Raw genomic sequence first — 72,089 nt, 5'->3', positions numbered from 1 at the left:
AGAATGAGGCAAACGCTAGTCTTACATATCGATGCTGGTGTGAATCTATATGGGGTGGTGTCTCAAGCGTGGGGGAATTTGGGTGCTCCTGTGGTTAGACTTTGCACATTTTCTCCCTTTATTAACCATGGGGTTTGTTTACATACTTTGCAAGCATACTTTCATGCTTCATGCGTCTTGTCTAACACTTAGAATTTTCACACAAGAAATTGCACATTTTATAAGAAGCGTCCTTGCATATGTTTTGGTAGTGGTTTTTATGCATGAATTAGGTATTTTTGACAGCATACAAGGCTTGTGGGGCTTATTCTTGCTTTAGTCATATTCCGTTTGCATCATGGGTGCCCCACTTATATGCAAGTATGTAGTGTTTGCCAAGACTAGGAGCCTGTTAAAGCTCGATCCGACTCATTTTCCCCTTAAGTAGATTGGGTCTCCTACTATTCTTTAGTTGAAGAAACTCATAGTTTAATAAGATAAAATCAGTCTGAAGATGTAAAGCATAAATCTGAGCTAAGTAGGAAACCAAAATACTTAAATATTAGCAGTAAAACTGTCGAAAACGTGATCATGAGATCTTATTTAAAAGTAGTAGGTTTTGAGATGTAAGACATTTCAATTATTTGGTAGGGGCTTGCCGTACCTATCTTGCAGTTTATAGGATCCTGCTCCCCGCATCTTTTATTACCTTGTATGGTCTTTCCCATTCGGAGCCAGCTTTCCTGCTGACTTATCCCGGGTATTGACGAATGCTCGTCGAAGGACCCAATCTCCTTGCTGGAAGGTTCAGGTTCTGGCCCTTTTATTGCAGGTTCTGGAGATTTCCTACTTGTAGCACCAATTTCTTATTTTGGTCGCCTCTCTCCTTTCATTTAGTAGATCGAGGTCCAGAGTCATCAACTCTTCGTTCTCCTTTGGAGAGAGAGGCTCGGAGACGGCCTTTTTTACTTGTATTTCGCTCGAGAGTACTACTTCCATGCTGTAAACTAGGGAGTATGATGTTTTCCCAGTAGTTATTTAGTTGTGGCTCGGTAAATCCATAGGACCCATGGTAGCTCTTCCACCCATCATCCTTGGCCATCCTCTAGACTTTTATTAAGCATGTTGATTACCGTTTTATTGGTAGATTTCGCCTGTCCATTTGACTAATGATGTCTTGGTGTGGCGGAGGTTAGGTTTAAAAATCTTTCAGAGATTTGTATTGGAACTTCAGTTATCTTTCCTTATTCGATTTATGCATTATATTCAGATTATTGCAATGCTTTGCCTTGCTATGTGTGAGTAATTCTTATTGTTAAATTTATGGTTAATAGGGTATTGACGGATTAGCCAAACATATAGAACTGCTAGGGTGATTTCATAAACTGTCTTCATCAGAATTGTTCTTACTGTATGTGTTCCAGAGTGGCTAACTAGAACCGTGATTTAAGGATCTTGAAAACAACGAAAGTAGGATCTTATCCTGAGTATTATGCTGAGCTAGGATTGCTAGAAACATGCGATAGCTGATCTAGGAAAACTAGTGAACATTTCGATCAGACCAGTAACGCTTGCCTAAGGCAGTATCAATCGACACCCAATCATTGGTATCAATCGACACTAGATCCGTGTTGCCAAGCGACAACTGAAACACTAGACTTAGTCAATAGATTATAGTCACAGCGAGAGCTTGTTGTCTTTTGAATTAGACATCAAGTTCTAGGATTTTCATTCACACACCATTAGCTTCTATAACATTATAATATGGATTGCTTAGAACCCTACATCTAGCTATTTATTCTCATATTTACAAACCAACAACCAACTACTTTGTTCTGCTTTATTTACTACTTTCATATTTACTTGCCTAGCTTAATCAAAATTGCATTGAGTTTATTGTGTACCTACGCTCCCTGTGGATTCGATCTCTAAGTACTACAAATGAATCTCTTATTTGAGAGAGTAAAGTTGCTCATAAGATAATTTGTGTGATATCACTCTCCCAAATAGTAGAGAAGAATTCTAATCTATATGAATATCAATGAAGTGAAAATCCACTGGAACTAGGGCATTGTCAATCTACACCTAAAGGTTTCTGACAATTCCTTCTGAATTAACCTTAGAACAATCCACAAAAGTGAATGAATCCTTAGAAGGTTCTATCTGTAGACTTAGCTGATCTACCATCACCTTAGGCATGATACTGACTGAAGATCATGAATCGCAGAGTGCACATAGGTAATTGATACCTCCAATCAAACAGGGAGCAACAAACTTCCCAAGATCACTCTTCTTCTTCAGTATGACCCTATGTTTCATATGTTCTCTGATTTGACCGAACATGCGCTCAACGTCCATTTTTGTCTCCTTTATTTTTCTGAAAAACATCCAGATTCTATGGTTGTCGAACGGTTATCGCCTATTGGTGTCGATCGATATTGTACGTGGTAACACGATATGCGATGGAAGGATGCGGGTGCCGTGCGGCGAAGTCTGAGTGGCTCTGAATCCAAACTGTCTCACACAATTCAACTGATTCGGCAGGTGGTGCCGATCGTGCTCAGATTGGATGGCAATCGCTGCTCAGCTGGTGATATCACTCAAATTACCCTAAGGAGTGATTTGCACTCTCTCAAATAAGAGGTCGAGTTGTAGCACTTAGGGATCGAATTCACAGGGAGGTAGGGGACACAATAGATCTAATAGTTATATGATTAAGCTATGCTAATAGTTTTAATGTAAATTGCAGTGGTGAGCAAGACAGTTGCTCGGCTGATTTAGGTTTGATGGAAGGATGGTTTGCTAGACTTAGGGTTTCTATTTAGGCAATCAGGATTATAGTAGTATAGAGACTAGGGTTGGATATTCTAGAACTCAAACATAAGAATGATCCATCAACTCTCGTTTGTTTGGATCATCTATTACTAGATCTAAGACCTCATATGTCACTTGTTGGTCTTGAGAAAGTGTCGATCGATGCTATCAACGAGCTGTCGATCGATGCTATCAACGAGCTGTCGATCGATACACCTTTCAGACCATCGATCGATACAACTACTGAATTGTCGATCGACGACCCTTTTAGCAAGCTTTAACGAACAGGTAAACAGGTTTGATAAGTTCACTAGAATTACTAAATCAACTGTTGTTTGTTTCTATATATCATAGCACAATATAAACTAGTTCAGACAGAAAACCAAGATTCCCCTTGCACCCTAATATAGGAAAGGTCCTAGTTAGTTATTCTAGAACACATGCATTAAGAACAGTTTAATTGATTCATATCCTAACAACTTAGCAGTTCTATATTTTGGGTTAATCCCTTATGACTATCTGAACCCTAAACCTAACAGGTGGATCTATTCAAGCATGAAGTTTGTCACATAAATCATAGATGAATAGATATAAAATAGAAACCAATAGAATATAAAAACCACAGGAGTTACAGGAGGACTCTGAAAAAGTTCCTCCCTTCTCTCCTAACATAAACTAAGAACAAGATGTAAAGAAAGTGTAAAAAAAGCGTAGCCATTAACAATGGCTTAGAAAATACATAAATAGGGTTTTAGGTCGTCCTTGATTATTCTGGTAATTTGTGGTTGCTTTTGGGCTTAAGTAGGCCTTGAAACATACTCGGCCCATGTTCTGGAATCACCGTCGGTCGACAGCAATGGTGCACCGTCGGTCGACACCAATGGTGCACCGTCGATCGACGTTCATTCATCTCCTCGATAGCTCTCTCTCGCGAGACAAACTGACCACTCTTCAGTAAAACAGGCATAACGTCTACTACATGATGCTGATTGACCTCAAACCAGTGGCATTGGAAAGCTAACTCAAAGCTCTATCTTTTTTTTTTAAGATCAGCTAAATCACACCGTGGGAAGGTCTCCAATCCATAGCTAGACATATGACACGTCTGTGCAGTTCTGCACTCAAAAGGCTCCAAAAGACCCCAAAATCACCGCTTTCCTCAAAAACATACCTAAACCTGAAAACATATTAAAAAGACTCCAAAAAACTATAATATATTTAAAAACACCTATATGTCATGGCTAAAAGTGGGTAAAATCCATGGTATATCAGCTGGTTGTGTTGATCGTTGCTCATCTTGTAGTGTCGATCAGCACCAATGTGAACTACCGAAGGACATGGAACTTTCGACTTGAAAGTCCTCTTCTTGAAGCCTTTCCTCCTTCAATACTTGCCTGAAATCATCATCTATGATGGCACTCACATGGTGCTTTTTTGCCTCATCTCCTTTTACTTTAATCAGTGCTTCCTCCTTCTTAACAGCTGATATATGGTGTTTTGACATCTTGTATATATGTTTTCTAATTGGTTTTCAAGTCTTTATCAAGTCTTCATAGTCTTTTTTGAGTCATTAAAGGTCTGGAGTTGTACATGAGGGAAGTAAGATCATCTGGAGTAAAAGAGCCAGAGAGGAACCCGAATTGAAGTTTTTCACGAGCGGAACAACCTTGCAGCCTGTTCTCGAGCGTGCGGAGCAATCTGAGCGTCTGTTCCAGCGGCAGAGATTTTTATTGAAACTTCTACTATTTCTGAATTTACCCTAATCATCTCAATTTTATCTCCTGCAGCCGCTAGAGATCTACAATATATCCTTTCTTATTTTCTATTATTATTCTACATTAGTTTTTGGAGAAGAAAGCAGACTTGAGAGCTTGGTACCTTGCGATTTCATACTTTGTAAAGGGAGAAGGATCTTTCTCTCGCCTTAGAGAAGAACCCCTTGAACCCTATCTCTATTTCTTTTATAATTGCAGTGATGTATTATTCAGTTTCAATCTCTGTGTTTTCTTGCTTCATGGCTGAGTAGTCAAATTGCTTAGTCTAGGGTGTTAGGGTGTTAGATCCGTGGGCTAAACATGAATAAGTTATAAATCGATTGTCTTCATTCATTGCAACACTCACTGCTTGTGTTAAACTGGCCATTTAACATCTGATCACATGTTTAATCTATTTCATCAAAAGTGTTATAGGTTGCTAGACATTGAATGAATGAGCATTGCATCCCTAACCAGAGAAAGTAGATGTTATGGTGTTTTGTGAACATATCAGACTTGATCTTAATGTTTGTCATCGCGTCTCAGTCCAAACGACAGTTTAGGTACTGAGATCGATTGACAAAAGGTGAAGCTCCACGACAGTAGGCTGATCTATTAGTGTGTTCTGAGTTCTAGACTTACTCCTAATTGAACTTGAATAATTGTTTGGCTCACAAGTATTTGACACCCAATGAAACCACCCTAGGTTAGCATTCTTAATCATCTGAAAACCTTAAATCAATCTCTTACTTGCTTGTTACGATACCTTAATCTTGAAACCCCCTTATTTTTTTAGCTTAATTAATAATGATCCCATAAAGATAAAATGTAACCGTTGGTCTCTATGGATTCGATCCTAAAGTGCTACACCGACGTACCATTCGATTGTGGTCTTTATTAAGAAAAGACGACTCTGTTTACATAGGATTAACAGCATTAATGGCTTAATAGTTGAGGGTTTGAAAATATAAAGTTTTACTTGGGAGATTTCTATCCGATCTAAAAATAGTTAGGGGTTTAAATCACTAAAACCCTAAATCTATATCAACGATTTTTAAAACGACTTTAATAAGTGAATTCAATTCTTATCCATCACATAAGAATACATCAGGCGTCACCAGTGCACAGGCCCTCATAATATTTTAAAATTGAGTATATTCTTAACAAATTTGATGTATGCACCTAAAAAATGAAATAGCTCATCATATGCTTATTTTTCTTTTAACATAATGTATTGATTTAGCGATTTTTAGAACAACATACCCCTAAATAAATTGCAGCCAAATCTTCAGTGTGATTGTGGATATATGGTACAGGCGCAAAGCAATGAGTTTTAATTTCTTATCAAACGATCAGTGAAAATATGAAACACTAGAAGATAAGGTCTCTCACATTCTTGAAAAAAATATACAAAAATATTTCTTAAATTTATAGGGGTTTTAGTGATTTAAACCTCCAATTATTTTTAGATCGGATGAAAAACTTTCAACTAAGACTTTACTTTTTCAAACCCTCAATTATTAAACCTTTAATGCCGTTAACCCTCCGACACGAGATGCTTAAAACCTTTTTTTATCAGTCGAAAACGACAATATAATTATGATTCATCCCCAAATAAAAATATAGGGCTCTTCTTCCTTTTCAACAAACATCGAAGGTGAGATAAGCCAAAAGCTTTGTTGTTTCTAATCCTAATTCTTTTTCTCAAAACTCTCAGAATCAAGAGTGTTTCTTCACAGTTAGGGTTACCGATTTGGGAATATCTTTTTGAGTTATGTCGCGTAAGGTCTCTCACATTCTTGAAAAAATATAAAAAAATATTTCTTAAATTTATAGGGGTTTTAGTGATTTAAACCTCCAATTGTTTTTAGATCGGATGAAAAACCTTCAACTAAAACTTTACTTTTTCAAACCCTCAATTATTAAACCTTTAATGCCGTTAACCCTCCGACACGAGATGCTTAAAATCTTTTTTTATCAGTCGAAACGGAAAATATAATTATGATTCATCCCCAAATAAAAATATAGGGCTTTTCTTCCTTTTCAACAAACATCGAAGGTGAGACAAACCAAAAGCTTAGTTGTTTCTAATCATAATTCTTTTTCTCCAAACTCTCAAAATCAAGAGTGTTTCTTCGCAGTTAGGGTTACAGATTTGGAAATTTCTTTTTGAGTTATGTCGCGTAAGGGGATTTAAAATTGGGTAGAAAGAAATCATGATGTTTTGGATAACATTTGTGTCGTTTTGAGCATCTCGTGTCGTTACTGTGGCTAAATTAAATTCCGAGTTTCAATTTAACGGGTCTCCGTTCAAAAAAAAGAAGACTCTGTTTACGCAGGGTTAACGACATTAATGGCTTAATAGTTGAGGGTTTGAAAACATACAGTTTTAGTTGGGAGTTTTATATCCGATCTAAAAATAGTTAGGGATTTAAATCACTAATATAAAACATAAAGTTTTTTATCAGTCGAAAAGGACAATATAACTATGATTCATCCCCCAAATAAAAATATAGTGCTCTTCTTCCTTTTCAACAAACATCGAAGGTGAGATAAGCCAAAAGCTTTGTTGTTTCTAATCCTAATTCTTTTTTCTCAAAACTCTCAGAATCAAGAGTGTTTCTTCGCAGTTAGGGTTACAGATTTGGGAATATCTTTTTAAGTTATGTCGCGTAAGGTCTCTCACATTCTTGAAAAAAATATAAAAAAATATTTCTTAAATTTATAGGGGTTTTAGTGATTTAAACCTCCAATTGTTTTTAGATCGGATGAAAAACCTTCAACTTAAACTTTACTTTTTCAAACCCTCAATTATTATACCTTTAATGCCGTTAACCCTCCGACACGAGATGCTTAAAACCTTTTTTTTATCAGTCGAAACGGAAAATATAATTATGATTCATCCCCAAATAAAAATATAGGGCTCTTCTTCCTTTTCAACAAACATCGAAGGTGAGACAAGCCAAAAGCTTAGTTGTTTCTAATCATAATTCTTTTTCTCCAAACTCTCAAAATCAAGAGTGTTTCTTCACAGTTAGGGTTACAGATTTAGAAATTGCTTTTTGAGTTATGTAGCGTAAGGGGATTTAAAATTGGGTAGAAAGAAATCATGATGTTTTGGATAACATTTGTGTCGTTTTGAGCATCTCGTGTCGTTACTGTGGTTAAATTAAATTCTGAGTTTCAATTTAACGGGTCTCCGTTCAAAAAAAGAAGACTCTGTTTATGCAGGGTTAACGACATTAATGGCTTAATAGTTGAGGGTTTGAAAACATACAGTTTTAGTTGGGAGTTTTATATCCGATCTAAAAATAGTTAGGGATTTAAATCACTAATATAAAACATAAAGTTTTTTATCAGTCGAAAAGGACAATATAACTATGATTCATCCCCCAAATAAAAATATAGGGCTCTTCTTCCTTTTCAACAAACATCGAAGGTGAGATAAGCCAAAAGCTTTGTTGTTTCTAATCCTAATTCTTTTTCTCCAAACTCTCAAAATCAAGAGTGTTTCTTCGCAGTTAGGGTTACAGATTTGGGAATTTCTTTTTGAGTTATGTCGCGTAAGGGGATTTAAAATTGGGTAGAAAGAAATCATGATGTTTTGGATAACATTTGTGTCATTTTAAGCATCTTGTGTCGTTACTTTGGTTAAATTAAATGCCGAGTTTCAATTTAACGAGTCTCCGTTCAGAAAAGAAGACTCTGTTTACGCAGGGTTAACGACATTAATGGCTTAACACTACAAGAAAACATCAGGGATTCTGAGGGAAAAAATCGTCGGAATTTCGTCGGAATAACGTTATTCCGACGACATACCGACGACACACGCCGTCGGAAATAATTCCTCGGAATTTATATTTTCCTCGGAAATCCCTCGGAATTTTCCGACGGAATTCCGAGGAAATAAATTTCCGAGGAAATTCCGAGGATCACCAGTTTGTCGGAAATATCCTCGGAATTTACCGAGGGAGGACTTCGTCGGTATAATTCCTCGGAAGTTCATCGATCGATGCGTGTTTGGACATATATACATCGATCGATAGGAGTATACCGACGGACTTTTCCTCGGTTATTCCGAGGAACTTTTCCCTCGGTATATTCCGAGGGAACTTGTCCCTCGGAATATTCCGAGGGAACTGTTTCCTCGAAATAAACAGAGGAACCTGTCCCTCGGTATAGCCCGAACGGTTTTTAAAAAACGCATCGATCGATGCGTTTTTGAACAACAACGCATCGATCGATCTAGTGAAAAATATAATTAAAAATATAATTTAAAAAAAATAAAATTTCTGAAATTTTAATTCGAAAATATGAAATTAAAAGTAAAATTGAAATCATATTAATTAATATTCAAAGTTTCACAAATAAAAATAAAACATTCCGAGTTTGTGGAAAAAAAAAAACTACGGGTCTGGCACGTTCGGGAACACCTCGTTCGGGTACATCCTCTGCATCATCTCCATCATTTGCTGGTTCAGCCTCCTCTGTGCCTCATAGCCCGCCTGTTGAGCCGCCATCTGGGTCTCCAACAAAGATATACGATCATCTTTGTCCTTCAACTGGGCCGTAAGTACTTCTGGATCAACAAAGGGCGGTGGTGCAGAAGAAGGGGGAACCGACCGGGTGCGACGACCCAAACCGACCAAACGTCCCTTCTTCTTTGGAACCGACTGAATAGAAAAAAGCCAAATTTAGAAATTTAAACCAAGAAATAAATGAATTGAACTTTAAAAAACAAAGAACTTACGGATTCAACGATTTCGTTGATTCGAAACCGGGACAAGTTGGTCGAAGCCGTCGAAGCGTCATCCTCGGTTTGAAGCTGAGACACTTCGTCTACCACCTGAGTTTGGACCAGGTCGACCACGTCCCTCACAAGACCGTCATCAATCTGGCCGGTCTTCTTGTTGGTATACGCCCTCCTCATTAGGGCGAGATCATCAACCGGCTCGCCATCATTTTCTTCCGCCTTGAAAAAAAACATAAATTAAAGAAACATTAGAAATTAGAAGAAATGCACAATAAATTTAAATTCTGAAACTCAAATAATTGAAGAAAAAGCGGTTGAACTTACCATGCGATCTCCGAGAGTGGCAATAGATTGAGCACCCAAGTTATGCTTGTAGATGCCCTTCCCTTTACGGTCGCTCCTGCGGTTGGTGGAGTTGGTGGAAGAAGTTTCTTTCGTCTCTTCCTTATCCCAATGCGCACACAACTCCTTCCAGACCGTGTCGTTCATCGACTTTGGGACCTTTTAATAAAAAAAAAAAGAAAAAGTTTAATAAATTAAAAAATAGTTTAATAAATTAAAAAATGGTTTAATAAATTAAATCGAACCTTATTGATTTCCCACTTCTTCTTCCACTCGTGGATCTGCTTCCCATAGTTGTCCATTACTTTATGGACGAAGTGGTGATAGATAAAGAGCGTCTCATCGGAATTCCAGTTGAACTCTTGCTGAAAAAAAAACACAATTAGTAGAAAATTTATATTAAAGATTAAAAATATAAGTAAAAAATTAGAATACTTACCGCAAACTGACGAAACCACAGAACCTGCTTGTCGGTTGGGAAGTGAGTGAAAGTCGGATGTCCACTGTCGAGGGCCGAGTACATCATACGGTTGATCCATGCGCTGATCCCGTTCCCGGATCGGTTGAACCTTATTAAAAGAACAAACGGTTAATAATGAATCCAAATTTAAAGAAAAAAAAATGTTTAATTACCATGTTTGACCCCGTCCATGTGGATACGGAGTGAGATACGGAAGATGGTCACGACCGGGCTGTTGAACCAACTCCGCAACACGCATCACTCCCGGAGGACCCGGAGGAACAGGAGCGGATGCAGCAGCGGGAGCGAGAGGAGCAGGAGCGGGTGCAGCAGAGGGAGATGTATGGTTGGAGCTGTGGGGCGAAGGGGAATCCTGAAAATGGCTGGAATCCCGAGACTGGCTCCCCGTACCACCACGACCACGACGCTGTCGAGGCCGGGTCTGATCATCATGAGACCTGTAAATTAAAAAATATATTTAATAAATACAGAAATATATAAATTAATTTTTTTTAAAAAAAAAATCCGAAATAATTTAATCACAAAAAAAGATTTATATATATTTAAAATTTTAATAAATATATAAAAATAGTTCTAATAAACAAAAAATAGTTGTAATAAATAAAAATAGTTTAATAATTACAAAAAAATAGTTTTAATAATATATATATATTAAAAATATTTTTAAATCCCAAATAATAGTTTTTAATCACAAAAAAAGTTTTATAGATATTTAAAATGTTTTGTAAAATCCAAAAAATCGAATTTATATAGAAATTTTTTTTGTAAAGTCCAAAAAATCGAATTTATATAGAAAAATCGTTTTGTAAAATACAAAAATCGATTTTATATACAAAAATCGATTTTATAAATACAAAAAAAAAAAATTATAAAAAAATTCTAAATCAATTCAACAAAACAAATCATTCAACCAAATCACAATTCTAAACCTATTATACATCCACAATTCTAAACCTATTATACAACCAAATCACAATCCTAACCAATCACCTTAACAAAAATCTATCAAAACTACACAAAAACCTAACAAATAGAACCTAAGAGAGTGGGATAGGGTCCTTACATGATTTGTGTAAGAAAAGGGGGAGATCGCCGGAGATATCGTCGGATTTCAGGGGGAAATCGCCGGAGAAAAAAGAGAGGAGTCGCGCAGAGGAAAAAGAAAGAAATGGAGAAGAAGAAGTGGCTCGTGGTTATAAAACCTAGGGTCCGACGGACATTATCCGTCGGAATTCCGTCGGAATTCTAATTTCAACTTTCACGAAATATTTGCCCGGTAAAATGAAAATATTCCGAGGAAATTCCGAGGAAATACCGAGGAACTAGTGTTTGGGGTTTCAAAACATCAATTTTTTTTGCCGTATTTCATTTCTTATACAATTGTAATGCATACCATTGAGGATTCTTTGTATAGATGAGCATAAACCATGAAATAAAAAAATTCAAAACTAATTGAAAGTATTCCCTTTACCGTTCATTAAAAGGTATAAGTGTTTGTCTTATGTTGCGAGATTTCGTTCATACAATCGGAAAAGTGTTAATTATACGGTAAGGAACAAATTTTTGACTTCATAATGAACGTAAGACACTTAATAAGGGTTATATAGGTGTTATTCAAACGGCAAAACGTTGTTTTCGGTTTAAAAACCCTATTTCCTCGGAATTTCCTCGGATTATTCCGAGCGAACTCCGAGGAAACCCTCTTCTTCCTCGGAATATTCTGAGGAAATTCCGAGGACCTAGTGTTTGGGGTTTCAAAACGTAATTTTTTTTAAAAAAACGCATCGATCGATGCGTTTTTGAATAAAAACGAATCGATCGATCGAGAATCTCTCGGAATGTCCTCGGAAAATCTTGTATGTTTTTTTAAAAACGCATCGATCGATGCGTTTTTGAATAAAAACGAATCGATCGATTACTAAGATGGACCGGGCCGTAAGATTGTGATCGATCGATGAGAGTAACCAATCGATCGATCGAGAATCTCAATTGTTCCTCGGAATGTCCTCGGAAAATCTTGTATGTTTTTTTAAAAACGCATCGATCGATGCGTTTTTGAATAAAAACGAATCGATCGATTACTAAGATGGACCGGGCCGTAAGATTGTGATCGATCGATGAGAGTAACCCATCGATCGATCGAGAATCTCAATTGTTCCTCGGAATGTCCTCGGAAAATCTTGTATGTTTTTTTAAAAACGCATCGATCGATGCGTTTCTGAACAAAAACGCATCGATCGATTACAAAGATGGACCTGGCCGTAAGATTGTGATCGATCGATGCGTTATAGAACAAAAACGCATCGATCGATGCGTGTTCGGAAAACAGAATTATAAGGCAAAACCCTACCTTTTCTGGATCTAAGCCTTAGAACTCTCATCCTCTCCGATTTCCCCTATAATTCGCCCCCCCCCTTTCTCTCTCTATAATAATCCGATTTGAACAATTTTGGGCTCCATTCCACTTGATTTTTCGAGCTCTACCTGATTCCTACACTCGTCTTCACCCTAAGACAGGTATACTCCGCGAATCTCCACATTCTGAAATCGTGTTCTTGAGCAATTTTTTGGGTTTTGTGAATTTCTTATTTCCGTGTTGATTCCTTGATCAAATATGCATGAAACAGATGTTTAAACATGGAATAGAACACAATTGTCTGTGATCAACGAGTTTGGAACAGGATTTGAGATGATTTAGGGATTGAGAATTTTTTTCAATTTGGTTTTTTTTTTATCACAACTCGATTTCGCTTTTCATTTTCATGTTGCTTTGAGTTCTTAATTGATTATAACCATGTTGAGAGCAATGATTCTATTTTGTAGAGAATGAAGCGCACGAAAATGTCAGCAAAGAAGAACACACAAGAAGTGGGATAAGTCTGATACCACCCACTACAACAACATGAAGAAGGTAGCCGTTCCGGCTACACAACTAGCATGTCCTGAGACGATGACAATATTGGGAATCCAAGCAGACATTGAAGGACTGTTCCAGAACATGGGTCTAGGCCAACTATGCAACCTCAACGAACCCACTTATCCGGAGTTGGTACGCCAGTTCATAGCATCCGCATACGTCACCCGTCCCGATGATAGCCATCAGGAAGGTTTTCTGGCATTCGTAGTGCAGAAAGTATACTATGAGGTATCTTTCACAGACCTCTGCGGACTATTTGGATTGAGTGCAGGGGAGAGGACATCTGGTCTTTATTGGACTTCAGAGCTGTTGAACTTCTGGGAAACGATTGGCACAGGGGTTTATAGATCTTCTCAGGCAAAGGAGTCACTTATCCGGAGCCCAGTACTGAGATATGCCACACGCCTCATTGGCTCATTGCTATACGGGACAACCACAGCCGCATCAGTCACGCAATGGGAGTTGTGCCTCCTGTACCAAGGTGTGAGGCATTTGCTACCGGCATTTGGAAACTCTACATTCCCACCTGCTACTGCCTTCAACATGGGAGCGGTGCTGGCCGCAAACTTAGCAGGATACAAGGGGAAAGTAACCAAATCCAAGAGCAATGCATGTGGATTTGGTGCAGTGATTACTCGGATCCTTAGACATGTGGGTGTAGACTGCAAGAACCAGCAGGTAGCACTGGACAGATCGAACAACATTGCTTGGAACTACCTGGATGTCATTTCTCTAGTAAGTAAGGAGTTCATAGCTGGTCCCCACTCGAGGATCCATCGGGATGGTCCTTACGTCTACGTATTCCAGGACCGAGCGAAGAAAACACTCTACTGCCACCTGCCTCAGATCGGTCTGACTTCTCTACTTTCAGAGGCTGCAGTTGAGTTCCTACCCCCTGCTACCGCACTAGTAGACAAGCCATCCTTCTTCACGCCAAAATATCAGACCAAAGGCAAGGGCGTGGTTGATGAAGAAGGAGAAGATGAGGCTGCACAAGCCATTCCAGATGATTCACAACCCCATCAGCTACTCCCATCAGACTCCAGCCAGTACAAGCTGCAAGAGCTTCCACCGAACGCCACTTCGCGCCAGCAACAACATTGGAGAGATCAGAGCATAAAGACAAACAACGACATGCTACACAAGATCTGGGCTGCCATTTCACGTATCAGGCCGTGTCGTTGCCAAAAGGATGATGTAGTTCATCGGGACAACTCTCCATCCAGCTCTGGTTCGGGTTCGAGTGGTACACACAGGGTAAGAAAGAGGTCCAAGAGACCCAACGATGCAGGAACATCTGGAGCAGGAGACGAGGAGTAGGAGCTATCACCGGCTATTTTATTTTCTTTTCTATTCTAACGTTTTATGGTCTTATTTTCTGTTAATTTTGAACTGAGTTTTTTTTTGGGTTTCTTAATTATGAGTTCGTATTTCTTTTACTTTGGTTTCTTTTTTATTTGGTTTTGTTTTGAGTAGTTTTTAATTCGTATTCAGCTTTGCCTTGCTAGATAAACCAAATAACTATTATCCGAGGAAAGAGGTATTTCTTAAAAAAAAAAAAGAATAATAAGTTCAATGGTAGCCTGTTTCCGAGTCATCATCACCAGATGAATCTGAATCTGGATCTTGGTGAAACTCTCCAATCACTGGTTCATCCTCTACGTGAACGACGGCTTCCTCTCCAAAGTCGGTTAAATCGACTACAAGGCCAACTCCAGCTAAATCTTCTGCTGCACTTAAGTTGCCGGATGTGCTTGGTTGTAGTGGGTCTTCCAGCTCAGAACTTCCCTGAACTTGGCCTCTCGGGTTGAGTCTTGTAACAGTAACCCATGGATCATCTCTGTTCCTTACCCGGGGGTACTTGATATAACAAACCTGTAACATTTAGAAAAATTATAAATTAATACACATGATGATGAATCATTCTGAATAATTAACATTTAATTACCTGATCGGCCTGAGAAGCAAGAATGAAAGGATCATAATATTGCAGCTTTCGCCTCGAATTTACTGATGTAACACCAAATGCATCTGTTCTCACACCTCGATCTGGGGTGTTGTCGTGCCAATCACAATAGAAAACAGTACAGCGCAATCCAACCATGCCCAAATACTTGATTTCCAAAATCTCATGTATGTGTCCGTAGTATACATCATCTCCTGATGCAGAACAAACGCCAGCATCATAAGTCGTACTCGAACGTCTCCTCTTCTGAGTTGTGAATGCATATCCTCGAGTACAAAATCTCGGATATGACTTCACAACAAAGTTTGGTCCAACGACCATCTCACGTATCCAATCGTCAAATGTTTCACCTCTGGCCAAACCAGCAGACACCTATTAATAGCACATATATATATATTATATCAATAAATGTGAATTAGTATAAATATGTGATAAAATATATTTTAATTTGTTTAAAGCACTCACATAAGTAAACATCCATCCAGTAAATTCTCTCTGCTTCATTTCTTCTAGTTCGTCCTCTGTGGCGTATCTATACTCGAACCGCTTTTCTGCCATGAAAATCCTGTATATGATGACAATAATGTAATTAATTAAGATTTAAATTTCAACTTGTTAAAATAAAAATTTGTAAGCTCATTTATTTACCTCTCATATTGAAGAACGTCTTCGCAGTTGGTGAGCAAATATGTTTGCAAATGACTGCGCTCCTGCTCAGTAAGTCGACGGTCCTTTGGTTTTCCGCTAAGTCGTCCAACGTCTGTGAAAATGTCTGGAACCGTAACATGATATGTTGCCCGTTCGCCTCTATCATCATGCCGAGCAGGTCTTCTGTTTTTGGTCTGAACTTCTGCTGGAAAGTAGTACTCGGCAAAGTTTGAAGTTTCTTCATTGATCATCTGTGCGACTATAGAACCTTCCACCCTACTTAAATTTTTCACCATCTTCTTCAAATGGAACATATACCGCTCATACAGATACATCCATCTATACTGCACAGGACCACCAAGTTCCAATTCTCTTGCCAGGTGAATAACAAGATGCTCCATAACATCAAAAAATGAGGGAGGAAATATCTTCTCAAGGTTGCACTGAATCACGGCTATGTTAGTCTTCAAATTTTCAATACCTTCAAGAGTCACTGATCTCGTGCATAAATCGCGGAAGAAACCACTTATCCCTGCAATTGCTTCATGAACATTTCGTGGTAATAGTTCCTTGAAGGCGAACGGAAGGAGGCGCTGCATCATTACATGGCAATCGTGGCTTTTCAAGCCAGTAAACTTTCCTTCCTTTCTGTCGATACAGTTACGCAAATTTGATGCGTAACCGTCTGGAAATTCCACATCGTTTGAAATCCAATCAAAGAACGCATCTTTTCCCGCTGCATCAAGTCGGTATATGGGAAAAGGAGCCCTACCATTCTCATCAACATGAAGTTCTGAACGAGCACATATATCGACTAAATCCAGTCTTGACTTCAAATTATCCTTTGTTTTACCTTGAACATTAAGGATCGTGTTCATGAGATTGTCAAAAAAGTTCTTCTCAATATGCATGACATCTAAATTATGCCTTAGCAGATGATCCTCCCAGTATGGCAGATCCCAGAAAATACTTTTTTTGTGCCAGTTATGTAGTTCTCCAACAGCATCTACCGGAAAACGCTCATGTCCACCGACTTCTGGCGTCCTTTCTGCACCAAAATCTCTTAGTTGTATCTTCAAATCTTTCCCACAAATTTCCGGAGGTGGACTGTCAAACACCCTCTTGTTCTTCGTAAACAAATTCCTACTCCTACGATATGGATGATCAGGTGGTAGGAATCTCCTGTGACAGTCAAACCAACACGTTTTCCTTCCGTGTTTTAGTTGGAAAGCATCAGTGTTATCTTGACAATATGGACATGATAGCCTTCCATGCGTTGTCCATCCAGACAACATACCATATGCTGGAAAATCACTTATTGTCCACATTAGTACTGCCCGCATTTGAAAGTTTTCTTTACACGAAACATCGTATGTTTCAGCACCTTGAGCCCATAGTTGTTGCAACTCATATATTAGTGGCTGAAGAAACACATCAAGTGATCTCTTAGGATGCTCTGGTCCGGGAACGAGAATCGAGAGAAACAAAAACTCTCGTCGCAAGCACAAGTTTGGGGGAGGTTGTATGGTGTAAGAATGACGGGCCATAGAGAATACTGTCTTCCACTCTTGCCAAACGGACTGAAACCATCAGTACATAATCCAAGGTAGACATTTCTTCTCTCATACGCAAAGTCGGGATACTTTGATTGGAAATGCTTCCACGCTTTTGCATCTGAAGGATGTCTGATCTCACCATCTGTTGAGTGCTCCGCATGCCATCTCATTGGTTGCGCTGTGCGTTCAGACAGATACAACCTCTGCAACCTTTCCGTCAAAGGTAAATACCACATCCTTTTATATGGCACTGGAACTCTTCCACTCGTATCTTTATAACGAGGCTTTCCACAAAATTTGCATGTAACCCGCTGTTCATCCGCCCTCCAATAAATCATGCAGTTGTCGCTGCATACATCTATTACCTGATACGATAAACCAAGACCAGCTACGAGTTTCTGAACCTCGTAGTATGAACCAGGAGCTACATTATCCTCGGGTAGAATACCTTTTACAAAATCAGCAATCGCATCCACACAGTCTTCAGCCAAATTATAATCTGTTTTAATGCCCATCAATCTTGTAGCAGATGATAAAGCTGAATGACCATCTCTGCAACCTTCGTACAATGGTTGCTTTCCAGCATCCAACATATCATAAAATCTCCTAGCTTCTGCATTGGGTAAATCTTCCCCTCTAAAATGATCATTTACCATCTGCTCAGTACCTACACCATAATCTACATCCGTTCTAATTGGTTCTTCTAATCTAACCGCTGGCTGAGGTTCGCTAGTACTACCATGTTCATAATCAGTTTCCCCATGATGATACCAAATTTTGTAACTTCGTGTAAACCCACTCAAATATAGATGAGTCCAAACATCCCACTCTTTAATAACCTTTCTATTTTTACAATTAGAGCAAGGACATCTTAACATACCTGTTTTTGCTTCCGTTGTCGGTGAACTAACCCCATGAATTCGGTTATACCTCGTTGGTATTCTTCCGTAAGCAATCTCGTGTTCGGATCCAAATGAGGTCGATCGATCCAAGAACGAAAATAATTTGAAGAAGACATATTTTTTATGAATCAAATTCGTGTGTAAATAGAGTAAAAGGGAGGATGAAGATATGGAGTGAAAGAAGAGGAAGAGGAGTGCTTGTATTTATAGTTTAAATCCTGCCGACATACCGAGGAAATTCCGACGGAATTACGACGGAAAAGGCTAGTTCGTTGGAATTTCCTCGGAATTTTGTAAAATCCCCCAACGGCTCTCCAACGGCTATAATATTTCCTCGGAATTCATCGGTTTTTTCCGAGGAACACATTGTTCCTCGAAATTTCCTCGGAATATTCCGACGGACAGAGGTTTCCTCGGAATTCCGTCGGTATATTCCGAGGAAATTCCGAGGAACCCCAATTTTGTGTTTCCTCGGAATTTCCTCGGAAATTCCTCGGTATATTCCGAGGATTTCATTTTCCGTCGGAATGTCCGTCAGAATACCGTTGTTTTCTTGTAGTGTAATAGTTGAGGGATTGAAAACATAAAGTTTTAGTTGGGAGTTATATATCCGATCTAAAAATAGTTAGGGGTTTAAATCACTAAAACCCCAAATTTTTATCAACGATTTTTAAAACGATTTAAATAAGTGAATTAAATTCTTATCTGATACCACTCAAATTACCCTAAGGAGTGAATTACTCTCTCAAATAAGAGGTTCAGTTGCAGTACTTAGGGATCGAATCCACAAGGAGCTAGGGAACCTATTAAATCTAGTCAAATTATTAATTTTAAGTGTTTGTTGTTTTATTGTTTAAAAGTAAATAGCGATCCTAATTGAGCAAGTCTATTGCTCGACTAACAAGATGATTGGGGGTGTAACTTATTGGAAGATATTAGATGCAGAGTTTCTATTCAGGTGTTGGAGATTATAATCCTATAGATGCCTAACAGTTGCATGTATGATATATTAAAGCTCAACTCCTTAATCACAGTGATCAACGATGGCAATGTTTCACTGGTTAACTAACTAGATCTTGGATCTCAACTGTCGTCTTCTGATCACAAGAAAGTGTCGATCGATGATCCTATAGGGATATCGATTGATACACCTTTCGCAATATCGATCGATTGTCAGAAGACAATATCGATCGATGCTTCTAGCTAAGCCCCAGGGGCAAGTTGATAATGCTCACTAGTCTCCTAGATCAGCGGTTAGCATCTCTCTAGCAGTCCTAGCATGACATATTAGATTCAGGACAGGATGGTCAAGGATGCTTGACTCAGGTTAATTCCTAGGTTCATGTTCTAGTTAGCAAGGCTAAACACAAGCATTAATGAACAATCAATCAATGAATATCACAACTTAGAAAATCTATAGTTGGGGCTAATCCCTCTAACCTATTTGAACCCTGAATCTAACAAGTGAACTACTCAGACATTGCTAAGCAATTCATGACACAAAATATAGATAAAAACTGCATAGAATAGAATAGATGAATCAATGGAGTTCCAATCACAAATCTCTCTATGATTTTCTCTTCTAAAACTCTCTGCTGAAAATAAGAATACAATGGTGGCCAAAAACTCTCTTGCCTCCTAACACTTAGGCAAGTATATAACTATTAGGTTAAAAACTCGTCAGGGGTAATCTTGTAATTTGGTGAAGCCTTGGGTTTAAAGTCAGCTGGAACCAAGTCGCGCATCTCGCGTCTCGACATCGATCGATGGTACAAGATGTACATCGATCGATCATAATCTTCAATCGTCGAGGCTTCTCTTCTGTATCGATCGACGACACTGGATGTGCATCAAACGATTGCTTCTTCTTCGTATCGACCTCTAATGGTCAGCTCGGATGAAATCTCTTTTAAGCTCCTAAATGCTCCATAATCATCACTTTACTCCAAGATAATCCTGAACCTGAAAACATACCTAATAGGATAGAATATATAATATATAGATAGTAAAACACTTATATACCATGGATGAAAATGGGTCAAATACATGGTATATCAACTCCCTCAGACTTACCATTTTGCTTGTCCTCAAGCAAAAAAAACAGGCAGTCTCTCTGAAAGAGGTTTGAAAACAGCAGGGACTTATAGATTTAAAACACAGAAATCATCACCTCTACAATTTCGCAAACCACATCTAAAAAGTCCTAATCACAAAAGCACATTATGCATTATCCTAGCTTAGCAACCAAATTCAACTAGTCTACAACTCAGAAAATCCTGTCTGACATTCCCCTCTACTAACCTCATTTCTTAGCATAAATATAAAAGTGAATGTTTTACCTTGGGAGTATCGATCACAGGATGCAAGGATTTTCAGACAAGTATGTGGAACTACAGGTAAAAGTTAGTTCCTAAATTCTCTCTCTCTAATTTCTTTCTTGAGTCAAAGTCTGCTTATATTGCAAGATCAGTGACCAAGATTGGACAGGCTTCCATGACTCAAGACTTAATGGTGGCTGCCACCAAGCCCTGTTCACTTCTTTTTGACTTATATCCAAGAATTCTTTGTGAAGCGAGCCTTGAAGATTGCCGCCTCCAAGTCCCGTTCGAATTCTTTTACTGGGATCTTTATGAATCAAGTCTTAATGGTTTTAGCCACCAAGTCTTGTTCAGATTCCTCCTAACTAAATCCTAAGTCCTAATTAAGTAATAAATTTTGGATTTTTTTTTTTTTTTAGATAACTAACTACTCTAGGGTCGAAATAGAGAGAGGAAATGTGATAAATGAATCTACACAAGGCGTTACCTTCCAGACTTGTCTGAAGAATCCGATCCCATGTATACCAAGCCCCAAGACAAGCGATTACGTCAGGTTTAGTATTAGAGGTCATCTTTGGTCCCTTCAAACAATCAAGGCAAGTGTGTATAGTTGACAGGTTGATCCACTTTAGCATCTTTAGTACTATCTGCAATCAGTAAATCTAGAATGGTGCTAAAGAGTGGTTAGACATTCAAGTATAAATTAATAATAAGATCATTGTCCCTTTCACATAGCTAAGCATAATTTATTAAAATTTTTTTTATAAGAATCAGAATAAATTATATCAGTAAACCTCCCCCCAGACTTAAATTACATTGTCCCAGTGTAACACAGTCGGAGTTATGGTGGAAACTAAATCATAAGTACTCAATGTAACAAGTTAGGAAGATAAACCTGACCGGAGTGGGAATCGATCGATGTGCATCGGTATACATCGATTGTCGTATGTGATCAACTTCTGCTGCTGTGTAGGGAAGATGTTCTGTAGGTTTCTTGACGTCGAGCGATGCCCTGCGGAACCTATCGGTCAATGTTGAACATTCTTCCTGAAAATCATGTTGATCATTAAGCGTGCCAATGTCCCTCTTGACATTCATCATCTGTGTAGACAAGGTGTCCAAGTATCGCATGATAGGTGAGGTGAAACGGTCGTGCATATCCTCGTATGTTTGTAACCTATCTTCCATGGCTGCGAACTTGCTGTCGATCGATGTGATGTTGCAGATATCGATCGATGTGGCTGGTTGTTGGTCCTTCTTGCGAATGGTGTCCAAATCTTGCTGTAGCAGATCAATTCTCGTGCTTAACCAGTCCACGTTGTTGTTGAGAGGGTTGTATACGTCGTTAATCTTCTTGTTGATGTATGCGATCTCCCATTCATCCTTCTTCTCTGCCAAAATTTCCGGTTCTGCAGGAATCTTGGATGTCTGTGGCTTGACGTTGATCGATGTTGCTTTGTTGGCGTCGATCGATGGTGATGTCGTAGCTTCTTTCTCAAGAATGTGCTGTATACTCTCAATCTCTGTCCTCATATCTGCCATACTTCTGAAAAGCTCATTGTAACCTCTGTCCAAAGGTTGATAAGTATCATCTACCAATGTCTTGAGTTCATCTCCTAGTTTTTCCTGAGCTCCACAAATACCAGTCACCATCTCATTAATCTCATCCTTGGTGTAGATCTTTGGTGCCAGTTTTGTAGGTGTGAAAGAAGTGGGATGTTCTGGAAGACATATGCGAATCTCCTCAAATAGGGATGCTCTCTCAAGAATTTTTCTGATGTTGTCCTTGGTAACAGGGATCATCTCACCAGTTACGCTCCTTGCATATCCAGACTCATCTCTGTAGACACCATATTGGTCCTTCTGTTCCCATCTGAACTTTCTGGCTCCATAGATGTCATAAGCGCGACGTCCACATTCGTAACGTCTGTCGATCGATGGTGAACGTGCCTTGTCGAGCGATGTATGAGCATCCTTGTCGATCGATGTTTGGCCTACTGGTTGGCACGATTGGTGTGAACAAATTTCTGTTGTGTCGGCCCTTGGATGTTCGTCTGGAACAGCTGGGATGTTGTCTAGAATGCTGCGTTGCTGCATAAACAAGTTGTCTGGTCCATTGGCCAACTGAAGAATATCTGCTATGTCCTCTCTGGATACTTGTAGAATTCTCCCATCCATAGCTCTTGCATGGCCATCTGGGTCCCTGAAAATACCAAATTCATCAGGAGTTAGAAAACCGTAGTCAATACTCATATTCTTCTTAGTAAACAAAGAAAGTTTAGGTTTACAATGAGAATCGATCGATGTTGATACTGGAGTATCGATCGATGGTAGACGTTTGTCTGCTGAATTAGGGTTTTTGGATCGAATGCTCTTCCTTGATGTTCCTTCTGATTTGTTTGTGGGAGCATTCATCTTTTTTGCTATGGTGTCGTGAGAAGTAATCTGGGGTGCAAAACTCCTTATATAGGTATTGGTAAACCTACTTGGAATTGGAATATTCCCTTTTTCCTTTTCAAAGGCGGCGGCTTTAATATCGATCGATTTACCTGGTGTGGTATCGATCGATGCATAAGATCATTTTGCTGGATTAGGGTGGGTATCGACCGATGCTGAGTAGACTCTGTCAATCGATGGTGGAGACGTGTTGTTGAAGGAATGGCTTGAATATCTTTCATCCTGCATAGCAATCTCTATAGCTCTTTCCTTCCAGTAATCCTCATCGTACTCCTCAGTAGGATCCTCATTGGATGAAGGAATTACAGTCTCTACTGCATAACTTTCATGGAATCCACTGTCTGCCCAACTGTCTATTGAATAGTCATCACATCCTCTTTTGTTGGGTTGTTGAAAGGCAACGTCTGTATAACACTGATCTGGTAATGTGAAGTGGTCTACCGGTTGATTCCCGTCGTGCGACGTGGGATAGTGTTCATCAGTCGTCGGTGACTCATTGGAATCGAACGATGAAGTAGTGTGAGTGTCGATCGATTCCGATTACTCTGTTTCACAATGGCATGCTGCAATGTAGCCAAGATCATTTCCAAGCTCCACGAGGTTGACCTGTTGTCTCACAACTCGAACTAGGTCATAGTGGACGTCTGGATTTATCAGTGTCTAACACAATCTGTTGGTGTTCATGTCATATACAGCTCCTACTGTAGCCAGGAAAGCTCTTCCAAGCAGAAGTGAAGAGTTCCAGTTAAGCTCGATGTCCAGGACATGAAAATCTACTGTGACAAGGGCATTACCAATTTGTACCTCAAGGTCTCTTATGATGCCTCCTGAGCTTCTTTCTGAAAGGTCCACGAAGGTAAAAGATTCTGATGAAGGCTCTATTTTCAGACCCAGCTGGTCTGCCATAACCTTAGGTAGTATGCTGACTAATGCTCATGTGTCACAAAGTGCATGGGGAAATTCAATACCCTTCACCACACATGGTATTGCGAGCTTCCTAGGATCACTCTTCTTCTTCAATGTGATCCTTAGTTTCATCCTTTCCCTGACATGATGAAACATTCTCCTAATGTCCTCCTCAGTCTCCTTAGTCTCTCTAAAGTACATCCACAACCGGTGTGTGTAATAAACTTCATCAAAAGGTTTCTCCACTGGGATTCTGAGGACTCTCTTAGTGAAACCATCCATCTCCTTCTCATTAGCTTCCCTCTTAAGGTTCTTAGGAATCTTCTCCTTTCTTTTCCTTAACCTTCTTCCTTCAGTTGCCTCATCAACTTTCATAGGCTCTGGTGTAGTGTCTGAAGGGTTGGTTGTAGGTTCTGGTGGGTTTGCTAAAGGTTTAGGTGGTGGTCTGAGTGCATTGATTCGGTCACTATCAATTGATGGTAATCGCACTCGGTAGGTGAGAGGTGCCCGTCAATCGATGGGAGGTGAGGGGGGTCGTTCGATATCAGTCTCTCTCTGTCGGTCGACTGCTGGCTCATGCCGTCGATCGATTTTGACGTAGAAAGGGGAGGGTGGGTGAGGATGTTTTTCTGCGAATTCCTCATTAGTCATGATCCGAACTGCACTACACTCCGCAGTCGATTTAGCAGATGACGTCGATCGATCTTCGTCATGGTCTGTCGAGCGATGTGCATCCATTGACATTAGTCGACACCAAAGTGATCCGCCGAAACTCATGGAGCTTTCAACTTCGAAGTCTCCTTATCCAAGCTTCTCATGCTTCACTACTTACCAGAAATCATCATCTATGATGGCATTTACGTGGTGTTTTGCTTTCTCAACTCCTGCCTCTCTAGCCAAGGCTTCTTGTCTCTTTACAGTGTCTTTAGTCGGAACCACTTGCATTTCAAGCTTCCTCACCTGAGTCCCTAAGGTTTCAATTCTCATGTTCAGACTGTTGTAGGCAGAATCTATCTTCCCATTGAAGTCCACAGCGAATTCTTGCTGTCCTTCCAGAACTCTGTCAAGCATTGCTTCAATCTTGCTTTCCTGAGTCTGTGGTAGTGGATTCTGGTAAAATGAGTTTTCATAGCCTCTGATGTTGTTGCTGAAAGGTTTTTGGAACTGTGAACTCTGGTTACTCCTCTGACCATTGCCATAGAAGTTTCTGTTTCCACCCTGGTTTCCAGACCTCTGAAATCCAGTACCTCCAATGTAGTTCACATCTTCTTCTCCTTCCATGTCTACAGCTACTTCTCCTTCAACTGAGCAGACCTGCTTCCTAAGAAGCTCATGAACCACATCTAACTTTTCTCTAACTTCGTCCATCTGCTCTTTCCCTAGGGATGCAACAGACTTCTTCCTCTTAAAGTCAGTGTTCTTGGTGCTGCTGCTGTTTGCTAGATTTTCTATTGATATTAGGAGCTTTCAAGGCTCCTAAAACAAATGTTGTAGTATAAATGATTGTCGAACTAATTCTAAGGGATTTCAAGCACTGAGAATGCAAGTACTTAATTAATCTAAGTGCAACCGATGATTTTAAAGGTTTTCTAAACTAATGATTATTACTAATGCAGTTTCAGAATAATAAAAACGGTAAATGAGTTGACTTTCTTAATTAAGGAAATGAGAACTCATGGGCATAGGAATTAGACCTTGGGTGATCAAGTTTCGAACTTGGCAAACGAACAATCAAACTATCAACCTTAAGCTTAGACACGATTCTAAACAAACTCTATGTCAAGTTGAATGTTCATTTACTAACACATTTCAAACAACAAATGTCTTCGGTTGAATAATATGGAAGCAATCATTACTAACTGGTCTAAGGCTATCTTAGCACTTTTAACAACAAATGTCTTTGGCAAAATATGCTAAGAGCTTAGAAGAGTTGTTTCAGGCATTTCATCGAACACCTTTTGGGTGGGAAATGCCTAAAGATTAACTTTTGAGAAGCTAACTCAGAAGATGCATTATGATTACTCTACTAGCAAGGTTTTGGAATGATCTACTCTAAAACATCCTAGCTCTAACCTAATCACCCTTAATCTTCCTAACCCATGAATTCAAATGGTGATTACTCACTACCCTTCATGATTCCTCTTAAACCCATTTTGGATTTCAGATTAATCATACAGAGGGATACAACAACGAATTGGAAAACACAGAATTGCAATAACTAGATGAACAGAGATGATTCAAGAGATGAACTTTCCAAAGGTTTTTTCTTAGAACAAAGATAATACGTCTGGTGGCTGCCAAAAAGTACTTAAGACATAGGTTTTCAGAAGTAAAAAACGTGCATAATGAAATGACCAAAAGGCCCTTGACTAGGAATGAATTCGAGCAAACAGAAGGCGCGCAGCGACCTCTAGTAGTCGCTCCGAGAGGTCGCTCCAGGCTTCGGGAGCGACCTGGAGGGGTCGCTGCGAGACGTCGCTCTGGGTCGCTCTTCACAAGCGACCTCGCTGTGTCGCTCCGATCACGTCGCTCCGGGTGATGGAGACGCGAGCGACCTCGCTGTGTCGCTCCAGTCACGTCGCTCCGGGTGATGGAGACGCGAGCGACCTCGCTGTGTCGCTCCGGTCAAGTCGCTCTGAAAGGGTGTCACAGCGACTTCACGGTGTCGCTCCAGTGAGGTCGCTCCCATGCACTGCTCGTCCAATGATCACCTTTATCACCTCTTTTGAGCTCCAAATGCATCCAAATGTCTCCAAGAACTCAATGTGGTACTCCAATACCTGATAAGGACTCATGTATGCAAAATGCAACCTAAACATGGCTAAATCCTAGTCTATATGTTCAAAATGCACATGGGTGAATGGATAAGACAATGGAAATATACAAGATATCAACTCCCCCAAACTTGTTCTTTTACTTGTCCACAAGTGAACTTTCTAGAACTCATAGGGAGAGAGGTTTGAAGGTGGGAGCTCATAGCCAAAAGAAACACAACTAGCACTCGATTCAACATCTAATCTAACATGAGCACACTCTCTTATTACACTCTAGCTTCTCTAGGCCTATCTCAACTCTTTTTGCCCTTATACTCATCATCAAGCATCCACACATTCAAATCAACCAACTCTCACATTCATTAAGCATAAAACATCAAGTGAATTCTTGCAAATGGTTAATTGGTCCAATTCATTTGGTTGAGTAAGGGAAGACTTTTATTCAAGTGGGTCAAGAGGTTCGAAATCCATGATCTTTTAAAGTGGTTTACTCTCAAAACGAGTAGCCTTGACATTGCACATAATATATCTAAGAAAGGGACCAACTCATGCATACAATGCTCAATCTCCATTGTTCTACCCTTTTCCCAAATATACAAGTTACACAATCACTTCATAATGTCAAACCCAACTCCCATCTCTCACCAAAAGACCCCAAGAACACTTTGCACATAAAACTCTTTTTCTTTGAAATCTATAAAGGATTTTCTTAACTTCTAAACAAATCTTAGCTCTAAACAACTTTGCTAGCCCCCTTTTTTTTTTTTTTTTTTTTTTTATTCTTTTCTTCTATTTTTCTATTTTTTTTTTGTTTTTGTTTGGGGGCCAAGACTTTTCACAAATCGAGCTAGAAGTTTCTCTACTTATTCCATAAAGACTAGTCAATTAAACACAAGAGTTCACTCTTTTCCTTCAACTTTCTCATATTCCAAATCAAACTTCACAACACTCACCCCCATCCTATGGCTAGACAATAATGTGCCTAATCTAGCAAGAATGAAGATCAAGCATTGTCGTTCCCGATACTCTCAACATTATGTGCATGTAAGACTTTCCGAAAAAGGCCTCACTCATCAATCAATGAAGGCTTAAACAGAGGAAGGGATTTTGGGGAGAGGTCTACCACTAGAGGTTGTCAAAAAGATTGGCATAAAGGATGTGACAACTCAAGTGTGTATATCCATGATTCAGTACACAAGGGACCATGAGCAAGATGCATTAAGTTCGTTCAGTTCAAATAAGGTTGTAGTTGGCTTCAAAGACTGAGTTTCAGCAATCAACAAGTTTCATGAAGAGTTTTCAAGGCTCGAAGCATACAAGTCCTTTTGAGAGGTGCATAAGCTACTCAGGTGCAAAGTAGTGTTCTTTACAAGGCATTTAAAATCATTGCTCCCAATGCAAGTGAATGCAACCTATATGCTCTAGACTCTCCTAGAAATGCAAATGATGCAAACTAAATGATTTTTTTTTTTTATATGCAAATAGATATGCAATGCATGACTCAATGAAACAACATCAAAGCAAACATGATCAAATACTTGGTACCTCCCCCAAACTTAAATGACACAGTCTCTGTGTTGTCAAGGAGAGAGAGATACCCAAAAAGAGAAAACTAATATGCAAAAACGAAATGGTATATACAGGGGAAAGTAGAGAAGTACCTTCAAGGATAGTAAGTGGGGGCAGATGCCCCAGCATCATCGTCGTCCGGAGGGAACGTGGTGTAGTAACCTCCATGTCCTGAGCTGTAGTCTCCATACCATTGTTGGCTCTGAACTTCTTCAATCTCAGCTTCACTTTCTGAAGAGGCTAGGGATGGAGACTTGTTTCCAGAGGCGGAAGGCTGAGTGGGTGGGTTTCTCCATTGTCGCTGGAGCTGTCTATCAGTGAGTGGGAAACCAAGATCAGTGGGGTGAGGTGGGGGCTGGGGGACTGATGTGTTCGCGAAGGCGAAGTCCGCTGAGCTACATCCAGCTATTCCTCCTCTGGTCAAAACATCGGCCACCTTCTTCATGAACTTGGCTGAAGTCTTTGCTTGCTTCTTCACCGTCTTGCTCAGCGCCTTGCACTTGTCCTTCAGCTTTTCGATTGTTCTGTCTTGTGCCTTGTTCCATCGCTGAAGTCGGCTAATGTGGTCATGAGCATCACGAAGCGCACCAGGGGGAAGGACTCCATCATGTGGCTTGAAGTAGTAGCGTGGAGGTCCATAGATGGGTACAGATTCTTCCCTAGGAGGTTCTGTGAAGTCGTGTCTCGTCGGAACACTCCTTTTCCTTGGTGCAGCAATGGGACCGAGAGACCCGTGTTCTCCAAGAAAGTCTTCTTGGGATAAGTTGAAGCTGATAGCTCCAGGTCTCTCTAAGCTCGTCAGTCTCTGGTTTGGAAGAACCACTTCGGCCGGCTTGCCCTGCAAGTAGTAGTGGTAGACGTAGTCCTTCCCATACATCCCACTGAAATAGGTGGCAATCCTCAAGTAAGTGCCATCGATGAACTTAGGCCCTGCTGCGTCTTTTCCCAAGGGAACATTCAGAAATTGGAGCAGTGGTGTGATCATCTCGCCTATCCCAACCTTTGGTTGCGAATCAGTTGTGTACCATGCCCAGTCTCTGTAGTGCTCGAGACGATTCACGAAGAAGCTGACCATCCCGAAGGAAGCATAGATGTCGTTGCTTGAAAGGGGCAACGTTCCAGGTGGGGCGTAGGGGCGGATAGCTGGGCAGAGCAGTCGCATGTCTTCCTCGGTGACACTACCAGCTTGCTTCCGCGGGTAGAATGCATGGACGAGCATCCTATGGAGGTAGCGTACAGACGGGTGCCGGATATGTGAGTTCTTGTCAGCCCCGGTAGAGTGCTTGTTTCCAGTGATTAACTTCCAAAGCTGAGTGGGGAGGTTTTCACACTTGGGAAGGGAGTAGTCTGCCAAGTCTTGGAAACCCATGACTCTCCCAATGTCTTTGAAGTTCATGTTGTACTCTCTCCCATTGACCTTGAACTTTATTTTTCCCCATCCTTGCCTCACGTGCGGATCGTCATGGTAAGTGACCTCAAGGGAAGACAAGAACTGACAGGAGACATCCCGGTAGGTGGGGTAGGCCATGGTGAGGAGTTTGGGCATCTTCAGGTGCCCCAGCATTGCCTCAATATCAGAATCGAGACCCACCTCCTTCAGCAAATCAAGGTCAGCGAATCTGGTCGGAGTCCAAGTTACCCCATTCAACAAATGGTGATACAGTTCTTCCTCAGATGGAGTTTTTGCCATGTCTCTATCCTCAGCAACCTCTTTCCTCTGGGACATCTTGGCCCTCTTTGTAGGAGCCTGCTCATCTGCACTTTCATCGCCACTCTCCTCATCTGTGGCAACTGCTATACTCTTCCTGCCCTCTTCTCTTGCTCCTTTGCCTTCTTTGCAGCCACGGTTTTCTGTCGAGAAGTCTTTGTGTCCCAGAACCAGCTCATTCCGAGGCTAAAGCCTTTCCTCTCAACGAAGACTCTTGACTTTCAGGTTCTTGCCTCTCAGCATCCGACTTTCCTTTAGTTTTCTTAACCATTGTACCTGAGAAATACAAAACTTGGAAAGGGATAAGTCGATTGACTTTGCAAATGTAAACTTCAAGAAGCAACGTAAAGAATCACAATTCTCAATCTTTTCATCATGTGAAAATTACAAGACAAGTAAAATTCAATAATCAAAGTAATTCTAGAATGAGAGGGTTCTCTAATCAAACCTTTCAACACCTTAACATACTAACTCACCCACTAACACACTCAATTAGGATCAATTTCGAAAAGCCCCAAATCCATGAACCCTAATTTTGCCAAAGTTCAAATTAAGCTCAGTTCCACCATCAATTCAACAACCCAACTTGATATATAAGCTTTCCCTAGTCTATTTTACCACAATCAAGCAAGAAAATGACCAAATTTCGATTTTCAAATTCTAGGGTTCATGGACCTACGAATTTGAATTTAAAAACACAATACCTTGCTTTGGATGGAAGGAAATGGGGAATGGGTGGTGAGGAATAGACTGTTGGGGCGAAAGCTTAGATTTAGAAACAAGAACTAGGAGATTTGGGTGAGAATTGAGAAAGTTAGGAGATTTTTGGTGTGGGTTTGTTTGAGAGAGTATGAGTGTTTGTGAGAGGAAGGGAGAGTGAAAGAGATGAAGGTCGTGGGTATGGGTAGTTCTAGGGTCGTCCGGTTAGGTTTAGGGCTGGTTAACTCGAATTAAACCGGACAAAATCGAAGAGGGACTTACCTGGACCGGCTCGGGAGCGACCTGGAGTGGTCGCTCTGATGGGTCGCTCCGTGTCGCAGTAAACGCGAGCGACCTCACGTGGTCGCTGCGTCACGTCGCTCCCAGCGACAGAAAACGCGAGCGACCTCACGTGGTCGCTGCGAGACGTCGCTCCGAGAGCGATTCTCGAGCCTCGGAGACAGAAAATGCGAGCGAATTAGCCGAGTCGCTCTGATCACGTCGCTCCCAGCGACAGAAACGCAAGCGACCTCACGTGGTCGCTGCGAGACGTCGCTCCCAGATTGACTCTCGAGCTCTGGACACCGAATATGCGAGCGACTTGGACCAGTCGCTCTGATCACGTCGCTCCCAGCTGGAGCGACCTCGTGGCGTCGCTGCGGAACCTCACTCCCACGCTCGAGTCCTTGCCTTGACCGGATCGATGAACCACCTGAACAATACTTCAACACTTTCCCTTCTTTTTTTTTTATGAAATATGATGAAAATGAAAATACCAATGCAATATGTACAAGGATACGCATGGGACTTCCTCCCAAGTGAGCTTGTTTTAAGTCTCTAGCTTGACTTTGCCTCCTTTTGGACTAGGCTGGGGTAGGATCAGACAGTGGAGTTGAAACTCCATCTTCCTCAGGTGCATCAGCCATGTAGAGCTTAACCCTTTGCCCATTGACTGTGAAGTCTCTTCCATCAGTACTCCACAAAACTATTGCTCCATATGGCTTAACCTCTTTGACCTTGAAAGGGCCGGACCACCTTGACTTAAGCTTTCCTGGAAACAACTTCAGTCTTGAGTTGTAGAGAAGAACTTGATCTCCTTCTTTAAACTCTCTCTTTAGGATATTCTTGTCATGGAAAGATTTAGTCTTCTCCTTGTAGATCCTTGAGTTTTCGAAGGCATCCATTCTTATCTCATCAAGCTCATGTAGCTGAAAAAGCCTTTTCTCCTTGGCACTCTTGATGTCAAAGTTCAGCAACTTTACTGCCCAAAGTGCCTTGTACTCAAGCTCCACTGGTAGATGGCAAGCTTTCCCGTACAATAGGTTGAAAGGTGTGGTCCCCAGAGGTGTCTTGTAAGCTGTCCTGTAAGCCCAAAGCGCATCATCAAGCTTAACTGACCAATCCTTCCTTGTAATCCCCACAATCTTCTCCAGAATGGACTTGATCTCTCTGTTAGAAATCTCAACTTGACCACTTGTTTGAGGATGGTAAGGAGTTGCAACCTTGTGCTTAACACCGTTCTTCCTGAGAAGTCCCTCAAGCAGTTTGTTGATGAAATGAGACCCTCCATCACTGATTACAACTCTTGGAACTCCGAACCTTGGAAAGATGGTGCTCTTGAACATCTTGATTACCACTCTTGCATCATTGGTGGGACTTGCAATAGCTTCCACCCATTTTGAGACATAATCAACAGCTACCAGGATGTACTTGTTGCCATGTGATGATGGAAATGGCCCCATGAAGTCAATACCCCACACATCAAACACTTCAACTTCAAGGATTGGATTCTGAGGCATCTCATTCCTCTTGGTGATGTTTCCCCTCCTTTGGCATGAATCACACCTTGAAACAAAGTCTTGTGTGTCCTTGAACATGTGTGGCCACCAGAATCCAGCTTGTAACACCTTAGCAACAGTCTTGAAGGTAGCAAAGTGGCCTCCATAAGATGATCCATGACACTGTGTAAGGATCCCATCAATCTCCTCATTAGCAACCACTCTCCTATAAAGTTGATCTTTGCAGAGAATGTAGAGGTAGGGCTCATCCCAGTAGTATCTCTTCACATCCTTGTAGAACTTCTTCTTGGCATAACCCACAAGATTCAAAGGCTCTTTTCCTGTGGCTAGGTAATTCACCAAATCAGCATACCAAGGTTCTTTCTCTTCTGTTGCCTTGACTTCTTCAAGCTTCCTTCCAGTCTCACAAACTGCTATCACTGCTCCAATAGCCATGATCTGTTCCTCAGGGAGTCCTTCATCAATGGGAATGCCACACTCCACTCTCAGCCTGGACAAGTGATCAGCTACACCATTCTCAACTCCTGGCTTGTCCTTGATCTCTAAATCAAACTCTTGCAGCAAAAGAATCCATCTCAAGAGCCTGGGCTTTGCATCCTTCTTCGCCAAAAGGTGTCTCAACGCAGCATGATCTGTGTAGACAATGACTTTAGATCCCACCAAGTAGCTTCTGAACTTCTCAAAGGCAAAGACAATGGCTAGCATCTCCTTCTCTGTTGTGGCATATCTCATCTGAGCATCATTCAGGGTTTGGCTCGCGTAGTAGATCACATGGGTCTTGCCATCTTTCTTCTGCCCCAAAACAGCTCCCACAGCATAATCACTAGCATCACACATGATCTCAAAGGGGAGATCCCAATTAGGTGGCTGGACAATTGGAGCACTGATGAGTTCACCTTTCAGCTTCTTGAAGGCTTCTAGACACTCCACATCAAAGCTGAAGGTGGCTTCTTTGCACAGCAGCCTGGTCAATGGTCTAGTGATCATGGAGAAGTCCTTTATGAATCTCCTGTAAAACCCAGCATGACCAAGAAAACTTCGGATGTCTTTCACTGTCTTTGGTGGGGGCAAACCAACCATAACATCGATTTTGGCCTTATCCACCTCAATCCCCTTCTCTGAAATCTTGTGCCCCAGCACAATCCCTTCTTTGACCATGAAGTGACACTTCTCCCAGTTCAGCACAAGGTTGGTGTCTTCACATCTCTGTAGGACCCTGCACAAATTTGACAAACAAGCAGAAAACGAAGATCCATAGACAGAGAAATCATCCATGAACACCTCCACAACATCCTCAATCAGATCAGAAAAGATCGACATCATGCACCTTTGAAAGGTGGCTGGAGCATTACATAGACCAAATGGCATTCTTCGATATGCGAAGGTACCATAAGGACATGTGAATGTTGTTTTCTCCTGATCATTGGGATGTATGGGGATCTGGAAGAATCCTGAATATCCATCAAGAAAACAATAGAATGGATGATTTGCAAGTCTCTCAAGCATCTGATCAATAAATGGAAGTGGAAAATGATCTTTTCTAGATGCAGAGTTCAGTTTGCGGTAATCAATACACATCCTATGCCCAGTGACTGTTCTTGTTGGTATCAATTCATCCTTGTCATTTTTAATCACAGTTATACCACCCTTTTTTGGCACAACATGCACAGGAGATACCCATTTAGAATCTGAGATAGGGTAGATAACACCAGCATCTAAGAGTTTAAGAATCTCTTTCTTTACAACATCCTTCAGGTTAGGATTTAACCTTCTTTGATGCTCGATAGAAGTCATTGATTCATCCTCAAGATGTATCCTATGCATACACAAAGAGGGTGATATTCCCTTGATGTCATCAAGTGAGTAACCTATTGCTTTTCTAAATCTTTTAAGTGTTTTCAAAAGTTCAGATAGCTCAGTTTCAGTAAGTTCACTACTCACAATGACTGGATAAGTTCCATTAGGACCAAGAAATGCATACCTTACACCATTGGGGAGAGGTTTAAGCTCCACCTTAGGCGCCTTAAGCTCGCTCCAGTCGTTTTGCTGGGTGTCCCCTTGTTGAATGACCGAGGCTTCCTGATGGACAATTTGAGGCAGCTCCTCATACTGATCCTTACTACCAAATCCTCTGTGTGAATCCAACATCATCCCATAGGCAGCACTCTCCAGGTTCTGAATCACTTCAGCTGGCCTCTCTATCGTCAAAGCATGCTGTAGAGGGTCTTCTATTGACAATTCTTCAAGGAGCTCATCAGCAAGGGCATCCATCTCTTCAATGTAGAAAACTTGCCCTTGAACTGTTGGTTTCTTCATTACCTCCTTGATGTCAAAGTGAAGAACATGCCCTTTACCCAAGTGGAGATCAATCTTGCCCTCTTTCACATTAACAATTGCTCCTGCTGTAGCTAAGAAAGGCCTTCCAAGGATTAAAGGATCTGCAGCTTCCTCACCCATCTCAAGCACCACAAAGTCTGTAGGGATCTCATATTTTCCAACCATAACGGGGAGGTCCTCCAAGATACCCACCGGGTACTTCACTGAACGATCAGCCAATACCAGAGACAGTCTACACTTCTTGTACTGAGTGAAACCAAGCTTCTTAGCAACAGATAAAGGCATCAAGCTGACACTAGCTCCCAAATCGCAGAGACATCTATCAAATACCATAGGTCCAAGAGCACAAGGTAATGTGAAGCATCCTGGATCTTCTAGCTTCTTTGGAACAACAAGCCTCTGGATGATGGCACTGCACTCATGAGTGAGAATCATCATGCCCTCCATCTCCTTCTTCTTTGCAGCTACAACATCTTTCAGGAACTTACTATATTGAGGAATTAGCATGAAAGCATCAATGATGGGCATTGTGACTTGAACTTCACTCATTTGCTTCTCAAATAGAGCTTTGTACTTCTCTAGCAGCTGCCTCTTGAATCTACCAGGGAATGGTAGTTTGGGTTCATAAGGAGGAGGAACAAAAGAATTCTCACTTGCTGGAGCAACAACTTCACCATCTTTCACTGTTTTCTTCTCTTCCCCAACCTTTCCTTTACCTTTCGCTTCCACAATCTTCTCCAAGATTTCATCATTGATTTTCTCATCAACAATCACCACTTCATCATCTATGTTGATGGCAACCCCCTCACCTTGTTTCTCAGCATCCTTGGTGAGAGCTTTCTGAGGTAACTCCTTACCACTCCTGAGGGTGATAGCTTTCATGGTCTCCTTGGGGTTTTGCTCAGATTTTCCAGGTAAAGAACCTTGTTGGCGATTTTGTTGAGTGTTCATGGCAGCAAACTGGTTCTCCAAGGTTCTGAACTTGTTGTTGAGCTCATTGTAGCTTCCATCAATCTTTGCGTGAAGGTTTTTCAACTCATAGCCAACATGCTTCTCACTTCTTGTCTGAGACTCCAAGATTTGTTTTAGTAGGGCATCAGTGCTGCTGACTGGAGGAGTAGAGGTAGAAGTAGTAGGTTGTTGTTGGGCAGGTTGTTGTCCTTTGTTGTTGAAACCGGGAGGAGGGTTTTGTTGAGGCTGATAGCTGCCTTGCTGGTTGTTCCGAGGCTGATAACCACTCTGTTGGTTGTTGGGGTAAGATCTCTGTTGGTAGTTGTTGTACTGAAAGTTTGGCTCTTTCTTGTACCAGCTACCATTGTTGTTGATGAAGCACAACTCTTCTTGCCCTTCCAAACCATCAACTTCCTGGACAACAGGTGTGGCTTCTTTGTTTGGGTTACCAACAAAGTGCAGCTGCTCCTGGGTGGCCTTATCAGCAATGAGAATGTCAATCTTATCCTGGAGAGCCTTTAACTCCCTCCTCGTCTGCTTGTCATCTGTTCGACTGCCTCTGTCGTGGTCTCCACTGTAGACTGCATCACTCTTTACAATATTGTCAACCAGCTCTTCTGCATCTTCCTCAGTTCTCCCCAAGAAGAACCCATTGCTAGCTGTATCCAGTCTGGCCCTGTACTTAGGAAGAGCACCACGGTAGAATGTGCTCAGCAAGCTCTCCTTAGAGAAACCATGGTGTGGGCATTGAGCTTGGTAGCCCTTGAATCTCTCCCAGGCTTCACTGAAGCCTTCCAAGCCTTTCTGTTGAAAACTGGAGATCTCATTTCTCAGCTTAGCAGTTCTTGAAGTAGAGAAGAACTTCTCCAAGAAAGCTTTCTTGCAGTCATCCCAAGTGGTGATTGAGTCACTTGGTAGAGACTTCTCCCACTGTCGTGCCTTATCCCCCAGAGAGAAAGGGAATAACTTCAGCTTTAAGGCATCCTCAGACACACCATTGGTTTTTGACAACCCACAGTAGCTGTCGAACCTGTCCAAGTGATCAAATGGGTCCTCTAGAGCCAAGCCATGATACTTGTTGTTCTCGATCACGTTGAGGAGTCCTGATTTGATCTCAAAGTTGTTGGCTGCTACAGCTGGTGCTCGGATTCCCAATCTATGACCATGAATGTTGGGGCGGTCATAAGTGCCAATGGGTCGAGCTGCTCGCTGTTGGTTTTGTGGAACGTTGTTGGCATCATTTTGAGGTATGTCTCCCATATCAGTATCCAATCTCTGCAAGTGAGACTGTTGCTCTTCTTCTCTTCTCTTTCTAGCACACTCTCTCTCTAAAGCTCTGATGTCTGCGGCTCTTGGAACTAGGTTTGATGGACCCCTGTTCCTCAAGTTCATACACCTGTAAATTTAAGGGAGGTGAAGAAAGAGAATCAGTAACTAAAGAAAATAAAAATGACTTAGTCTCAAGCAAATGACTAAATCTCAATGTTCAAATCTACTTAGAGTTTGGCAACGGCGCCAATTTGATATTAGGAGTTTTCAAGGCTCATAAGACAAATGTTGTAGTATAAATGATTGTCGAACCAATTCTAAGGGATTTCAAGCACTGAGAATGCAAGTACTTACTTAATCTAAGTGCAACCGATGATTTTAAAGGTTTTCTAAACTAATGATTATTACTAATGCAGTTTCAGAATAATAAAAACAGTAAATGAGTTGACTTTCTTAACTAAGGAAATGAGAACTCATGGGCATAGGAATTAGACCTTGGGTGATCAAGTTTCGAACTAAGGATGGCAAACGAACAATCAAACTATCAACCTTAAGCTTAGACACGATTCTAAACAAACTCTATGTCTAGATGAATGTTCATTTACTAACACATTTCAAACAACAAATGTCTTCGGTTGAATAATATGGAAGCAATCATTACTAACGTTGACTTGAAAGCTGCTGCGTCGAGCGATGTGGAACGTTGGTCTTTGCGGATTGTTCGTTCCAAGTGAGCAGGATCTTCTGAGAATAGCAGGTGTTTGTCTTTGTTGCTTCTGGTACTGCTGGACATGCACCTGAAAAGACAAGAAAAAATTTTGTGTCATAATAGGGATAGAGAAAAGAATAAGAATTAATAACACTAAATCCAATGGCGATCAAAGCTCCCCGGCAACGGCGCCAAATTTTATACCACTCAAATTACCCTAAGGAGTGAATTACTCCCTCAAATAAGAGGTTCAGTTTCAGTACTTAGGGATCGAATCCACAAGGAGCTAGGGAACCTATTAAATCTAGTCAAATTATTAATTTTAAGTGTTTGTTGTTTTATGGTTTAAAAGTAAATAGCAATCCTAATTGAGCAAGTCTATTGCTCGACTAACAAGATGATTGGGGGTGTAACTTATTGGAAGATATTAGATGCAGGGTTTCTATTCAGGTGTTGGAGATTATAATCCTACAGATACCTAACAGTTGCATGCATGATATATTAAAGCTCAACTCCTTAATCACAGTGATCGACGATGGCAATGTTTCACTGGTTAACTAACTAGATCTTGGATCTCAACTGTCATCTTCTGATCACAAGAAAGTGTCGATCGATGATCCTATAGGGATATCGATCGATACACCTTTCGCAATATCGATCGATTGTCAGAAGACAATATTGATCGATGCTTCTAGCTAAGCCCCAGGCGCATGTTGATAATGCTCACTATCTCCTAGATCAGCGGTTAGCATCTCTCTACCAGTCCTAGCATGACAGATTAGATTCAGGACATGATGGTCAAGGATGCTTGACTCATGCTAATTCCTAGGTTCATGTTCTAGTTAGCAAGGCTAAAACAAGCATTAATGAACAATCAATCAATGAATATCACAACTTAACAAATCTATAGTTGGGGCTAATCCCTCTAACATATTTGAACCCTAAATCTAATAAGTGAACTACTCAGACATAGCAAAACAATTCATGACACAAAATATAGATAAAAACTGCATAGAATAGAATTGATGAATCAATGGAGTTCCAATCACAAATCTCTCTATGATTTTCTCTCCTAAAAATCTCTGCTGAAAATAAGAATACAATGGTGGCCAAAAGCTCTCTTGCCTCCTAACACTTAGGCAAGTATATAACTATTAGGTTAAAAACTCGTCAGGGGTAATCTTGTAATTTGGTGAAACCTTGAGTTTAAAGTCGGCTGGAACCAAGTCGCGCATCTCGCGTCTCGACATCGATCGATGGTACAGGATGTACATCGATCGATCATAATCTTCAATCGTCGAGGCTTATCTTATGTATCGATCGACGACACTGGATGTGCATCGAACGATTGCTTCTTCTTCGTATCGACCTCTAATGGTCAGCTCGGATGAAATCTCTTGTAAGCTCCTAAATGCTCAATAATCATCACTTTACTCCAAGATACTCCTAAACCTGAAAACATACCTAATAGGATATAATATTTAATATATAGATAGTAAAACACTTATATATCATGTATGAAAATTAGTAAAACACTTATATATCATGTATGAAAATAGGTCAAATCCATGGTATATCATTATCCATCACATATGAATGCATCACGCGTCACCAGTGCACATGCCCTCATAATATTTTAAAATTGAGTATATTCTTAACAAATTTTATGTAGGCACCTCTCTCTCTCTCTCTCTTAATTCTTTCTAAAAGCGATTTACGGCGATCGTTTTTGCTTCTCGACTGTCGCTGCCGTGAGAGGGCTTTGTTTTCTTTTCATGTTATGTTCTCTCTTTACGCTCAGTGCTTCATGTGCCTTTGATTTTCTCGGAGGCGATTTTGAGCGACGAATATCTCAGGCGGTGATGGTTGTACAGCGTTCTGGAGGCTAGACTGTGGCTATGGCTTCATGCTTCAGATATGAAGGCGATTCTCTCTCTCTCTCTCTCTCTCTCTCTCTCTCTCATAATTCTATCTTCTAAAGGCGATTCCAGCGATCGTTTTTGCCTCTCTTCGGTCTCGAGCGTCGCCGCTGTGAGAGGGCTCTGTTTTCTTTCCTTTTTCCGTTCTCTATTTTCGCTCGGTGCTTCATGTGCCTTTGATTTTCTCGGAGGCGATTTTGAACGACGAATATCTTAGGCGGTGGAGGCTGCAAAACATTCTAGAGGCTAGACTGCGGCTTTGGCTTCATGCTCCTCTATGAGGGGTCGGATCTGGTGTGTGTACCCCAAGATCCTCTAGATCTGCGGCGGCGAAATGGAGTCTGATGAAGCGGCATGGTGGTTAGGGTTTCGATGGGGCAAAATCTTGACGTAGAGGTGGTCCAATCTTCAGATTTGGGCCTTTGGTGATTCGCTTATTGGCTTTTAGGGCTACTCTGAGGATGGCAGTCTATGGCATTGAAGTGCGTTCCAGAGGATGTGGAGGTGATTGGGTGGCGGCTGTGGTCTAGGCTTCTTGGTTCCCAACTGGCGAAACCTTACGGTCTGTTTGTATTGTCGCCGTCTTTGCGCTTCCTTGTTTTTCTTTTTAGGTATCTTCAAATCGGCGAAGCCCTTCATCTTGTTAGGTGGTTTTTCACTACAAGAAATACTGGTTTTAGCCACGAAAAAATGTTGCGGCTATCGACTAATTTTTGTGGCTATTAAACGCTTAGCCACGAATCGTCACAAAAAAAAATTCGTTGACTATGAGCTTGTGGCAATCGGATGATTGTTGCTATTTGTTGCTGTACTTCTACGACTTAGCCACAAATGATTTTTGTGGCCGATAGCTACAAATAGCGCTAACTAGGGTTCGTTGCAATTTTAGCTACAAAAAGTCACATTATAAACTGTAGAAAATATTTTACAAATAGCTACAAAACTAATCGTGGATTTGATACACAAATAGCCACAATAATTTTGTGGTTTTATTAGCCACAACTCGTGCCACTTTAAAATCATGGTTTTTTCTACAAATATCAACAATTTATCAAGTCAAAATTTGTGGTTTTAATTTACAAATTGCCACAAATTTATGTGCTTTCCGTGGCTTTATTATTTATTTTAAGTTTATCTTTAAACTGTGTTTTATTAATAATGTGAATTCTAATTTAAATCATTAAACAAAATTATGATATTAAAAGCATAATAATTAATTGAAACATTCAAATACCATTAAAATTATAAGTTTTTTACAAAAGACATCTAATGATGTTCAATAGTTACAAAAGACATCTAATGCTGTTAGAGTTTAACTTAGTATAAACACAAAAGACACCAAGATCAGATGGAGGAGTTAGTGTACGGGAGAATTTTGATCAAGTTCTTGGCTTGATTGGGGAGTTGGAACAGAGGCATCACTCTCACGCTGAATAGGTTCAAAGGTAACAGGATCCACTCCATTTATCTTCATCAGCAAAACATCTTTCCGGATGCAGTCGTCTATCCCAAACCTATGAAAAAAACACCAAAACGTTTTGTTAGATGAGGCAAAGACCAATGTAATCCCAAAGCATTACAATAGCCCTTATACTTAGACCTAGTACAAGATTACTGTCTGAACTCATAACTCAAGCACAAAACTTATCAAATAAATCAAACACTCAAACACCTAAAAAAAAAACCAAACAATCGTTTTTATCAGACGTAATCAAATCAACAAATCACATTTATCCTTTAGTTCCTGTCTGAACTAATAACTCAAAGACAGAGCTTAAAAAATAACTCAAACAACAAACAAATAACTGAAACACTGAACTTACCACCACCTTTGCTCACAAACGCCTCCACTGCTCACGAACGCCTTATATGCCTCCTCCTCCACCTTCAAGCTTCTTCTGCATTTATTACAAAAAAAAAAAAAAAATCAGATTCAGAATAGAGACTAAGATACATAGATACAAGAGGATGTACCATTTTATTCTCCAGCCTCTCATGCGTGAATCGATCCTACAAACAAAACAAACAAAATCAGATTCATACTGATAGAGAGAGACAAAGAGAGAGAGATAGGTCGAACCGTAGTAGTGTGGTGGTGTGGATATTGACGGAGACAGAGAGGATATGGAGACGGCAGGGCTAGAGCTCGGCAGCGGCGAGGTAGAGCTTTCCATCTCTTCTGACTAAGAGAACCTCAATAATCAAGATTAGATCTGCTGGAAATAAAGAGATCTTGATAATCTCTGAAAGAAAAAAATATGAAATCTGTAATCTGAGAGATAAGTTAGAAAGAAAACGAGAGAGAGAGAGAGAGAGACCAGATGAGATCCTTGTCTTGGGGGAACAAGCACGAAGATAACTAAAAGTTTCAATGCATTTTTGTCCATTGGATGTAATTTAATCAACGGTTGTGATTAAAATATAGTGCAATCCTACTCCTTGTACATTATTGGTCACTTTATTTTGACCAATCACATTTTTGTAACTATTTCTTATTCTATTTTTGTTTCAATACACAAAATATTACTGGTAAATTTTAATGTACAAAAATATTTTAAGAGAAAATTCAAAGAATTAGATTTCACAATTTAAAATTTTAATTTTAGATTTGATATTAAATTTTAAATTTTGTTATTGATGTTTGGGGTATATGTATGTAAGGTTTAGAGTTTAGATATATAAAATAAAAAGTTAAGATTTAAAATTTTAAAATAAACTTTTGTAAGTAATGGATAGTGTAAGATTAGGATCTTTTAAATTTAAGAATTAATGTTAAAAATATTAGATTAGATTAGTGACTTTGTAAGTTGGATTTATGTCTGGGGTTTTAGAGTATTAAATTTAAAGTATAGGTTTAGATTTAGTGTTTGAGGTTTGGATTTTAAATTTGAGATTAGATTTTTTTAAAATGATTTAATTTGATTTTAAGTTTGAGATTTATATTATAAGTTTGAAAATGTTAGATGGAAGGTTTAAGTTTGGGGTTTAGGGTATTAGATTTAGGGTGTAGATTTAAGATTTAGTGTTTGAGGTTTATAATTTAGATTTGAGATTATATTTTAAAAATGATATTATGATAGTGTTTGATCTTGTCGTAGCTATTGTGGTATAAGATATCAATCGTAGCATATAATGTTATCTAGCAATGTAAAGGAAGAAGCAATACCTTGGTATTTGAGGTTTAGATTAAGTTTGGCCTGAGTTTTAAGATTTGGGGTTTGGGAATAGGGTTGGATTTGGAGTTTAGATTTATGAATTTAAGTTGAGTATATATGATTGTTAAATTTTATGATTTGGAATATAGAGATTAGGTTTAGAGTTTTGGGTTTCAAATATAGTGTTTGGATTTAGTTTTAAGATTTGGGGTTCGGGTAGGGTTTAGAGTTTAGATATAGGGTTTGGAATTTAAATTTTACATTTATGGTTTATAAATATAGTGTTTGGATTTAGTTTTGATTTCTCATTTATTGGTTTGTGTAATAATAACCTATTATGAAACATTTAATCAGACTTTTAAAAACCATGTTTAAGTATAACTTAGGAACAGAAGTTGAAAATAATAGATTTATCTTTGGTAGTGTTGTGTTGAAGCATTAATTTTTCTGCCTCCAAAATATTTGATGTCGTTTGCACGGTTATAATGTTGAACCTATACATTGTGGCATAAAGTTATTCTTTGAACTTCTATTTTTTTGTACTAAGAACATCTACTACAATAGTTATAATGTTGGCAATACATAAATTGTTTTTTCATGTCTTTTGTTTTCTTTTTTCTTTTTAAGTTCCAATCTAAAGTAGGCGAATTTAAAATTTGATCAGTCTATAGCCTAAAAAATTGATACCAAATAGTTTGTCTAAAACTAAATAGCATAATGAATATATAATATAACAAACCACAATCTTAAATAGTTAATGTAACTAAATGGCATAGCAGTACATAATGCATATATAGTGTCTCGATATTATAGAACTTGATTCGATTATATTACTATCTTAAAAAGTGATTTTAACATTCCAAAGAACATTATAAATGTTATAAAAATTTGGTATTACATATATATTATAATTTTTTTAGGAGTGATAAGTGCATTTACATGTTACACTATTTGCTACGGATAGCCACAATTTTTTTTTGCAGCCACGTATTTTAAGTAGCCACAAATAACCACAACTAAGTTTGTAATTATTTTAATATTTTAAAACATTATTGCTCTGAATAGCTACGGACACTGTTGTGGCTATATTGGCTACAAATTATATTGTAGAATTTTGTGGTTATTTACTTCCACAATTTATATTGTAGCTAAATTGTGGTTTTACGTCTTCGGACAACCACAAATAATATTTTGTAGCTACAGAGCCACAAAAAACTACATAATAACCACAAATTTGTGTTGTAGCTATTTTGCGGATATTTTGTGGCTATATTTTTGTCGCCACAAAATGTGTGTGGCTGGGTCGTGGCTATATGCTAGTTTTCTTGTAGTGTTTTGCTTCTGAGTTTTTCGTGCTCCCTTTCCGATGGAAGTTGTTCCATTCTCCAACTAGTTTTCTTCAGGTGCTCCAGCTTAGGCCATGGGCTGCGGTCGACGTGGCGCTTTTTCGGAGGAAGGTTCCGGCGACTCACATGTTTGGTAGCGGTTGTCACCTCTTTTGTTTCTCTTGCCGATTTTTTAGGTTTTCGTTTTTTTTTCAGCTGTCTTTGTAATTAAAAAAATCTCTAAAAATTTAATATACAAACCTTTAATAAAGAAAAAAAAACGTATGCACCTATAATAATATTTAAATTTATACTTATTCGAGTATTTGGGCACCCAGTGAAAAAGACCTTTGGGTTCGCCCATGCACATCACTTTTGAATATGATAATTTTATGTGTGTTTTTCTTTAAAATAAATCATGTGTTTGGCATTAAAACTTTATTAATATTATAAAATAATTTTGGGAAAAGAATTTTAAAAATGTTAAGAAATTTACTTTAGCAAAGTCTCCCTTAAAAAGTTATGTAAACTTCTTTTTAGTGAATGCCCATCTACTATACATCATCTCTATTATTAAAAGAGAAATCCCATTAAAAAATACTCCTAAGTTTTATAACTTATTTACACTTCCATGCCACTGAGAATTAAATTAAACTACCTATTTTAATGTTTGTCTTTTCCAGTTAAATTAATGAGTTTTCCTTAATCAAATTTAAACTTAATATCATTAAATAAACCTACATATTTTAATATTTTTCTTTTCCAGTTAAATTAATGAGTTTTCCTTAATCAAATTTAAAATTAATGTCATTAAATGAACCTAAAAATACATCATATTTAACGTAGCTTATTACGTACGAGTACGGCCCAATAATGAACTTGAATTTTATTTTTACGAAAACGTGAATCACTTGACTTATGTAATATTTAAAATATATTAACTACAATATAAAAAATGGATATAACCTACCTATATTTTAGTTTAAAATTATCATGTTCAAGTTTTATATAGTCAACTTACATCATGCATCGATCGATGTACAATATTCAAATCACCTATAGTTTTCGTTTTCTTTATATGATGTATCAACCAACCAATCATCCCATTGATTTTCTAAGCTTTATAAAAAAACAAATCAATAAATACAAACTCAAAATCCAATATCTTCTATTAATCAAAACAGAATATCTTCAATGTCGTATCTTTAATGTACCTATTAAATATAGAAACTGTAACCATAATTACACTAATTATAAGAATATATTTGATTCCAACCAATTGATCTATTACTTTGGTAATTGATTTGCTTGCAGAAGAGGAAACAATAAATTTAAAATTTATAAGAATATAAAGATATAGAGATTCCAACCAATTGCCTATATTTGGGTATGATTTCCGCATAATAAGCTTCAAATTTAACATTGAAAAAGATATAGAGATTTTTTTTAATCTTTTACCGACACAAACTTAAACAAAACGAAGAGTTAAATGTAATTTTTTTTTGTTACACTTCCCGGAAAAAAACGGTTACAACATGGGCTTTCATAATATGGTCTTTTAACATATTAATGTTATGGACATTTAATAATTATCTTGACGAAAAACAAAAACTATAAATAATTTATTATTAATAAAATTATGAAATTATTTACAATTTGATGACTAATTCATCGCCCTTTTTTATATGTTAAATTTTTCATAGAAGTTTAAAAATCATTTTATTTTCTTTAAACATGTATAACTAATTTATAATCTTTTATGCCATACTAAGTCATAATATAATATTTTTTCATATATTACATTAGTATCCATTGCTTTTATATATCGTATACAATTTTTTAATTACGTCTATTTGTTCAATTTTATATGATATCGAATATTCATCGTAAATAGATGGTTTAAAATGAAAAAAAATTATTTATGTGGTGAATATAATACATCAAATATTACAAATACATTATTTAGTTAAATAAATAACCAAAAATCGAAAATTCAAATCCGCGCTGGCGCGCGGATCAGGGTCTAGTTAGGGTTTAAATTGAACGCACCAAACGAGTGAGAGATATCGTTCGCAGATTCATCGGATGGTCGTTTTCCAATTACTATAAAGACTGAAAGACATAACTAGTAATACTATTCACCATGCCTATTGACAAAGGCTATTCATATGGCCTTTGTAATCTTTGGTGATGGATGGTCAGATGGAGATTTTTCTTCTGGTTCTTTACCCTTTACTACTTGTACTATTCACTTCCCTGCAATATAATTTCTATTTCATCGTTTTTTTTTTGTATAATTACCTAATTTAATAAATGAAATGAAATGAAATGTATATTAAGTTACAAATGCAAAATTGTACTTATATGATATATATAGACTTCACACAGCTCGATACTTGTTCAAGTACACGCTTCCTATTGTTTGATGTGTCTTCTTGTACCGTAGACACGTTACTTTCATGAAATATATATAACAGTCTAACTCATAGTAACAAATGTACTATTTTTTACCTTCCCAGTTCTCCACCGGTTAAATATGTTACATATGTGTACTCTCTTTTCTCGGATGAAATCAGAATTTTATTTATCCTTAAAACACTAAGAGCATGTTTATAGGGAGCTCTTAGGTGGGTGTCTTAGTAAAATTAGGATTTAAAAAAAAAGAAAAATAGTAATTAAGAGAAGGGACGTTGCTTAAATAAGGGCTAGAACAACCGTGTCTTAGAAACACATGTTCTAATTGTATTGGCCAGAGATTTTGAGAAGGAAACAAAAAAACGTTCCCTACGAAGAAAGAAAAGTCGACACCCTTTGGTTTCTCTATCTCCCTCTCTCTGGTGCTCCCGGACGAAGAAAATCGCATGCTGAATCGAAAGGTAAAGCTTTATTGTTTTGTTTTTGTGTTTAAATCCTTTGATTATGTGTTTGAATCATTCAATTATGTGTTTGAATCTTTCACTGAGATTCTTATAAACTATGAGAGATGATGATTTCGAAATTCTTTTTTTATGATTATTGCTGGATGTGAGTCGACCATCCGTGACAGAAGCTGAAAGGTTGAAGCTTATCTCCAAAGGATGTGGTCCTAAAACCGTAGGCATGTGATCTTTTTGGTTCAGTTAATTTGTAAAAGAAAAATGATCTGATTGGTTTTTAACCACGGTATGGACCAGATTGTGATCCTCTGTTTGAAGCCACGGTATGGGCCAGATTGGTTTGGCCATGTCTCCACTGAGCAACAACTCTCTATAAAATCTAAACTTCCTTTAGAATAAAAAGCTTGGGGCTTTTTGTTAAATTTGTTTCATTGGATGTTGTAGGTGAGAAGGGAAGGAGAATCAGGGAGTTGACATCTCTTGTGGAGAAGAGATTCAGGTTTCCTCAAGACAGTGTTGAGCTTTACGTTGAGAAGGTTGCCAACAGAGGTCTCTGTGCCATTGCTCAGGCTGAGTCTCTCCGTTACAAGCTCCTCGGTGGACTTGCTGTTTGCAGGTATGTACATTTCATAAAAATAGATGCAGTGTATCTGTAAAACCATGTTAGAAACCTGATAGCTTCACATAGTGATATCATCACACATTATAATGTGGAACCAGTTACTTGTTGTGTGTGTAATATGGTACGAACTGATGAATACAAACATTATAATTTGTTTCCTCTGTAGCCCTTCTGTTCTCTTCTTTTGATCTCAGTTGCAAGCTTTTTTAGGGTCGTGTCCGAGTGTTAAGATAGCTTTCCTTGTTGTAATGATCTGAGTTGCTTGCTTTTTGTTTCTCTTTTGGTCTGAGATTGTAATATAATCTGAACTGCAAGCTTTTCTTTCTAGTTTTGGTCTGAAGTTGTTAACTTATAATGATCTGATCTCTGTTGGGATTTGAGCTGTGAGTGTCTTTTGATCTCTGTTGTTGCTGGTGAGGTTTCAATCTATAACTTGTAATAATTTTTTTATTTAAAACCTCTAATTAAGAACCTACCAATAAAGCACTAAAATTAAGGATCTCTTAACAAAAAATTTTAACTTCACTTTAATACTTTAAAAATTACTAAGAACTCTTAAATGGGTTCCCCCAATAAACATGCTCTAAGTCAGGATACAAATATGAAATCTCAAAAAAAAAAACAAAGATTAAAAATCAAATTTTCTAAAACAAGTTATTACATAAACAATAATATGTGTTATTTGCTAATGAAAATAGAACAAGGGAAGTGAATTCAATGATGCTTCTCAAAGTAAAAACTTACTGTTCACTCTGTTATTTTTCTTTTCATAAACGAACTTCAGTTGATGCAAATTGTGTGTTTAGCTAGAAACTCCAACCTAAGATTCATATTTACACATTGCATAGTGAAACCCAATGCTTCCATGAAATCTTGTTGCCATGAATAGATACCAACTCTTTCGTATCCAATACTTTCTACCAAGATTTTGCTTTAACTTTATCCATCCGGTTTGATAGTGGCGAAAATTTAGTTAATTATTTTCCACATTCCAGATGTGTTTTATCAAACTCATCGACACCCGCTGAATTACTATATAGAAGTCTAAAACCATCCCACCAAACATATGATATGTAAGCATCCGTATGCTTGACCAATAATATATGGTGATTGTGATGCTGTAGAAACTACTGCATTTGCTGAGAACAAAGATTGACATTCTCCTTTCTTTAGTTCTAGTGGTTCCTTGTTAATTCTTCTGAATAGCTTGTCATTTTGAGATTTCCAAAAATACCAATTTTTTCAGATCTTCAATACTGGCATGAATACTCGAAATCGGGAAAAAATTTAGACTGGAAGGTGTGGCCGATAAAGCCCATGTTTTTAAAGCTGGCGGGTATTCGAAGATATCATAAGTGACAGATTCATTGGTTTTCCCACATCTAAAACATTGGTCATCATATCACATATGACGACGAGCTAGATTTCTTGGTACAGTTACATGTCATGTCATTAAGTGCAATATAAAATGACACATCTTCTAAGAGCATGTTATTGTAGGTTTTTTAGGTTGATCACTTAGCGTAATATAAGATACGGTCTCTTAGCTTTAAATAAAAAAAAAATAAGAAACGTCTATTAAATAAGAGATATAAGAGACGTCTCTTAGCTTTTTTAGTTAAAAGTTAAGAGACCGTATCTTATATTACGTTAAGAGACCCAACTTAAGAGACCTGCAATAAACATGCTCTAAGGAGCCTTAATTTTTCAAGCAAGGTTTTGGAGCTTAGTGACACTGGGTTCCCAATAAACAACCTTATCTTCCTGATTTAGGATATATCTAACAATCAAATATCCTGACTTACCAATATAATGACCACTTTTCTTAAAACTCCAACAAAATGTATCTCAGTGAGTGGTTCGGCTTATTGACAAGCTACACATCAGCGATATGTCTTCTGGAATAACAAAATTCTCAAGCATCTCCACATCCCATTCCTTTTTGTCGCCTCTAGTAAAATCACTGACTGACAATCTCGGGTGGATAACCAGGGCATTAGGACCTGTTGAGCTCGCAGGTGTAGTCGGATCCAAGGATCTTCCCACATTTTAACCTCATGGCCTAAATGAATCTTTTGTCTATTCCGCAAGGATAATAATTATTGTGCAGTAGAAATGCTTGTCACACATAAAAAAAAAATTATATATAGTACTTATTCGCAAAGGCGAACTCAGTCTAAAATATACTTGCTGAACAAAAAAAACAAGCTAGCAAAAAAAAACTGGAAAGTTGAAAAACGAGTTTGCTTATTAATGTTATACTAAATCTACTTTTAAAATGACGTTCTGCATTAGTAAAAATAGTGACGTTTGGCAAATTAGAAAATGCTGATAACGTTAATATGTTCAGACAATCTAAGAAACTGGTGTAGTATTAATTAAAGGGAAAATTGGAAAAAAAGACACTTTCAAGTTAGATTTGTCTTTCTAAAACTTTAGTTACATCTTTTGTCATATTAAGATTTTAATTTCCATAAATACTATTATACCCTCAAATTAATCTAAATTATATTATATTTATTATATTTAGATATTTCAATTAGATTTCTTAATATAATTTTATAAAATAAAAAGGCTAGAATAGATAAAAGGTATCCGTAGACCTAAATACCTTCTTGTCTTCTCCGCCTATCTCCTTCCTCTCTTCAATGGTGATTCACCGTTCTTCATCGGCTAGAACTCATAGTCTCATATCTATGTATCTTCTTTTCTATTTATTCTTCTCGTTTTACCCTAATTTGTTTTTCACTTTATTCCTCTTCTCCTCCCTACCTTCAACATGTATCAATGGCGATTTAGGGTAAGTGAAGAATCCTTGTTTCTTCATCGTAAATCATTAATATTTTCGTTTCTAATCTCATTTTTGCCTTACTCCTCTTTGTTTTTAGACTTAATCAACCAAAAAAGGTAATTGACGTGAAGCTTCGAAAAGAGGAAGCAAGAGGGTAAGATCCAGATTTTGCATAAACATGGCTCTTTTATGTCTTAATGAACAATGATGCATCGAATTTTCCTCTTTATTAACCAGAAATAAAGGCAGTAAACAGAATGAGTCAAAACAAATATCTAGAAAATCCAAAGTTGTGTCTGCTTCAGATGCCAGTGCCGAGTTACCAGCATCAATACAAGTATGTATAATCATTCTAGCATAATAGATATACTGTATGTTTGTATTCATGGAATCTTAACTTTTCAGTTTTTGATCTTGTTTGTAAAAGAAACGTCAAGGGGAGAATAACCAGACAAACATGAGTGAAAAGTTCAATCCTAATGAAGATGCAGCAATGAAGAGTGTTATGATGAGGGGTTTGAATCGGTCTCCTCCTCTAAGTAAAGAACTGATGATGCAATGGTCTTTTTTTCAACGTGAATCCCCCCAGTTGACAAAGTTCTCAGACTCGGTAGCTGCTAGAGATGCATCAGATTTTTCTATAGCGAATTAACGGTGGTTTAATAACAAAAAGATGGTGATGGGCCACCACGTTTTTCTGGTTAAACCCAAATATTTTACAAAAGAGAGATCCACCGGTGAGAACATCTTAACCATAACTGTCTTTGTTTTGCAGTGAAACTTTTGTGGGCTAATCAACTTCTTTTTTTATTTGCCATGTGTTAGGGTGACAGTGAAAAAACAGAGAGAATAAACATCTCATGGTCATTAACTACTGCAGGAGGAAACTTAGATGTAATGCTAAAAGAACATGAAAGACACATTCTATTAGTTGTTTGAGTGGATAAAAAGACTAATAGGGACAGGCTCAAGCGTCTCTTGCTGCAAATGGCATCAGACAAGAATCTTTTAGGACTAATCAAAAGGAAAAAAAGGTTTGAGGTTTCACAACTTAGAGTCAGTTGATCTTTTGGTGAGGTCTTGTGTAAAGTTGAAAGCTAAAATTGTGAAAAGAAGAAATCAACAGAGGCAAAGAAGAAAAAAGAACTTCAACCACCATTAAACCCGAGAAACTTTAATGTTAACCTTTTTGTATTCTCATCTGATTTGCAATTGTTGCTTAGAGATTTAATTTTGAAAAGATATTGAAATTCAAGAACATGATTACTGATCTCAAACCTTGAAAATGAGCCAATGAAAATCTCTATTATGATTACGATATGTTGAAGTTCCTAAGCGATTTGTTTGTACTCTTATGGGATGTCCTACCAAAATAGAGAAGATACCACTAGAGACTCTATACACCAGATTTAACATAGATTAGAACAATGCCGTATTGATAGAGAGAAGAGATGATTATGTCGACGAAGAAGAGAAAAACACAAAGAACGAAAAGAAAAATATGTGGGAAGAGGAGAAAAACGTGGGAGCAAATATTCTATGAGAGATTAGGGTAGATTTAGTTTAGATTTAGAAAATATCTTTAACCGAATATGGAAGTTTCCATATTTTTCGGATTCGCCTAGAATATATATCCTAGCTTACGCAGAACACAGAAGAGTAGATGAGAAACATATTCTTCCTTAAGCGCCACATAAGATAAAAGGCAGAACATGTTATGACACAAAATATAGATAAGGTATATCATTGCATTGTGGCTATATGTCGTTATCAAGCTATGGGTATACTGAAGACATCTTTCTTGATTATAACGTTTCGAAATATAGTTGTGTTAGAATATATAAGAAAAGCTAGTTTACGTTGTATACCTAGGATATATCTATGTATAAAACTTAGTATCCGATTTCTAGACTAGGTAGATGACTAGAATGAGTATTCTAACTGTAGATAGAAGATAAAATAACATATGATTCCACTTTTAAAAAAAAAATCTTTTAAACATATATATTGTCATACTTATGTTTCCAATAGTTTTCATGTTTTTTAACATTTTTAAAATTTAGTTTACAATTTTTCCCATAAAAGAAGGGTAAAATATGTCCAGAATTGCCCAAAATATCAGAAGTCCTAATGTGACAAATAAAAGTTCAAAGTGTCTCATTTTTCCAATTTTCCCTTAATTAAATGAACTAGTATGTTTCACCCATGCTACGCATGAGTATTCTTTCAATGCTTTTTAATAAATTCAAAATACTATTTTTTCTTTATCCTTAATTAATAACAAAAACCTCTTCTTTTAGTTTAATTTAACTTGCTGTGACCACAAATTCAATATTTATTTTACATAAAAGTAAATTTTGAATAATTGGAGAGAATAAATTATGATAACTTGATATTTTAGTATATTTATTAGTAAACTAAATATATCAAAAGAAATAATGCATACTTTAAATATTATACTTGATTGACTAATATTATTATAGATATAAATGTACTTAACTAATTATTTATTTTATTTTATTTTTGTTTTAACAAATTCACCTAGATATGCTTATATATGTTAAGCACATGATGATTATTATATAAAATACTGATCAAAATTAGCTAGTCATTTAGAAGTTGTACAAATTCAACATTTAATAATTTGTCAACTAAACATTGTTTTCAACACTTATTTTTGTTTAAATAGAGAAAGAATTATTGGTCAAGGTTTTGCATCTGACCTAATAATAAAAAATGAACAGCATGTGGGTTGAGAGTCTTCCTGTAAACTGTCACCCTCCTCCATCAATCTGCTTCAATTATCTAATAATCATATATCTTCATCTCACTTTTCTTTGGTTCCAATCTGAAATATAGAAGAAAATGAAAAGGTGTTCCCTGCTTCTTGACCTTTGATTAGAGAAAGAAACTTGTCACTTGAAGATGTGGTAACAATGATGATTCCTATGTAAAAAAAAAAACAAAAAAACAAAAGGAATTCAAAGAACATAATTAATTTCTGAGACTTAAACCCTTTATCGCTTACTCATTTGCTAAACTTTACCGCCACCATCAACTTGAAGATTCGTCTTCTCAAGAGAAGATACGATATCGTCAATATAAAAATAAAAATTATGACAGAGTTGAAAGCAATGGTTACTTCATGCATGGGAGAAATAAACTATTTGAAACCATTTTATAAAGAACTTGTTGCAAAACTGATTTTGATGTACGATGAGAAAGTGTAGATCATGGGAAGCGATAATTTTTTTATTGTTTTTTACTTTTCGTTTAAAATAGAGATGAAATAAACTGTTTTGTCTCAACTCTTTTTAATTTAGATTTTTTTAATTTAAAAATGAAGCTTGAACCATGTGGCAAATTAAGATTGGTTGAATGACTTATACTTTAGTATATAAGGGATTACTCACTTTCATTGAACAATAATAGATGGATATAAAGGGAGGTGGAAAAGAAATAGATATTGTAACTGGTGTACTTAGGTTTTGCAGGCGAAAAGAAAGTTACCGGGGAAGAACAAATTTTCATTGATTAATTTACTCAGCTAAGAGAAAAAGGTGACTTGTCAGTGACATGTCTGGAAGCTCATTTCTGATTGGTCTTAATTTCCAATCTGACGTGGAGGGCATCTCTGATGATTATATATCGCTTTTAGTATAGTATATGACATATATACATGCTTTAGTTACAAGAGATCCAAAGTTTGGTTTAGTAAACCTATTTCTTTTTGGTTACTTAGAACTGCATCATTATTCGAAAACCACGAGACAAAATTCACATGCATATAGTACTGCTCCTACATGCATATTTCATTGCCGGATTAAACTATAATATTCATATAGCATGTCCCCTCTCGTGTAAATAAATTATAAATTAATAGTTTTTTAAACACCATATATTATAAAACCTTCCAACCGAAACTAGTTGGGGAAAGCAGAGTGCAGTACAGACTTGGCCAGAGTATCAGCCATACAGTTCACAGAGCGAGGAATGAAGCTAAAAGAAATACAAGAGAAACGTAAAAATAGAGTCTCGATGTCCCGAATGATTCCAAAGAGCTCAATCGAGTGTCACTTCGAGGAGATGGCAGCAATGAGCGCCTGACAATCTGATTTAATGCAGATTTTGAAGATTCCAGCTTCAGAAGCATGGACGAGAGCGGACCGGATAGAAAGGGCTTCCGCCATCAGGGCCGATGTGATGAACTCGAAAACGCAAGACCTTTGAAACAGAATATCACCTTCAAAGCTCACGTTGTACCAGCCGCAGCCAGCTCTGTTCGTCGAACGATATCCAAGCAGCGTCAGTGAAGTAAGGGAGCTCGGTGAGAGGTTGATGCGATGGAGGACTCTGTAAATTGCGAAGCACTTGGGGAGAAGTCAGAGAAGCCTGAGCATTGTTCCACTCCCTAGCGGAACTAATTGCCTTGGAGAAAATATCCATAGGTTCGAAGACTCTGTTCTCAAAAATAAGTTGGTTCCTTGCTGTCCAAATCACCCAGCAGACCCATGGAAATATGGTTTCCTAGTGGGGGAAGATTGCTGAGTGGTGATGTCGCAAGAAAGGCTGACACGAATGATGGCATAGATGTTGGATTGAAGTACTGCTTCCAAATGTTCTGAGACCAGATCTGTTACGAGAAGCTGCAGTGGATGAAGAGGTGCTCGGCTGTTTCCAGTTCTCCACAATGTCGGCAGGTGATATGATTGAGCAGCCCTCGCTTTGCTAGATTTTCTCCTAGAGGAAGAGCTCTGTGCGTAATCTTCCATAAGAAGAGCTGTATCTTAGGAGAGACTTTGGCGGTCCAGATTGCCTTGCATAGGGTATGTTCCTCTACTCTCTGGGCTTCTGTTACCTCCCTGATCTCGGCGTTTCTCAGGGTCGTAGCTACATAGTACCCTGATTTAACAGAGTATGTCCCTGATTTTGTTGCTAGCCAAGCGAATGAATCCGGTGCTCCTGTAATGCTGGGTCGGAGACGTAGGATCTGAGGGAGTAAATGTGGTGGCGAGGTTATGATTCTCGGGATGTTCCAATCCCCGCTTCCTCTGCAGATCAGATCAGAGACGAACAGGTCTTGATCTCTCTCGGTCGCGGGTCCCATAGGGGTACTTGGGTGTTCTGTACTCAGCCAAGGGTCTTTCCATACCCTGGTATCGTCACCATTACCAATGACCTTGCCCAGATTAGTGATCAATAGATATCTACCCGCAAGAATGCCCCTCCACCCATGTGACATCGTTTTTGTCTCTTAGACCTAAAGAAGCTGAGCAGAGCCGCAATATTTCCTTTTCAAGACCCAAACCAGTAAGCAATCAGGTTTAGTGATGATCCACCACGCTTGTTTCACAAGAAGAGCAGTGTTGAAAGCCTGAATGTCGCGAATGCCCAAACCTCCCAGCGCTTTTGGCTTGGTAAGTTTGCTCCAAGCTACCATGCACATCTTTTTCTTCTCCAGGGAAGAATCCCACCAAATCTGGTCAAAGTAGACTGAATGCGGATGCAGAGACTGATCGGGAGAAGGAAAAAAGTCATTGCATGGGAGGGAACTGCTGAAAGAACTGACTTTAGCATAACGAGCTTCCCCGCACTTGAGAGATGCCTCGACGACCAGGACGCAGCTTTCACCCTGATACGATCAACAATGCTAGTGAAGAGATCCTTTTTGCACCGTCTGAAGTGTTCAGGGAGACTCAAGTACTTGCCCGTTCCTCCCTCTTTCTCTATCCCGAAGGACAATTTAACACGTCGCCGTATTGCCTGTGGGTCTTTGCGGAGAAGGAAATGGAGGACTTTGATGCGTTAATTAGCTAACCGGACGACATTTTATACTTCTAAAGAATGTCCATAAGTGTCGAGCAACTTTCCTCATCAGTATTGAGGAAGAACATGGTGTCGTCTGCAAACAGCAAATGGTTTAGCCGAGGGGCAGACGTGGCCACTCCAAGACCGGCTAGATGTCCACTGCGCTGTGCTCGTTTGCATAGACCCGAGAGAACATCTCCACAGAGAATAAAGATGCACAGAGAGAGCGGGTCGCCTTGTCGTATGCCTCTAGTTGGTAAAACTCTCCCATGAACAGAATCGTTAACCAAGAAGGAGTATGTTACCGATGATATGCATTGCATGATCAGATGCACTAGACCAGTCGCAAAGCCGAACCAAAGCAAGACCGTCTCGATGAACTTCCATTCAAGGCGATCATATGCTTTTCTCATATCGGTTTTCACCGCCATGGAGCAATTGATCACCGCCTCTGATGCCTTGAGGGTATGAATGATCTCATGTGTAGTCAATACGTTTTCGAAGATGGCTCGACCAGGGAAAAACGCTGATTGGGTCTCCGAGATAATGTCCTGTAGAGTCGGTTTGAGGCGTAGAGATAAAATCTTCGTGATGACTTTGTATGAAACGTTACACAAGGCGACCGGCCTGTAATCAGCCACCACTTTCGCACTAGTCAACTTCGGGATCAGCCTAATGTATGTAGTGTTTGTCGCGGCTGGCATAATACCTGTACGGAAGAACGCTTGCACCTCCAAGACCAGGGAGGGGCCAATAGTACTCTAGTTGGAGTGTAAGAAGCTCGCGGTAAAACCATCCGGACATGGCGCCTTGTCCGGATGTATTAGAAACAAAGCTTGTTTGATTTCCGTCGCCTATGGAATGGCCCCGAGTTGGCTGTTAGCCTCGTCCGATATGCTAGGAGTGATTGCTATGGAGACGATATATGACGTGGTGGTCGCAGAGGCGCCTGGGCTGTCGGAGGTAAAGATGTTGTCAAAATACAATGAGATTTGCCCAGCTATCTGATCTTCCTCAAAATAAGCTTTCCCATCGGAGTCCTCGAGCACTGATGTGGGAACCAAAATTCGCACTGTCGATTTACGTTTAAATTAGGAAACTAGGAAAACCCTAATTTCCCAGAGGTCTTGGATCTCTGTAAGAGCCAACGGCAAGTGACCAAATATATGCAGAAATCATGAAAAGATAACAAACAAGTTTAGAGAAAATAGTAGATCTTATTTCGAGTCCGCGTGAGAGCGTTGCGATCATTATAAGAGATCATAAAAGCTTTGGCCGCAAAGGCTGTCAGCGAGTTACCTAGTTCTAGCGCCCTAAAAGCTCAAACCTAGTTGACTCGCAGCTCAATAACAAAAGACGAAGAAAATACAGATAAAGTTTTTGATTGATTTCAGACTGAACCTTATGAAAGGCTGCCTACGTACCCCTTTCGGGGATCAAGCCGAACGTAGTTCAAGAGTGAACCAAGAGATTGAACTGCTTGTGCACGTTCGTCTGGTAATCGGGTGCCAGTCATGGAAACAAAGCATGTCGAGAATAATGCCTCAGAGTTTTTAAGTGCCGAGAGTTTTGATTCTAAAAAGTTGTCCCTCATGCCTCTCGCCTAGGACTCCTTATATACTCGCTCCTAGGTCAGTTTACGCTTTTCTCCTTCTGCCCTTAAGCCGTCATAGCCTAAAAATGGAGATATTCCATTTTTCCCGATCTTGGTAATTATCTTCAAAATTTCGTATTTATCTGCGGAAACTTGACATTTATCATTCCTTGCAAACCAAGCGTAAACCGTCCCACGGTTTACGGGCTGCTGGTTAAGAAATCGTAAGGTGGGCTTCGAGTCATGCCTTAGGTCCCTTTGGGCCGTCTTTCGACTTGAAGCGTTTATTACAACTTCTTTCGATAAAAACGAACTTTCCGCGGTTTTTATCGTAAAATTTGATTGATGACTTCGAATGGCGGAAAACATGAAACGGGTTCGCTACGGTCTTCAGGAGACAGCATCGAAGGGTAGACGAGAATGCATGGATTTGTGTCGTATCGACGTTACGGAAGAGCTCGGTCGCTACGGAACGGTCACTCGGTCGCTACGTAGCGACCGTGCGACCTTTTTCGGGCTCTTCTCCGATGTCTCGTGTTTCTTCCGCAGGGCTATTCGTAAGAATAAATCTTTTCCGAAGATTTATTATTCGTAAAAACGTTCATCCCGATTTTTACGGACTTTCAGACATTGATTCCGTCGTGACTGATTTTGACCCCAACAGTTAGCCCCCCAGCTTGTTAGAACCATGAGCTTCTAGCGTGAGGTTCTGGGGAGTGGCTTGGCAAGTTAGGCAAGTTAGGTGAGTTAGGCGGAATTTATGGTCGAAAAGGTCCGTGGTAAGTGGTCTTCTCGCTCTTCTAAAAGTAGAACGCGATAAGATTGGAGCTGCGCCTTATGACGGCTGCCTATGTACCCTTTTTGAAGGGATCAAACCTTTCGTAGTTCGTCTTGGAGTTTAAGGTTTGTATGACTAGTTTTCCAGCGAGACCTTTACGGTCTGGTTTTTATGTAGAGGTTATCAGGCGTGTTGCTGCCGATGGCATTTTATATGGGTGTAGAAGGAAGACTACGAGTTTTCATCTCGTAATCTAACTCTCTGTGAACTGCTATATCCGTGATCTGTTTCGAGAGTTTTCCGCAGTGTGTAAACTTGCGGGATTTCTGAAGACGCTCGAATATTGGCAAAGAGACAAATTTTGGGATCTCGTATCAAGGTTTTTGATACTATGCCTAGAGATGTTAGAGACCAGTGCGCTGGGTTTAGGGCAAGACCTACGTTTACTCCTGGTTTTAGAGGGTGCGATGACTAATTCGACTAACGTATCCCTTTTTCATTTTCATCCTGATTCCATACCGATTTAAAGTCCGCGATAGGTTCTCGGCTTATACGACTTGTATGGTTGGAACCGAGCATCTCTCCAAGGACAATTTTTAAGCCTCCTGGAAGTGATGACCAAAAATTTTTGGTTTCTTTTATAGCGCTATTCTCCTTGTGTCGGATGTACGAGAGTCATCTCTACGAGATGGCTAAGTCTGTTTAGGACGTTAAGAGTTTGTTGTGATCAACAACAAACTTAATGGTTAAAATTACCGTTTCGAGTCTTCACGAAGGATATGTTTTGAGAAGATGTTAGTGCGTATGATTGTCTGGTCTTCCAAGAAAGTGTTTTTATCGAGGAAGGAAATTTCGTCGAAGAACGAATCTTCAGGCGTCTGCGACGTCTCGCGATGCTGAAGATTTGTTATACTTTCGTATGCCGCGTTTCGGGCTTGAAATGTTCGCGGGCTTGAAGATGTTTTGCGATGTTGCAAGGGATTAGTCTTAGCCCTGCGTTTGGGAAACATTCTGGTTTGACTACGGATGTTCGCAGCCAGAATTGTTGTTCCTGTTTGGATTTGATTTACGATCGAGGAGTTAGGACCAAGGGGTCGCGTAAATTTGTCCCCGAAAGAGGCATCCTCCTATACCGTGCTTTGTGTGGTGTTGGCCTTCCGAGATTTCTTTCGTGTCTATTTGAGGATGTTTCGTATAGCTATAGGAGCTCTGTTACGAGTTTTCCTTACATGCCGCATTTTACGAGTAAAACACAGCGGGCTTAAAGTGAATCGTAGTATATGAAACTTGGTCGATTTTTGACAAGTGGAACATTTCCGTTAACTGTTTGGTTGTTAGGACTGAGTTTTGTTATGACGAATTTACCGTATGATTTCCGTTTTTGGGTGGTACGATAATTGTTTGTGTAATCGTTACTTGGCGTTTCAAGACAAATTCCGGATTACCGTTTAGCCGTCAAGTTATTGGAGCGGTGGTTGCTCAATTGTTTTGGCTTTGCATGAAAGCTGTGCTCAGCTTTATAGCCAAGGACGTTGTTGCCAAAGGATTAGACCATGAAACTTTCGTGCTGTCAATAAGGTCAAGTAAGTTAGAATCGTCCTTAAAGGGGATGCTGTAACCTAGTTCGGCTTCAAAGGAAAGGCGTAATTGGGCGAGTGAAGAATGGCATTTATCGAGATTAATAGGCCGAGTATGCCCATGGTGGTAGAAAACGTTTTTCCACTTTAGGGTTAATTTATACGATGAAAGTTTCGTATAATGTTTTCTTTATTCGTATGGAAGTTGTTTCCTTTGTTTCTGAGGGAGATAAAGCCTAAGAAGCTCGATACAGAGCCCGTGCGGAGTCAATTGCGGGGTGATTTCCTGCTTGGACGTGACCAAGCAGAATGAGAGCGGATGCCAGTGAGTCGCAAGGGCTAAAGAATGAGACCTTTCAGATCGTGGTGCGAGGAAGTAAAGTTAAAATTATCGTCCAATGTCGGATCATACAGCTTGGTTTTTTGCTATAAGGAAAGTACTTTTTTGTAAAACCTATTATGTTGACTTTTGAAAGTTACTTCGTATAACATGATCTGATTATACGAAGGATTTTTTGCGTAAGTAACGGGCGACCGGTTTTTACGAATTTATTAAATTGATGCGACATATGGAGATGTCAAAATAACGATGTTTCCGCAGATTTTTGAGAAACGTTTTCGATTTTGTTTTTATTCTTCGGTGAAAGATTCTCTGAGTCACTCATGGAGTTTTACCAAAGGTTATTTCACCTAGATCTAGTCGCGAAACATTTTTGCAGGTTTCTTGAATGAATCAGTTAAACAGCGATAGACTTAGTCGATGAGCGGGGAGGACGTGTTCTCTTTGTCGTGTTTTCTGTTACTTTTGTTCTTGATTTTGCTTTGTCGCAAATGTTTTTGATGTTTTTACGTGAGTCGGTTGGTTCAACTGAAAATGAGAGTGATGCTTTGATGCCTGTAGATTTCTCGTATAATGATTCTTATACGAAACTCGTTTTATCAAATCGGAAAAGATCTTTATGACTTCATCAAATCATCGACTTTCATTCTGAAGTTTGGCAGAGGTTTTCTAAACGAATGATTGCGATGATAGATACTGTATATTCTTTGAGAATTTTTCCAACATGGTTTGGATCAGTTCCTAGCGTTTAGACGAATCTCAGATTGTCGTTTGCTTTTAGGAAGATCTTGACGAGACATCGCATTGTATGAATATTTTTCCGCATATTTCTACGAGAGTTTTCCTTGTCGAAAGCGTTTTCTTGTCGAAAGCATTTTCTTGATCTTGACGAGACATCGCATTGTTTGAATATGTTTTTTAAGTATGGGAGTATACGAGTATAGTATACGCACCTACTCCATCCCTTTTTCTCGAGGAATAGAATGATCGACAGTCCGAGTCGGTTTGAAGACGACGCTTGGACTGTGATTTGGTTGTTTCCAGGTTGAAGACTTGGAACATGTCTGTTCCGAGAGAATTGCCAGAAACGAATCGGTTTTAAGAAGACGTTCCTGTCTCTAGTTTTTTCTCTCCTTAGGAAGCGAGCTTGATATGCGTGGCGATCGTTACTCGATTCTCGGAGAGTTTAGATCGGTTTGCAAGATCTGGACGAATAGTTATGGGACAATATATCAAGACAGGAAAAATTACCTAAGACTTAGTTCGCTAGACTATCCACCTAGGTTTTATGTTCCCTAAAGTTCTATGGCAGTCTCATAGGCGTTTTTATTTCTTAGTAATTTCCTACGAAAACTCCAAGTGTGATTTCAAAAATTTCAAGTCGCAAATACCTTAGTTCTCTCGAAGATGCAGTTTTGTCTCTTCTCAGTTTTGCTTGCTCATTTCCCCTTCCTCTTCTTGTGTATGTTCGCCTTTTTCGATATTGGTGTTTATCCTTTGAAACTTGACATTTATCTTCCGAACTTGACTGATACGAAGTCAATAAAAAGGTTCAACTTAATCGTATAGTTGAGGCGGCTAAGGTGTTAAGTTAATCGTTGCCGTATTATACGATTAATATGAGTCCACGCGAGAAAACTAGTCTTTGCGGGTTTTTTTTTTATCGTAAAGTTTCAATGGTAACTCCAATCGAGACGAAACAAGAGACGTTTCGATCGAGATTTGAAGGAGAACACAAAGATGGAGGTAAGGGCGAGTAGGAGCAAGCGAAGGAGTTTAGACGAGTCTTACTTGTTTTCGTCGTAAAATTTCAACGTAAACTCCGATTGAGACGAAACGAAAAGCGTTTCGATCGGGATTCAAAAGAGAACACAAAGGAGGAGCTTTTTGAGGCCTGACAGGTGGCTATGTAGCGATCTGGAGGTCTGACAGGTCGCTATGTAGCGAGTAGAAGTAAGCCAAGAAGAGTCCTACTTGTTTTCGATGTAAAATCTCAACGGAAACTCTGATTGCCAAGAAGAGTCCTACTTGTTTTCATCGTAAAATCTCAACGGAAACTCCGATTGAGACGAAACGAAAAGTCTTACGATGAGGATTCAAAAGAGAACGGAAACGAGGACACTTTTTAGGCCTGACAGGTCGCTACGTAGCGAGTGGAGAGTTGGCTCGATCTCGGTAGCTACTTAGCGACCGAGCCGTGTGCGTGCTCGGTCACTACGTAGCGACCGAGCTGTCTACGTAGCGACCGAGCTGTGTGCGTGCTCGGTCGCTATTGGCTGGATCTCGGTCGCTACGCCGCGACCGAGCTGTGTGCGTGCTCGGTCGCTAGGTAGCGACCGAGCTTGGCTTGAGCTTGGTCGCTACGTAGCAACCGGGCTGTGTGCTTGCCCGGTCGCTACGTAGCGACCGAGCTGTGTAATCGATTTGTTGCGCTTCCTTTTTCCGCGATTAACCTAGGGGTTTTCTGCGGTTTTTGGGAGAACAAGTTTTACCCTTCCGAAATGTTTTCGGAAAACGTGTTTTGGTAAAACCCTTACGCATTGAGATTTCTTTGTTCAGTAATGAGCCAAACTTACGGGGTTTGATAAAATTTATCGTTTTCCTTTATGTTTAAAAAGAGAAATCGCGAGCTCGTTTCATTGCATTTCCTGTGGCGAAAAGTCGCAGCAAGGTTTTCGATTTTCTCAAGAACTGTGGCGTTTGCATAGGCGTTGGCCATAGGCGTAGTGGCGGCTGGAGTTTTCTTACCAGCGTTGTTGCTGCGATTTTCTCTTTCGTATTTCCAGACATTGTTTTGATCAAGCGTTTTGCGGCTATGAGTTAGAGTAATCCGTACCTCCCCTCCTTATAGCGCCAAACTGTGGGAACCGAAGTTCCCACTGTCGATTTACGTTTAAATTAGAAAACTAGGAAAATCCTAATTTCCCAGAGGTCCCGGTTCTCTGCGAGAGCCAACGGCAAGTGACCAAATATATGCGGAAATCATGAAAACATAACAAACGAGTTTAGAGAAAACAGTAGATCTTATTTCGAGTCCGCGTGAGAGCATTGGGATCATTACAAGAGATCATAAAAGCTTTGGCCGCAAAGGCTGTCAGCGAGTTACCTAGTTCTAGCGGCCTAAAAGCTCAAACCTAGTTGACTCGCAGCTCGATAAGAAAAGACGAAGAAAATACAGAAAAAGTTTTTGATTGATTTCGGACTGAACGTTAAGAAAGGTTGCCTACGTACCCCTTTCGAGGATCAAGCCGAGCGTAGTTCAAGAGTGAACCAAGAGATCGAACTGCTTGTGCACGTTCGTCTGGTAATCGGGTGCCACTCATGGAAACAGAGCATGTCGAGAATAATGCCTCAGAGTTTTTAAGTGTGGAGAGTTCTGAGTCTAAAAAGTTGTCCCTCATGCCTCTTGCCTAGGACTCCTTATATACTCGCTCCTAGGTCAGTTTACGCTTTTCCCCTTCTGCCCTTAAGCCATCATAGCCTAAAAATGGAGATATTCTATTTTTCCCGATCTTTGTAATTATCTTCAAAATTTTGTATTTATCTGCGGAAACTTGACATTTATGTTTCCTTGCGAACCAAGCGTAAACCACGGTTTACGGGTTGCTGGTTAAGAAATCGTAAGGTGGGCTTCGAGTCATGCCTTAGGTCCCTTTGGGCCGTCTTTCGACTTGAAGCGTTTATTACGACTTCTTTCGATAAAAACGAACTTTCCGCGGTTTTTATCGTAAATTTTGATTGCTGACTTCGAATGGCGGAAAATATGAAATGGATTCGCTACGGTCTTCGGGAGACAGCATCGAAGAGTATACGAGAATGCATGGATTTGTGTCGTATCGACGTTTTGGAAGAGCTCGGTCGCTACGTAGCGACCGAACGGAACGCACGCTCGTTCGCTACGTAGCGACCGAGCAGGACGTGTGCTCGGTCGCTACGTGGCGACCGAGCTTGGCTCGATTTATTTTTCGAAAGATTTATTTTTCGTAAAAATGTTCATGCCGATTTTTACGGATTTTCAGACATTGATTCCGTCGTGACCGATTTTGACCCCAACAACTGACATTCTGTTGCGTGCTCTGCGTTGGCGCAAAAATTCCTCTTCTTCCTTGTATGCAAGGCGCAGCTTAGCGTTCAAAGAGGCAAGGAGTGAATCATCTCCATTGGGGTCAGTCATGGCAGTCTCTAGGCTTTGCTTGAGGTTGTTGATTGTCTCTTTGCTGTTGAAAGACTGTTCCCGAGTCCAGTCGGAGATTGCTCTGTGACAGCGTGAGAGTTTAGCATCCATCGTCAAGGTGGGGTCTGCGTTCCATACTTCAGCAATAAGGTTTTTCACCTCATCGTTATCTTTCAGCCTGCTGTCATATCTGAAGAGGTGATTTCGTCTTCGGTTTGATGAATCAAATACCGTGATCAGTGGTCTATAATCGGACGTATCGAAGTTTAGGTAGTGACATCTTCCCGTTGGGAAGCAATCAGACCAAGCGGGGTTCACTAAGGCTCTGTCAAGCCTGCAGTACACAAGATGCGTTAGTTGTCTTCCTCGCCACGAGAGAGAGATACCAGTGTGCTTGAGGTCGAAAAGGTCACAGCTGGTTAGCATGCTGCGAAACGCACCAAAGGAGCCTTCAGCTCTTTCCGGGCCGCCAGATTTTTCGCTATTATCGACGATCTCGTTGAAGTCTCCAGTAAGAATCCAAGGAGAGTTCTTTGTTAGCGCGAAAGAGATGAGAATATCCCATATAGCAGAACGGTGTGGTGCTTCCGGAGCTCCATAAACAAAAGTAGAGAAAAAAGTTTCTCCTTTGTATGAGATGATAGTATCAATTACATTCTTTGAGGAATACAATATTTGAAGATCAATGTCTTGCGTCCAGAAGAGAGCCAGTCCACAACTATTAGGTCTCTCTGGGGAAACTAGATGTTTTCGATCTGCTCCAAGAAACTCAAGCTCTTTCAAGACAAAGGCGTCCGGGTTCTTAGTTTCCATGAGGAAGATTATATCAAGGGAAGCTTGCTGGTTAAGCTCCTTGATCCGATGGACTGTCATGGTGTTCCCCAGCCCACGACAATTCCAGCTTAGCATAGCTAAGAAAGATCGGTTTTTGACAACCGAAAATCCATCGGCTGCCTCGTGGTTGACGGAATAAGAGTAATCGGGGGCGCTGCTGTGGAGGAAGCTTGCTTTGGGTTCCTCCCTTGTCTCGTGGTTGGCTTGTTAGAGGTCCCTGGGGATGCTTGGACCTGCGCCAGTTTCCTTTTTCGGGATCCCATTCCAGCGTAAGTCTTAGGGCTGAGTCTGATAGTTGTACGAGAAGTGTTAATCCTCGCAGGTCTGCCTCGTCTTCGAACTGGTTTAACCGCTTTAGTGTCGGATGATGGTACTTGGGGGGTTGGTTCTGTCGTGTGAGAAGCAGCTAGTCCAGCATCAGCTAAGGCATTAGCAGTGGAGTTACGCAGGATCCTTGCTGTTGTTTCCTCTACCGTACCATCAATCTCAGTCTGCAGCACACGTTTTTGACGTGCTGCTCTTTCCACTGGATCTTCTACATTCAGGTACTGTAGGGTCGACTCGTTTAGTTCCTCCATAACCGATTCTAAGGTTGGTAGGCCACGAGGTTGTGGGAGAACATCCATTCCCAAATTGACTTCTCCCCCAGCTCGAGGAGAGTGATTCCGACGATGTCGAGATGTAGCTTCCTGGTCTGGGGTAGTAGAGATCACTCGCCACTGAGATCTCGGAGATCGGCGGGTCGCAACATTGTTGCTATGTTCCTTTTCTTGGATGGTAGTAAGAGGCGGGAAGTCAGTGATGTTTAAGTTTTGTCCTAATGATGGTCGAGGGGAGCAGGAATGTCTTCGCTGAGGCATGGCTTCCTGATCTGCAATAGGAGATTTGGCTCTCCATTGGAGTGTCGGTGGTGTAACCTGAGGTTACTTATAATGCAAATAGCCTATTGATTCTGAGAATACCTAGGAAACGTGCCTTCTTGAGATCGTTGAGAGTCAAGTTCTATCCGAGAACAAGGTTTAGAGTTTATAAAAGCTCTGTTTATTAATCAAATAAGTCGTGCCCTTACAACACCTAAGGCATCGATATATATAGTAAATAATAAGTAAAACCCTAAAGAATAAGGATCATAAGTTTTCCTTATCTTCTATGACAAGAAAAGGAGATAAAGCTCGAAACAAATAAGTAAACTTTAAGAAAAGGAAAATAGAGTAAACACCAAAGCCAAGAAGAAGTAGGATGACGCTGCATCAGGTCCCCCGGGGTAAGAAAAGATTCACCCTCGAATCTTTGGGCTCATCCTGCGGCACATAGGGAACCAAATGTTTCACATTAAAGACATCAGAACACCTTATATTCGCTGGTAACATCAAACGATATGCGTTGGCATTTATCTTCTCCAAAATCTCCAATGGACCAATCTTACGTGCCTTCAACTTGTTGTATTCATGAGGTGGAAAGCGTTCTTTTGTTAAGATAGCCCAAACCTTATCGCCAACGTTGAATTGAACGTCACGACGATGACGATCTGCAGCTTCCTTATACTTTGCAGACGTGATCTTCAAATTGTCATGGACCAGCTGATGGATATGAGAAACATTGACCACAAAGTCAATAGCCTCACCATGATCACGTGTAGCGTCAGGGACCAAACCAAGATCAATCGGGCCTCTAGGAACGATACCATAAACCACACGAAAGGGACTGTAAGAAGTGCTCCGATTTACAGCATGATTGAAAGCGAACTCAGCCTGACACAAAATAAAATCCCATGTACAAATATTACTGCCGACCAAACAATGAAGCATATCACCTAAAGATCGATTGATTACTTGTGTCTGACCATCCGACTGGGGGTGATAAGCAGAACTCATATCAAGACTCGTACGCAGAAGCTTCCAAAGAGAACGCCAAAAATGACTGAGGAACCGCAAATCTCTATCCGAAACAATAGATAATGGCAGACCATGAAGTCGGTATATATCACGGAAGAAAAGTTGAGCTACCATGACCGCATCTGTTGTTTTTTTGCAAGGCACGAAGTGAGCCATTTTCGAGAAACGATCCACCACAACAAATATGGAATCAAAGCCGCGTTGAGTACGAGGGAGGCCGAGAACGAAGTCCATACAAATATCTGTCCATGGCTGTGTAGGAATAGGCAAAGGCATATATAATCCTCCATTCGATGCATGACCCTTAGATGTCTGGCAAACTACACATCGCTCCACAAAGCAAACCACGTCACGTCGCACCGAAGGCCAATAATATGAGTCGAGGACCATCTTAAGAGTCCGGTCGCGTCCCATATGTCCTTCATTATGGACCTCTTGAATGATACGCAAACGCCAACTACCCTCTGGGATGCATAATTTGTCCCCGCGAAACAAGAATCCATCGGTAATGACATAATCTGTCCGACTATGAGACTGAACTTCACACCAAATCCGTCCAAAGTAGGCGTCTGTTTCGTATAGCTCCGCTATAGAAGCAAGACCAGGGACCGTTGTGTGAAACGAAGCAAGTAACGTGTGGCGGCGGCTGAGGGCGTCTGCTACTTTATTTGTTTTTCCCGACTGATGACGTATGACGAAAGTAAACTGTTGGAGGTAGGCGATCCAAGAAGCATGGCGAGATGATATCTTGGACTGACTATCTAAATGTTTTAAGGCATCATGGTCGGTAAAAAGAATAAACTCCTGATGAAAAAGATAGTGACGCCAATGTCGGATTGCTTGGACAATGGCATAAAAACTCCACATCATAAGTACTGTATCGTGCACGCGAGCCTGCAATCTTCTCACTATAGTAAGCAATTGGACGTCCTTGTTGACTAAGGACTGCGCCAATGCCTGCTTTACAAGCATCACAATGCAACTCAAATACCGTTGAGAAATCTGGTAAAGCTAATATTGGAGCCGAGATCAAGTGTTCTTTGATAGTTTGAAAAGCTGTCTCGGCTGCTGTAGTCCACAAGAATGTTGATCCTTTCATGCAATCAGTCAGTGGTGCTGTTAATGCGCTGAAATTCCTCACGAAACGCCGGTAAAAGGACGCGAGACCATGGAAACTTCGCACCTCTGTTATAGTTCGTGGAATGGGCCACGATTTGATAGCTTCGATCTTGCTAGGATCAACTTGTAGACCGTCGGCTGAGATAATGTATCCTAAGAAAAGGACTTGCGACGTGCCAAACACACACTTCTTTCTTGCCGCAAAGAGTTCTTGCTGTCGCAACACTTGAAGGACATCACGGAGGTGGTTAAGATGACTGTCCAACGCCTCACTAAATACGAGGATGTCGTCGAAGTACACGACAACACATTTGCCAATGAAAGGCCGGGGGGCTTGATTCATGACTCGCATGAATGTGCTAGGTGCGTTCGAAAGACCGAATGGCATGACTAACCACTCAAACAAACCCTCACGAGTTTTAAAAGCAGTTTTCCACTCATCACCTGGACGAATGCGAATCTGATGGTAACCGCTCTTAAGATCTGGTTTAGAGAAGATGGAAGCACGACCAATTTGGTCTAATAGGTCGTCAAGCCTCGGAATTAGGAAACGGTAGCGTACAGTTATTTTGTTAATTGCTCTACTATCAACGCACATACGCCATGAACCGTCTTTCTTGGGAATTAAGAGTGCTTGAACTGCTGCAGGACTAAGACTTTCGCATATGTGACCCTTAGCTAGAAGCTCCTCGACCTGGCGACGCAACTCATCATGTTCTTGAGGGCTCATCCGATAATGAGGTCGATTTGGAAGCATTGGGCATGAGATCAATGTGGTGTTGAATATCGCGCAAAGGAGGGAGACCGGTGGGAAGATCACTCGGAAAGACATCGGCAAAGCTGTCTATCAAAGAGTCAAATGCCTTAGGGACCACGCTACTCGGGTCCGATATCACAGGAGAAGCGACCAGTGCCCATACCACGTCAGTCTCGCGTAAGTGTTTTTCGAATTCCGCCTTGGGAAGAGTGAGAAGAGTGCGAGCTGGTGTTGCAGATGTCGGTGATGAAGTACTTGTTGCCGGTAACTCGTCCACTGCCGACGGTTCCAGAGATGGAAGCAACGTAATTGTGCGACCCTTAAATTCAAAACTATAGGTATTACTATTAGTTTTGCCACGGTGAGTCGCGTCCTTGTCATATTGCCAAGGTCGACCAAGAAGAATATGACATGCGTCCATCGGGACAACGTCACAACAAACAGAGTCAAGATAACCGCCAATGGAAAAGGAGATCATCACTTGACGTGATACAGTTATTTACGTTCCCTTGTTGAGCCATGCAAGTTTATACGGTGACGGGTGAACCATGGTCTTGAGGTCTAGCTTCTTGACCGCAACTGTAGAGATTACATTTGTGAAACTCCCTGAATCAATGATGAGTTTGCATATTTTACCGTTAATAGTGCAAGTGGAGCGAAACAGAGTTGTTCGTAACCATGATTCTTGAGTAGAGCGCGGAAGCAAGCAGTTTTGTCGTACTATCAAGGCATGTGCTCCTGTGTCCCCTGCAATATACTCGATCTCGTCCTCCGCCAGAGTGTCCGAGTCATATTGATCATACTTAGGTTCTTCATCAAGGTTGGTGTCTTGGTTCAGCAACCCTCATTTGTGTTGATTTGGACACGCCGTTTGCCTATGTCATGTCTCACCGCAAGTAAAACAACGAAGAGCACCTGTTCGTGCAGGACGAGTTTGAACAATCCCGTCTGTTGGTGTATTTGTACCAGTACGAGCTACTGCCGGCCGAGATGGAGATGCATCCGAAGTAGTCATTGTGTTGGAGTCGACGGCTTGAGTCGTCGATCGATTCCTCGAGTTTCCTGTGTTCCAAGTTGAACGGTATTGAATTTCCATAGCCAATGCACGTTGGTGAGCTTCAGAGACTGTGAGAGGATTGAACTGCTGTAAGGCGATTTGAATTTGATAGCGAAGACCCCCTATAAAACTTGAGACGAGTTGTTCCTCTGTTTCAACAAGTGCTGTTCGGGACACCATGTGGAAGAAGTCTATTGCATACTCGTCCACTGTCCGACCACCCTGACGCAGAGCTTGGAGTTTGTTGTAGAGAGTGCGCTCGTAGTTGTAAGGGAGAAAAGCCCTTCGCATATGCTTTTTGAGACGCTCTCAAGTATCAATGCGAGGTTTTCCCGCTCGTCGTCGCAATTCTTTAATCTGTTGCCACCATCCCATTGCTCTGTTTTTGAAACGGGAAGCGAATAAAGGAACACACTGGTCTTCTGGAATGCATTTGAACTCTAGAATTTTCTCGATCGCACTAAGCCAATCCAAAAATTCTTCTGTGCTAAGATTGCCGTTAAATTCGGGAATCTCAATCCGAAACCCTCTTTCCCATTGTCTTTCTTCAGGCTGAACTTCGCGTCTGTTGATTTGGTGATCAGCTGGAGCGGCGATACGATCGTGGTTACGTTGTTCCTGTTGGTTGCCATCGGCAAAAAGATTTTCTGCCAAATCTTCATCTGAATCGTCGGCACGAGGATGACGATGAGCAATGTTGGCCTGTGGGTTGTTTTGTTGACGTTGAAGCACTGTCGTCAGAGCAGTTTCAACGGCCTGTATGAGAGTATCGTGAAGCGAAGCCGTGAAGGTTTCAAGAGTATTGCGAAGCTCCTCTTGTAATTCTTCGGGTGTTTGCTTACGTGGGGGCATGATAATGACAAGGTAAAGAGTAACCGGAGATAGGTGGATAGCAAAGATCGTAAGAAGTCTTGATTAAGAAATCAAAACTGTAGGTCTCTGATGCCAACTGGTGTAACCTGAGGTTACTTATAACGCAAGTAGCCTATTGATTCTGAGAATACCTAGGAAACGTGCCTTCTTGAGATCGTTGAGAGTCAAGCTCTATCCGAGAACAAGGTTTAGAGTTTATAAAAGCTCTGTTTATTAATCAAATAAGTCGTGCCCTTACAACACCTAAGGCATCGATATATATAGTAAATAATAAGTAAAACCCTAAAGAATAAGGATCATAAGTTTTCCTTATCTTCTATGACAAGAAAAGGAGATAAAGCTAGAAACAAATAAGTAAACTTTAAGAAAAGGAAAATAGAGTAAACACCAAAGCCAAGAAGAAGTAGGATGACGCTGCATCAGTCGGCGAGCGTTGGTTTGTGCCTCTGTTCTCTCCGTCCCGGTCGTCGCCGTGGTTATTGAGTTGACGTCTGGAGTATGGTGGGGAGTGATAGGTATGTTCTCTCTGATCCGACGGGCGTTGCAATATTTCCCGAGCTGCTGTTTGTTGAGAGTGATGTACGGCATGGGCTATCTTATTCATTGGTCCCTTGGGGAGCAAGCCAGCTTTAGAGACTCTATTTCCGAAAGGTCTACCATGCCGGTCGACTCTTTGTTGGAAAGATCGCTCGTGAAGAGCAGAATTTCTCTCAGGGTCCCGTGGGGTGGTTCGAGGATTCACTACCGCGTCCGTTCGTTTAGTAGAACTGAAACGGAGGCTATCGTGAGGTTTTGCCCAGTCATATGGTTTCTCGGGGCATTGGGATTGTAGGTGTGACAGTCTGAAGCAGTATGAGCAATGATTTCCCAATCTCTCATATTCAAGAGTGATCGTGCTTTCTTCGCCCGAATCAAAGTCCAGAGTGGGTTCCATAGGAAGTGGTTTTAACCCATCCACAATGAGTCTGATACGAGCTGAAGAGCGAG

At 39.9% G+C, this 72,089-nt stretch overlaps 2 protein-coding genes, 1 long non-coding RNA gene and 1 other non-coding gene across 4 annotated transcripts; 2 read left to right on the top strand and 2 right to left on the bottom strand.

The window, feature by feature from the left end:
• Positions 1-36,360: 36,360 nt before the first annotated feature.
• Positions 36,361-36,467, top strand: LOC125589541. The gene has a single exon (XR_007325722.1). It is a non-coding gene; the product is annotated as a small nucleolar RNA R71 (small nucleolar RNA).
• A 4,273-nt stretch (positions 36,468-40,740) lies between these two features.
• LOC106404986 lies at positions 40,741-42,019 on the bottom strand. Its single transcript, XR_001281211.3, has 4 exons — positions 41,608-42,019; positions 41,502-41,537; positions 41,351-41,425; positions 40,741-41,041 (listed from the first exon to the last, which is right to left on the bottom strand). It is a non-coding gene; the product is annotated as an uncharacterized LOC106404986 (long non-coding RNA).
• Positions 42,020-47,208: 5,189 nt separating this feature from the next.
• LOC106406475 (probable serine/threonine-protein kinase At1g09600) lies at positions 47,209-50,948 on the top strand. The gene is made up of 5 exons (XM_048759729.1): positions 47,209-47,221; positions 47,328-47,499; positions 50,394-50,450; positions 50,534-50,633; positions 50,724-50,948. The coding sequence occupies exons 1-5, from the start codon at positions 47,209-47,211 to the stop codon at positions 50,946-50,948; spliced, it is 567 nt and encodes a 188-aa protein (XP_048615686.1).
• A 5,185-nt stretch (positions 50,949-56,133) lies between these two features.
• LOC106404018 lies at positions 56,134-65,440 on the bottom strand. The gene is made up of 2 exons (XM_013844782.1): positions 64,432-65,440; positions 56,134-56,813 (listed from the first exon to the last, which is right to left on the bottom strand). Exons 1-2 carry the CDS (start codon positions 65,438-65,440, stop codon positions 56,134-56,136), a joined length of 1,689 nt encoding a protein of 562 aa, XP_013700236.1.
• Between the last annotated feature and the right edge of the window lie 6,649 nt (positions 65,441-72,089).

This window comes from Brassica napus, chromosome C6, assembly GCF_020379485.1.
Source record: "Brassica napus cultivar Da-Ae chromosome C6, Da-Ae, whole genome shotgun sequence".
NCBI lineage: Eukaryota > Viridiplantae > Streptophyta > Magnoliopsida > Brassicales > Brassicaceae > Brassica > Brassica napus.
This window is presented reverse-complemented; position numbering and strand designations above follow the sequence as displayed.

Bases quoted from the DNA above. Each gene is read 5' to 3' on its own strand.
- LOC106404018 (XM_013844782.1), bottom strand. From the start codon at position 65,440: ATGACAGTCCATCGGATCAAGGAGCTTAACCAGCAAGCTTCCCTTGAT. The intron at 56,814-64,431 runs GTCACGACGGAA...TCTTCCGTACAG, and splicing joins AGTTGTTGGGGTCAAAATCG to GTATTATGCCAGCCGCGACA.
- LOC106406475 (XM_048759729.1), top strand. The intron at 47,500-50,393 runs GTATGTACATTT...CTTTGTTTTTAG, and splicing joins GGTGGACTTGCTGTTTGCAG to ACTTAATCAACCAAAAAAGG. The intron at 50,634-50,723 runs GTATGTATAATC...TGTTTGTAAAAG, and splicing joins AGTTACCAGCATCAATACAA to AAACGTCAAGGGGAGAATAA.